This window comes from Nuphar pumila, chromosome 15 (genome assembly GCF_984573655.1).
Source record: "Nuphar pumila chromosome 15, dmNupPumi1.hap1.1, whole genome shotgun sequence".
NCBI lineage: Eukaryota > Viridiplantae > Streptophyta > Magnoliopsida > Nymphaeales > Nymphaeaceae > Nuphar > Nuphar pumila.
The window spans coordinates 46,472,254-46,544,342 of NC_143263.1; the positions used below are offsets into that span (position 1 = coordinate 46,472,254).

At 38.8% G+C, this 72,089-nt stretch overlaps 3 protein-coding genes and 1 non-coding gene across 6 annotated transcripts; 1 reads left to right on the forward strand and 3 right to left on the reverse strand.

The window, feature by feature from the left end:
• Window positions 1-1,103: 1,103 nt before the first annotated feature.
• On the reverse strand, window positions 1,104-4,498 carry LOC149815327 (G-type lectin S-receptor-like serine/threonine-protein kinase SD2-5). Of its 2 annotated transcripts, XM_089989873.1 has the most exons (2): window positions 4,215-4,498; window positions 1,104-3,696 (listed from the first exon to the last, which is right to left on the reverse strand). In XM_089989873.1, the coding sequence occupies exon 2, from the start codon at window positions 3,506-3,508 to the stop codon at window positions 1,442-1,444; it is 2,067 nt and encodes a 688-aa protein (XP_089845999.1). In that variant the 5' UTR covers window positions 3,509-3,696; window positions 4,215-4,498; the 3' UTR covers window positions 1,104-1,441. The 2 variants fall into 2 exon arrangements, with proteins under 2 accessions (XP_089845999.1, XP_089845998.1); XM_089989872.1 differs by having other exon boundaries at window positions 1,104-4,498.
• Window positions 4,499-24,640: 20,142 nt separating this feature from the next.
• Window positions 24,641-33,733, reverse strand: LOC149815328 (uncharacterized). The gene is made up of 7 exons (XM_089990526.1): window positions 33,537-33,733; window positions 32,784-32,841; window positions 31,763-31,847; window positions 31,468-31,649; window positions 27,732-27,868; window positions 26,274-26,393; window positions 24,641-24,893 (listed from the first exon to the last, which is right to left on the reverse strand). Exons 1-7 carry the CDS (start codon window positions 33,731-33,733, stop codon window positions 24,641-24,643), a joined length of 1,032 nt encoding a protein of 343 aa, XP_089846652.1.
• A 1,597-nt stretch (window positions 33,734-35,330) lies between these two features.
• LOC149815329 (putative NOT transcription complex subunit VIP2) lies at window positions 35,331-57,218 on the reverse strand. Of its 2 annotated transcripts, none has more exons than XM_089990087.1 (13): window positions 56,739-57,218; window positions 55,439-55,547; window positions 55,176-55,354; window positions 54,705-55,086; window positions 47,831-48,040; window positions 47,659-47,760; window positions 38,093-38,181; window positions 37,660-37,851; window positions 36,560-36,967; window positions 36,424-36,476; window positions 36,288-36,329; window positions 35,854-35,998; window positions 35,331-35,749 (listed from the first exon to the last, which is right to left on the reverse strand). In XM_089990087.1, the coding sequence occupies exons 1-13, from the start codon at window positions 56,757-56,759 to the stop codon at window positions 35,690-35,692; spliced, it is 1,992 nt and encodes a 663-aa protein (XP_089846213.1). In that variant the 5' UTR covers window positions 56,760-57,218; the 3' UTR covers window positions 35,331-35,689. The 2 variants fall into 2 exon arrangements, with proteins under 2 accessions (XP_089846213.1, XP_089846214.1); XM_089990088.1 differs by having other exon boundaries at window positions 35,577-35,749; window positions 36,560-36,898.
• On the forward strand, window positions 55,439-55,519 carry LOC149815330 (small nucleolar RNA snoR35). Its single transcript, XR_016428164.1, has one exon. It is a non-coding gene; the product is annotated as a small nucleolar RNA snoR35 (small nucleolar RNA).
• Window positions 57,219-72,089: the final 14,871 nt, after the last annotated feature.

Here is a 72,089-nt window from a genome sequence, read left to right on the forward strand (position 1 = left end):
TTATAGCATCATTGCAGCTTCTTTCCTTCTCTGACCATCAGAATACACCTTATTTATGGAGGGTATCTAAAGACTTGCCTGTAGTTTGGTAATTTGGTTCACAAAAATCAGTTATCCAAAAAGATAAAAAAGAAGTGGGGCAATTTTATGCTCAAATTTTCACCAATATTATGCACTATGTTGGTGCTCAAGTTTATCCTTGTTCTTATTAACCCAAGTACAGGGGTTCGTGGCCCCCATCTGAATAGTGTAGGATGAACACAAGAATATTAAGTCAAGCCGGTACATCATGCTATTTCATCAATGATTGCAAGTCTGTCGCACATAATACAAGAATTGCAATTATTTGATCCAATTGTAGAGTTGTCTGCCCCCAAAGGGGTTTGGCGTAGTGGGATGGGGCCTACACCGCTAAGCAGGCGGTCTAGACTCTAGATTCAAATCCCATGGGCATCACCCTTTGCGCAAGCCAAAGCATGGCGAATCCCTGGGGGTAAGGGGTAAGCAGACAGAGTTTTACGCTGCTAGGACAGCGACCGTAAGTACGGCAGGCAGAGCCAGCACGGCTAGGTCTCTGATCCTATGGGCAGTTTCTCCATGTAAATATCCAAAAAAAAATGTGGACTTGTCTTATTTTGTTTTTTATTTTGACTTACACCCAACATTCAGGAGAGGCATCAACCTTTTTTAGGGCCATTGGAACTGCAATTTATTTCTGAGTATCCTTAAGAAAATAAATAGTAAACAATGGGAATGTAGTCCTGCTTGTTATTCTAGTTCGACATAAAAAATAGACATGTGCTCCTAACATTGAAAATCTGCATGATTTTTTAAAATATAAATGATATTGACATGCTTGTCCTAAAAGCAGAAGAGCCACGTCTTATGATCAGAAAGTGCGATTAAAACAGAAAAGCCCCGAAGCGTAAAACTACTGATTGTTCAACACATTTGCATGTATTGAGAGAGAGAGAGAGGTGGCACCACAGTCATAAGCAGCAAGCATTCAGCATTTAATTTCAGAATATAGGATTTGGCAGAACTAGAAATCTGTTGGCTGATACATATAAATGAGATGACCAAACTAGTAGGTAAAATCATACATTACAGATACAAGTATCATTGTATTAGTTAAATCAGTTAAGGGTACCAAATACAGCAACGAATATTACCATGAAATTACTGGATTCCTATAAAATGTACCACCCCAATTCACAAAACTGAACTAAACAATCAGAAGATGCAATTTACAAGCCAAACCAAAATTTGATTCAAATGCAACTCAAATGAGAAGAAGAGTTGAACGGACAAGAACCATATCTTACATCATCAATTGTGTCACACTATATCTCCATAAATATGTGGATCTGAGTTTACTCGAACTTGATCTTTGGGAAGGAAGTTGATATTCACAGGTCACTAAGAATGGCCATTTCCGTACTCACCTTGGCCCAGATAGCCGCACAGCAGACAGGAGGGTTTCGCTGTTACAGTCTGAAGGATTGGAAGCAGACGCTTCTTCACTGACAGATTTCAGAAAATCTGAATATTGTCGGAAGCCAAATGCTGTGGTGATAGGAGGTTGCGGCACTTCAATGAGTCCTTCAAGCATTTGAACAACTTTACCCATTGAAGGTCTCAAAGACATGTCCTCCTGGATGCACCAAAGTGCAACTCTGAGTGCAGTCGACACTCTTTCGTCTTTGTCGTCATGATGCAGCTTTGCATCAAGAATATCCTTCAGTTTCCCTTCTTCCATCTTTCTAAATGCATATGATGGGAAATGGGTTTTTTCTGTGCTTTCTGCTGGTTCAAAATTTTTTCTTCCCCCAATTATTTCAAGCAAAACCATGCCAAAACTGTACACATCACTCTTTTCAGATATGGCACAGTTTGTGATCCATTCTGGCGCAAGATACCCTCTTGTACCTCTCAATGTTGTGCACACGAGACTCTGTTCCCTTGTCATTAGTTTTGCAAGGCCAAAGTCTGAGACCTTTGCAACATAATTATCATCAAGAAGGACATTCTCAGGTTTTATATCACAGTGTACAATTTTGACATTACAGTCCTCATGAAGGTAAGCCAACCCCTTTGCAGTTCCAATGGCTATGTTGTATCGTTTGTCCCAATCCAACAAGAAACTTTCTTTCCCACTGGAAAAGATCCACCTATCGAGAGATCCTTTAGCCATGAAGTCATAAGCAAGCAACCGGTGCACACCCTCGGTACAGAAACCGCGGAGCCTCACTAAGTGAACGTGATGGATACTGCCTATTGTATTCACTTCTGCTCTGAATTCTTTCTTCCCCTGACCTACTCCCTCCAATTTCTTCACAGCTATTCTGCTCCCATCAGGAAGAACGCCTTGGTAGACCGATCCAAACCCTCCTTGACCAAGCTTCACAGAGAAGTTGTTGGTAGCAGTCTGAAGCTCCCTGTAACTGTATCGAACAGGCGTTCCAGACAAGCCCTCCAAAAAATCATCGTCAGATGTATCCAGCATAGGCTCAGACAATTTTATCTTCTTGTGGTATTTAAATGCCAGATAGACCAGCACACCTATCACAGACAGTGTGACAATTGCAATTATGGAAATAATGATAAGGGTGCGCTTGCTGCTTCCTGTTCTGCTCCCAGACTTGGAGCCATTGACATCATTAATAGAAACTTTTATATATGCAGAATAAGATCTGTCATCACCTTTCAGGCTCCCCAATTGTCTGTATTGGAAACAGGAGCCAGTTTTGTTATCGAAGAAGAAAGCTACGCACGAGCAGTTGCGATAACATGAATCATGACACCCTAAAAGATTGGAACTGGATGTCGGCAAGGAAAAACGATTTGCAAAATATCCAACCCCCTCACTGCCGATACTAACAAGCTCGAATGAAACTTTTGAACTACAACTTTGGGAAATTGCAGGCTGACAGAGAGATCCAGAGTTTAGACACTTACATGTCTTTGGGGCGGTACATATGTAATATGGTTCACATGGTTGAGGTGTGTCACAATTGTTTTTTGGTATCCTTTCCTGCTGCGCTGAAGTATCAGAGTTTGAATTTTGAAGGTTGAAGAACGAAATGGATCCATCACCACTTAAAACAGCAGCCCACGTAATATTCGGAATGGAGTTGTCAGAGAAAACGAACTGCATGAGTAGATCTCCTCTCTGATTGCGTAGATTCCATGAGTTGCTAAGTAGGGTAGCAGAGTATATGCTACCGGCCTGGCCCTGCATGCTAATAGTTCGCGCCTCCTTCTGCATAGACCAATACTGCTGCGGTGGATCATAATTTACCAGAAGAATCATGTCCCCAGAAACCATTTTTAAACTGTAAATTCCGCTGGAGTAGTTTTGGCCGGTCGACGCGCTGCTGATCAATTCCATTCCATTACTAAAATTCTGACCCGACAAAAGGGTGTCTACCGGATGCTCGAAGCTCTGCCATATGGGCTGAGAATCGTTATTAATCAAGACCAAATTGCCAGAGTCCTGCAACACCATGGCCGAAACTCCTTTTCCGGATGTTCCTGTCGACCAGATGGACCTGCCGTTCAGCTCCAAGTGAACATTCCCATCTTCGCCGAAGACGACATCGTCTTTCTGTTGAACCGGCGAGTCTCTGTTGGCAATCCAGACGATTCGCGAGCTCCTAATGTGCCAGACCGAAAGAAGAAACTGCGAATCATTCCCTATACCATGAAAGCCAAAGGCAAAAGCTTGATTCCCGGATCGAAGAAACATGCCATAGTTATCAACCCAATTTATCTGAGGCCCACGAAATGGGGGCACAATCTTGCCATCCCTGACTATGCTACTATTACAGCTTCCAACTAAAAGAATCACCACCACCCAAATACTCCCCACCAAAGTCACAAAGTCCCTAACTTCCACACCCATCGTAACAAAATGAATCTCCTCACCACCAACAAAACAACAAAAATTCAACAGACTATATATATATATATATCAAAAGCCAAAATTGGAACCAACAAAACAAGAAAAAGCGTCTTCTTCCACAACCGAAGGGAAGCAAAAAGAATTCCACCCTTCTCACACAAATAACAACTACCAACCAATCATTTGATATCAATTAGCCCAACAAACAGCAGAACAGAAGGAGCAAGCGAAAGAAACATGCGCACCGATCAACCTCGCTTGACCTTTTGAACCAGTATGTAATAATAGCAAGAGCTTAACTAAAGCATACCTCAAATTTCTCTAGAAAAGGGCAGATTTAAGCTCCGAGTTTCACGAAGCTATTTCCCCTACCCACCCTGGTGCAGAAAATTCAAACAGAAGAGGATAAGCAAAAAAAAATGGAAGAGAAGGGGTGAAATTGGAGTATCTTCTGATGGTGGTGGTGGTGGTATATAACCGAATTTTCTGGTGTGGTCATGTACAAAAAGTCTAAGCAGAAACCAGCACCGCTGGAAGCAACCACCTGTCCTCCTCTAAGGATGATGATGGATAGGAAGGAATTTAAGAAGGAAGAGGATTGGGGTTGGAATCGGTTGGGATGGCATTTAAGGAGCCATCAAATTGCCGGGTGAAGCCTCGGGAACGTTCAAAACCCGTCCATCCCCGACAGAGGTTTTTTCAACTGGTTGAACGATCCCCACTCATCATGGACCCCACCATGAGAAAGTACTTCTTCCCCCTCGTCACCTCTCCCCCACTTTGTCCCACAACATCACCAGATTGGGCCGCAGACGACGATTGCAACGTCACAAAGAAACCAAACAACCGTGCTGGAATTAGTCCAAGATTTTACCACCAGAGGCCTTACAACTATCACCAAAGATTTACTATAGTGTAAGTCTCTGGTGGTATTTGGGAAATCTTCCCTAAAAAAATCAAGGATTTATTAAACTAAAAGTTCGTTCGGAAGCAGGAGAAGATATTAAAAAAAAAAGAAAATTTCAGATGAGAACTTTTTTTATTTTTTTGTTTGTGCAACATAAAAAGCCAGGTTGAAGAAATATCAAATGAGAATTCTCAGACCATAATATGTGGTTAGGATGGTAATTTGACCAAACGAAGCTGTCATCTTTCCTTCCCATGTGAAAGTATGGACGAAACGTGTAAAATAAAAGAATTTAAACGAGAATTCTCAGATCCCAAAGCAACAAGTCAGACAGCTATTCTGTGTTTATGCATTTATACACAAAGGGGGGGGTAAATGTTTGCTATAGTCGATTGTTTTTAGGATCAAGATGGTCCCATACATATTGTTTTTAGTGGGAACCGACTTTTGAATCATCTTGGCGATGAACAAAATGAACAGATGGTTCCATACATATATGATATTCCATTGATGGCACATAGAATTTTTCTGACTGAATAAAAAAAAACGTTTTTTCGTAAAAAAAAAAAAAATCATGATCCAATGTTAGCTTCTCACTAAATCGATTTTGTTGAACACATGTACGAGAGTAAATGGAGTGAGATTCCAACTAGAGCGTACCTACAATCGATTATATTAAATATAAACCGCAGATTGGGAGACAAGTAAACTGATTTTAGGGCATGAACGCAAGCGTGAATCATTGAAACCCCAACTACTTTTGCAACTGCCTTGACCTGCTTTGTTTGTCCTCATTGGAAATCTACCAAGTTTGAAGGTTCAACTGCGTTAAATCGTGAGCCCCTTTTCTCCATATCCATGTTAATGACGCTGCAATTGCTCATTAAATGCTAATGTTGGACCTCCTTTTTGGGTGGAGCACATGCATGAAGTGGATGGGTTCAGATCCGGAACAGCTAAATGCATTGGGGAGTTGGATCCGTCGAATCCATCATTCAAAAATTTGCAAAACTCCCCATCCCAAATCCAACCCATTTGCATTCATAAACTCAACTGCAATGTCAATAGAGTCTTAGGCCTTGTTTGGAAGCCAATTTTTGAAACATCATTTTGTATCTGCAAGATTCGGTAGTCATTTTATGGTAATTTAAGTTTTTTGGAACTCAATTTATGATATAAAACTTACAACTATGCTAAGTCCAAAGGAAGTCATCCATTGGTAAGATTGTCCCTGTACGGAGCAACCATCATCATCATCAGCCTTATCCCAACTACATGGCATGGCATGGACTTTACAAGTCATCTTTCATATCACTTATAGCTGCTTCATTTCAAGTCTTCTTTTTCTAATTTGTACCCCCATGTCAATCTACATATCACCTTAAACAACATTCACTTATTGTAACTACTCTTATGCTCATTCTAATATATTCATTTATAATTTTAGAGTTTTTTTGTAACTACTAACATCCACATTAACATATGCATCTCTGCAAAATGCACTCCGTCTTTTTGTCGTTTTTTAATTATCCAACATTCAACTTTATATAATAATATTGGTTTTATAGCAGTCTAGTAGAAAGACCGGTCATCAAATTAAGTGACTATGATTTTTTTTTTACTTTTTTTTTATGAATCCAACACTATCCCTGGAGTTTTAACTATGTTACCATGTCAAAAATACCTTCTACCAAACAAACATAAAAAGGATAACTTTTTCTATTTTATTAATTATTAGTAAAGGGATCAGTGCATCGAGAGTCAAATTTTTTTAACCGTTTCTACTGATAAAATAAGGATAAATTTTAAATCACAGAAAAATTAAATTAAAACATCTACCACAGTTTCTCATTTTTCAAATACATCCCCAACTTTTTTTAACTCGAGTTGAGCAAATATTTTCATGAGTTAGCTTCCAATAAACTCAAATGTCAAAATGACCAATCTACAAAAATAACTAAAGACAATTTTAGTTTTAACCTTTTAACTCATCTTGTTCTCACCTCTTTGTCCCAATCAATACTACTGTTCAATAATTATAACCTTGTCCTTTTCTGGTAAAATTTAACGCTCAATGGCAGTGAATTTGTCATGTTCAAAAGGCAGAAAAATAAATTTATACTGAGCACAATGAAAAAATCGTAGATAGGGGTACCACGGTAACTTTTATTCTACATTTAATATTGACCCAAGATCAAACCAACCGTTGTAGAGTAATGAGAATATTTACTTAAAGGGTAAATATTGGATACTAATGAAGGTAAGGAACTAATGGATAGAAATTACTTTTTTTCTTGAATTTTTATTTTATTTTTTGTAGATCAAGTGTTAAGGACGTGATCTACATGGTTTGTTTAGTAGGAAACTTGTTTTTGAATTATGTGATTATGATAAGTAATTAGGTTTTTAAAGGGGTCAAAAAATAAAAACCAATGATTTGCAACTTGGTACTCAAAATTGCATCTTTCATCGTTACCGTGAAAAGAATGAAAAATTTTCTTAAATTAAAGTAAATGTTTTTACAAATCACTGACTTGTTTAGAGGAAAACTGAAAATGAGCTGCATGGTACTCACTACCACTGATCTCCCCTTATCAATGTGCCTTCCTCCTTGGGAGGCACATCCATGATTGTGCTTTCATAGCAAATGAAATTGTTCATTTTTTTTTTATCCAAGAATGGTGGGCCAACTTTCATTCTCAAATTGGACATCTTCAAGGCCTTTGATTCAATCAGATGGGACTTCCTTGATCAATGCCTAATCGATGTGTTTCAAAACTAAATTTATTTCATGGTTGATGGAGCTTGTGACCTCAGCACAAATAAGTCTTTCTGTAAGTGGTGGATACTTTCTGCTTGGTGGAGAGTTTGGGAGGAAAGAAACAATCGTCTCTTTCGTGATAAGCAAGCTCTGCTTCAACCAGTTCATAGTGATTTATTTTTCATTCGGAAAAAAAAAATCATAGTGATTTATTTCATGTGCCCAAATTCGAATGAAATGAGGACTTAAAATGGATCGGTCTGCCGTGCCTTTGCAATTTCATCAATCTATAGTATGCTGTGCAGATCTCTCTCTTCCTTCTCATGTTCTTCTTTGTAAATTGTATATCTGTCTCGATGATTGCTCAACTCAACAGTAAATCTGTATTTTTTCTTAGTTGAAATTAATTAAATTCTATTTTATTTTCTTAAAAGAACACAGATGGTACTTACTTTTGGCACCATTCTTTTCTTTTCTTTTTGGCTGAGATCAAAGAAATATGTCAAACATGACCAATTCACTACTCAAAATATGCCAAACATGGCTTTTTTGTTGCCCAACAAATTAGATGTCTCGGTCATATAATTGTTGCCTAAAAAAAATCAGAAGCCATGTCAGTTGTTGCCTGCGCCTAAATTTTTTAGGTGACAAAGGCAAAAGTGTCAAGTAAACAGTGAATTGCCATGTTCCTTGTATTTTTTTTTTAACTTGCTGTTAGCAAATGGTAGTTCCAATAAAAATGAGGGCCACATCAAGAAAACAAATATCCAGCAACTTGCCCACAAAGTCTTTGCTTGTCTAAAAGAGTGACTTGTGAAGGTTATGAAGATGATGGGACGTCTCGAGTTTGAAATATAAGGGTTTTACTAACTGAAGGTCTGCCGATGTGCAGTCAATGATGAGAGGTTGGTTTTCTTTAGCCTTCAAAATATATATATATATATATATATATATATATATATATATATATATATATATATATATATATATATATATATATATATATATATATATATATATATATACTAAAGATGGTGGGCTTAAAATCAAAGTGAGGTTATTTCTTCTGAAACATGCAATAATCACGCTACTTTTTTGGTGCCTTTCTTGGATCAACTTACCTCAACCTTTCTTGCGCACTATTTAGATAAATTTGAGCATCTTGTGAAATGGAGAGTCAAAAGTAAATAAAAAATAAGGAAAATGATATTTGTGTATTGACATCCAAAAGGCATCAACTTATGATATTCCTAAATGACACGCTTTATATGATTAGTTATGTAGAGTAGGATTTGATTTTCAACATAAAGTAGAGTAACTTTGATTTGGTACCATCAACTGACGACCAGGGTCATTGCTAAATAAAACTAGTGGCATTCAAGGGATGCAAATTGGACCTACTTTCTTGCCAACCCAATAATTTTCTCCTATTTGGTTTAATCATTAATTAAAAGTTGATGGCACCATACTGGAGGCTTGTCTTGTTTCACACTCTAATAGGTTGGTGACCTTCCAAGCTTCAACATATTATTGTTTTTATATGATGAGGTCATTAAACTTCATCTGCAATTCTGCATGCATTTTCCACAGATAGGGCCAAAGTCCAACTAAGGATGGCAGTGGACGGCAGGAGACAAGGACTTCACCCCCGCCCCCATCTCAAAATTCTACTCTCCATCCCCGCCTCCGTTCCTACACGGGTTTGGATTTTAACCTCCATCCCCTGTGTACAGAGCCGTCTGTGTTTTATGGGGCCTGAGGCGGCGGGAAAAAATGGCCCCCCTATTAATAGTAGGAGTTCGGAGACAGCGCCTCCTATTTTTTTTTTTAAAGAATCAAAATAACAATAAAAATTTGCATTCACATTAAACAAATATAATATTCCAAATATTTATATTATATTAAATAAAAATGTATAAATTATTTATATAAACTACCTAAACAATGGGACCCTACGATTTTTTTGGGCCCAGGGTCCCTGAGGCCCAAGCCTCATTGGCCTCTTTACAGGTCCGGCTCTGCCTGTGTAAACTGGGTGAGGTAGGGCGGGGCCTCGTTTTCCTTCCGTCCATTGCCATCCCTAAAGAAGGATTGAGGGCAGGGCGGAAGAAAGCATAAGTCCATCCCTGCACGGGTTTTGATTTTAACCACCTTCCCCACCTCCATCCCCGTTTCATGTCCTGCATCCCAGGTCCAAACGGGCGAGGCGGGTTGGGTAAGTTTCTAGGCATCTGTAGATGGCCTTTCATGGTGATGGGGCATGGCTGCATGAGAATATACGCATGACAGCATCATTCCTGTTATATACCCTCAAAACTATTTGGATTTGATCCAATTCGATCCCCTCATCCCTTTTGCTTATTTAGTTGCAATATAATTCTTGCCCACGCCACCGAGGTGGTTTCTATCTCATGTGGTAAGCGGGGTCCTGTGCCAACATCGAGGTGGTATCTCATGTGGTAAGCGGGGTCCTGTGCCAAGCTGAAAGCCCAGGTTCGAATCCCTCTGCCACATGGGGTTTAAGAGATATCTGGTAGGGGTGCACCTAACCCAGCTTGTCTTTCAAAAAAAAAAATCTTGCTCACAGTCGTTGAATGGGTCTTGAAGTTGTTCTCGTATTTGTGGTATGACTGGGTTTGACCAGAAATGAGCTCTATCAATCAGCTCATTCGGACCTGAATCAAAAAGGTTCAAGAGGATGGTTTTACATGTAAAAATGGAAATGGATTGGGTTAGATTTGGAACTGAATCAAGTCCAACAAAAACAATGATCTAAATTGGAATCCAATTCCAGCAGCTATAAGTTTCGATCCTATCCAGATTTGTGTTTAGATCTTATTTGAAGATTTATATCTTTAGATAACGTATCAGCAGATTCCAGTCAGAGGCCCAATGAATCTGATCCGTTTGTACCAATACTTGAGTGAGGTCCATCATTGAAATTTGGTGTTTAAGGTTTTGGTGGAGAATGGGTTTTACGGTTTCAGATGTAAATTAGAGGAGCAATTGAGGGAGGGTAAGGTAAGTGCGTCGCCTAGGGTGTCCAACTTGGATTTGTCAACTACAATCTCGTAGAAGTTGATGATGGATAAATAGAAGGGTGGGCCAGAGGGATCTGGTGGTCCCAATTTTGCCTTCCTAGCATTTGTAAAATCCAACGGTGACTAAGGTTGGGGATTCCGGAAATCCCCTTCAAGGCCCATTAACTACAGGTTCCCAAACAGAATTAGGTTATGTTTTTTTTTTTTTTTTTTTTTGGGGGGGGGGGGGGGGGGGGGAGGGGAGGTAAAATGGAGATTTAATGAGAGTTTAATTGATACCACCTACCCTATGACTCAGGGACACGTCATTTGGTTGGTGTATCCTAAATGACATAAGCAGACATGATGGGGACATGATCTTTAATATTTTTTAATGTTTCTTAGCATTTTAATAATTTTAATGTTTCTTAGTTTTTTATTATTTTTAATGTTTCTTAGTTTTATTTCAATTAAAAATACATTTTTAATATTAAAATATGAAAAATTAAACTTTATCCTCGTGTCCAATTTTCCAAAAAAAAAAATCAAACTAAGTCGAACCGTGTTACATGTCCTCATATCTACGTAGCTTTGAAACATATCACCTCTAATCCCACTGGTATTTGGAAAACCACAATTTGGAAGAGGATGTTTTTTTTTTTCTTGGCTTCCATCACTCTTCTCATCTCCTCTCCAACAAAAAGATTTTTTGTATTTCTGCAAAAGCATCCAGTGATCCAAATCCACAAACTCCCTTTGACTTCTACCCTCTAACCTAGTGCGACAACCCAGTCCAGCCACCATTTCACACACACACACATATATATATATATATATATATATATATATATATAGAGAGAGAGAGAGAGAGAGAGAGTCATTGGTTAGTCTAGACACTCTAGGCATGAGAGAGAAACCCTGGATCTATTAGGGTCTGTTTGGAATTTCGGCGCTGGGATGGGCGTTTATGCATTCCTGAGGCAAAATCTTGGTCAAACGCCCATGGTGGTCTTGTTTGGAATCGGTGTTAGAATGGGTGTTTATGCATTTGGGATGAGAAGTGAGGCCCTTTCTCCTTTGTATTTATACTAAAGGATGGATTTGTGGTAGCTGGCAAAGCAGCTGCCAAATCCTCAAATGCATAAACTTCCCAGCTACCGATCTCAAACAGATCCTTGAAAGAATTACACGTCTTATACATAGGCTTGGACTCTAATTTCTTCTTAGCATAAAGGGGCCACGCAGCAAGCTGGAGAGTCTTGAGTCTTGACTTATTACTGTGCTCCACCACGGTTACAGAGCTAGTCTTGAACTTGCTGCAGGTTTGAGAAGTGGCATTTCACAAAGTGGCAGCTGCCAAATTCTGGATTTGACAGTTACCACCTCCTAGAAGTGGTAGTTGTCAATTTACATGCTTTTACAATGCCACTTATCATCCCAAATGCATTCACTCTCATCCCAGCTACCAGTTTCCAAACAGCCGTGGTAGTTTGACCAACGTTTTGTCAAATGCATTAACTCTTATCCCAGTTCAGGGATTCCAAACAGGCCCTAGTTGATCAAGTTTCCAAGCTTGCTCTTAAAATTGCAGAGAATAGGATTACACAAGCTGTGCGCTTTTTGTTATATATTACCCTTAAATATGGGCAAATCCAAATATTTTAAGGGTAAAGACCTGCGAGTCCAACCAGTCACTTGTATGATCCATTGAAACCTAGGACGTAATGAAGGTCAAATTTCATAATAGTAACAACCAGTGACGATTAATAAAACCTTGTTCTTAGTGGAAAAAAATTGCATTATATATCCGCAAAAAACGAATGACTCCAAATGAAATGTTTAATGGTACTAAGATACCTTTACAAGGAACGCTATGGACACACCCATGTGTTAGCGGGGTTTGATTCCGGCGCCTTGGGAACCAACCCCGCTGGCCAGACATAAAGAGAAATATGGTTATGGTGACCTGCTGGGGGTTGCCACACTGGCCACCATCAATTATAAAGCCCTACTTGTGAGTAGGGGTGGCAAAACCTGACACAGACCCACCAACCTGACCCGCCAATCCGCCTCTTAGGCGGGTTCGGGTTGGGCTTAAACTAACCCGTGTAATAAATGGGTCGACCTGCCTAACCCGTTTATTAAACGGGTCGGGTTTGTGTTAGGGGTATGCCAACCCGGCTGACCCGTTTAATAAACGGGTTAGGTGGGCGGGCCAACCCATCCGCCAACCCGTTTTCCCAACCCAACCCGTTTATTAAACGGGTTGGCGGGTCGTGTCAGGTTACCCGTTTAATAAATGGGTCGGGTTTGTGTTTGCTACAGCCGACCCGTTTAATAAATGGGTTGGGTTCGGTTGAGGTATGCTGACCAGCCAACCCGCCCGGTCGACCCACCAATCCGCCGGGTCAAACCCGACCCTATTGCCACCCCTACTTGAGGGGCTGAAAGCTTCTACAGGTTGTAGCAGTAGATTTTTTTTTGTTTTCTTTTCTTTGTTCCTAGGCATGAGCGCACTATTAAATGCAAAAACGAGCTCTCTCTGTCTCTCTTTTCATAAATGAGTATACTAATAATAAAAATGTTTATTAATCTAAGAAATTTTAATGCATAAAAAATAAATAGTTGACAGGTAATAAAAGCGTCTCATTTTTTTGCCAAAAGGAACATAGTATTGAAATCAGGTCGGGTAGACCTGACCCAACCACAACTAACCATTTGCCCTCTGGTCTCTTGGGATGTAGTTTTTCTCCCTATGATTGCAGCGGGCTTGGTATACGTTATATAGAAAAAGAAGAGCAGAAAGGACACAGGAAATAAAGTGGTTCAGTTCAATAAGAACCTACATACACGGCCCAAACAATCCTCATATACCTATTTCATTGGAAGCCAAAAACAACTTAAATACAATGCAAGATAGGCACAACCCGAAAATAGCTTAAATCTTAACGATAGATTTGCATAGCTCAGTCCTGCCAGATTTATAGATACTCATTTGATTACTTTCAGTTTTGATATTCCTGAAATCGTGGATTCGATTTTGCTTGACAGTTTCCTTATGATTATTGTTGGAATGGAGGATATGGTTGTCATTCCCAAGATGGCAAGGTTAATCGTGATCAATCTTGTTACTATCTTTAGCATAACCAATTCTTTTAGCAGTCGCCCTCAAATCGAGTTGTCTGCACAGACCGAGATTGCTTCTGAGTTGTTCAAATTGCCTTTTGCAGAGAGATTTAGTAAAGACATGCTAATTGATATTGAGATCTCATGAACTTTGTAGCTAGTTGCCCTTCAGCCACCTTTTCTCGCACATAGTGAAAATCAATTTGTATGTGCTTGGATCTGTTATGAAAAACAGGGTTGGCTGTCATATGAATCGCACTCATATTGTCACAATGAAGTATAGGAACTTTTAAAATTTAAACTCCAAGGTCTTTAAGAATAAGCTGCAACCATGTCACTTTTGCTGTTGTCGAGGCCATGGCTCGATACTCAGCCGAGGCACTTGATCGAGCCACGATCATTTGCTTTTTGGCGCTCCAAGATACAAAGTTGACCCCCAAGAATACAAAGAATCCAGATGTAGACCTTGTGGTTTGACACCCAGCCCAATCAGAATCTGAGAAGCTATATAACTCGAGAGAACTTTGAGATATTATATGTAACCCAAAATCGGTTGCTTTAACATACAGAAGGATTCTCTTAACAATTTGATAATGGCTATCAAGAGGTCCATGTATGAATTGATTGACATAGTTAACAACAAAGGATAATTATGGCTTTGTAAGTGTTAAATATTGCAAGGATTCAACAATTTTCCTGTAAAAAGTACGATCACAAAAAGAATCTCCTTGTTTAATATCCTTGTATTTCTCACTCATAGGAGTTCGACAAGGCTTGCAATCGATCATTTTTGCCTTTTCAAGAATGTTTGTAGCATATTTTGTTTGACTTAAAAGAAGTTCACTCTCCTTCCAATTGACCTCTATCCCAAAAAAATAGCTTTTAAGGTTTTTGACAGAAAATTCTTGTTAAAGACTTTTGACAAACTTTACTAAGAGGTTAGAATCACTTTCAGTCAAGACCATATCATCAACATAAATTAAGAGAACCAAAATGGCTTAGGATTCATGATATATGAACATAGAGAGATCAGCATGACTGACACGAAATCCATAATCCAAGAGAAATCAGAACCACGCCTTACTTGATAAATGGTGGGTGCAGTTGTTATCCTTGCAACATGATATTTATCTCTTTCTTGCCCAGAAATATGATCTTTTTTGTTGAGCTTTATGCAGTGGAGACCTCTGTATCCCTCTTGGCATCATGGTTCTGATTTGTGTCCAAGCTCTCTCATGATAATCCATCTATCGCGCGCTAGTTGTGCTCATAGGATGGACAATTCTCGGTTGCTTCATTTTACTTCTCATTGATCCCACTGGGCATGAGCATCCTTACTAAGACTTCTCCCACCTAAATTTTTAGCTTGCTTGTCTTAGTTGACAAACCCACTACACAGATTTCTCTCAAACGTTGGGGCGTTCAGCCTGTTGGCCGCTGCCCTATTTGGGAGCGAGAAAGATGTAGGAAAAGTGATGCAAAATGAAAAATCTGTATGGATTTTCTAACTCTTCCAAACAAGAGAGACTTTTCACTGAAACAGTTTTTCTAAAAAGTACACTTTTTGATCAAAAATATTCCTCTATTAACAAAAAATTTATTTTTACAGTTCTCACCACTCATCTCACCACCACCTACCATCTCATCATCACCACTATCATCCATCTCACCACCGCCCTCCTTCTCTCTTTAATTTTTTCACATAATTTTTTCACTTTGTTTTTCTCATACTACGTAAACAAGCTACTTTTGAAAAACTTTTCATATCAAAAAATCTCATAGGCAAAACTTTCTTTTCCTATGAGAATTTTTCTCTCTTCCAAACGTGAGTGTAGTAATGTTGAGGAAACTATGGTTCACTTTTTCTGGGACTGTAGTCACTTAAAAAATAAATTTGTTTTCTTCGTCTCGTCTGAGCCGCAGTTGGAGGTGCCAATGTTATCAGTATGCATCACAGAATTTGGATACGCTGAAGGGCCAATTTGGCTAATTTTCTATAAATATAAAAAATACCAAAAATATTTCTTAATATTATTTTTAAATTATTTTAATGGTTTTAACATGTCATGTTATGATTGACACATAATAATTGTTTAATATTTTTAGGCCAATATAGAACGATTCAGCTGAGTATTGGTATCTGTCGATATAGCTGAATCAGCAGCAGGGCCGATATCGATACTGACAGCATTGGGAGCTGCATGTTGCTTATTTCGCTTGGGATTTGATTTTTTTTTTTTTGAAAGGCAAGTTGACCCCCACCAGTTATTATTCAATTATACCAGTGGATTTTGAACTTGCAACATCCTACCACAAGGAGACGTGCACTGAGAGCTCCTACCCCCCCCGTTGGTAATTGGCCCTTTTGACGTCCCATCTTTTTGACATGAAGTTTTGTTTGGAGATGTTGACAGCCAGAAGGTTCACTTGAAAGGAGCGGAATTCACATGTTTTCAAGAATAAATCACTGTGAAAAGATCAGGTGCAATATGATTGCACAAATATTTGTACATTAAGCACCTGATCACCCTTCATCTTGGGGACAAACCCTGTTAGGTGTGGGACCTAAGTGTTGGCAATTTGTGTAAAACAAACACAGAAAGTGTACTTGTATTCGCCATCGAGCGCATGCAGGGTATTCGGTGTTCTCCTTAGCCGGTCGACGCCCACGATGAGCCCAGGCCTAAAGTCAACGGTAAGCAGGACCCTGAACCCACAGCGATGAAATTAGGCAAGACTGAGGTTGAATGGCAATGTCTCTCATTATATGTTGTCCAGCCTCCTCTTTATATAGTGGGGCAGAGAGAGGGGATACAGTGAATGTGGACATCCACATTCACGTAACCTCCTCTTTCAATGGCATTAACTGCCCACTACTCCACCATGCTTTTAATGTCATAATGTGTCACCCAATGGGTTGGACCTGATCCATATGTTCAACATCCTCCCACTTGACCCATTGATACTAAAAGTGCACTAAATCGAAGTTTATATCGTTATCTCGATTTAATTCTTCAGGTGGGTTTACATATTACCCTTTATCACAAGGATGAATCAAATGAGTCATGGAGATGAACACTTCTTTATGAAATGTCATATTCTCATGTACTACACTACAATTCACCTTCAGTGCTTAAGCATGTTTAAAATTACTTTTATGAATAGGTTGGTCTCTCACTTATTCTATTGGTCTTTTAATATTGTTATTTTGTTATTCTCTCTAACTCATATGAGAGATTTTTTATGCAAAATCAACAATATATAATGTCATAGAGAATCAAATTCATATACACAAATGTGATCACTTAATGTATTGTCATACATCAGAAGGAATCAAAAAGACACATCCTCTTTACATGTTGGGAATACAATCTCGGTGCTAACCCTTTAGTAAGGGGATCCACAGTCATTTCCTTCATCCCAATAGTATCAATATATGCCAAATGATTCTCAGTCCTTTCTTTAACAAAAAAATATTTTAACTCCATGTGTCAACACGATGTTGAGCTCTTGTTGTTATTTGAAAAGGACACAGCTACTTCATTATCACAAAAAATCTTTAGTGGTCTCTCAATAGAATCCACAATACCAAGACCTATAATAAAGTTTCTTATCTAAATGGTCTGTGACAAAGTCTCGTATAGAGCAATAAATTATGTCTTCGTGGTATGAGCGGCAATGGTAGACTGCTTTCCACTTCTCTATGAGACAACACCACCCGCTAGTAGGAAAATGTATCCAGTAGTAAATTTTTTACTGTCAATACACCCACCTAAGTCTGCATCAGAGTATCCAACGACCTCTAGGTGATCAGCTTTCTTGTAGGTCAACATATAGTCTTTTGTTTCTTGTAAATAGTGCATGACCTTCTTCGCTACCTTTCAGTGCGTAATGCCTGGATTTGACTAATATCTACCAAACATTCTCACAGCAAATGTTATATCAGGTCGAGTGCAGATCTGTGCGTACTTCAAACTTCTAACTGTTGAAACATATGAAACAACATCCATCTGATCCTTCACAATATCATCTTGAGGACAGTCCTTTAAACTCAATTTATCCCCTTTCATTATAGGTGCTGAACCAGGAGAACAATTCTCCATCCCATATCTTTTAAGAACCTTAATGATATAGGATTTCTGAGAGAGGGCAAGAACACCCTTAGTTCTGTTGCGACGGATCTCGATTACAAGGACATAAGTGGCATCACCCATGTCCTTTATATCAAAATGAGAGGAAAGAAAAACTTTTGTTTCATGTAATAGACTCAAATTATTAGTTGCAAGAAGAATATCGTCAATATATAAAACCAAAATTATGAGTTTACTCCCACTAGTCTTAATGTAAATACACTGATCAACAATGTTTTCAGTGAATCCAAAGTTCATAATTACCTTATTGAACTTCTTATACCACTGGCGGGAGGTCTGTTTAAGTTCATAAATTGACTTATTCAATTTGCAAACTAAGTTATTCGAGTCATCTATACTGAAATCAGGAGGTTGTTGCATGTATACCTCCTCATCCAGATCTTCATTCAGGAAAACAGTTTTCACATCCATCTGATGTAGCTCTAAATCAAAATGAGCTACGAGGGCCATGATTATTCTCAATGATTCCTTAGTTGAGACAGGAGAAAAAATCTCATTATAATCAATGCCCTCTATATGTGTGAAACCTTTTGCAATAAGCTTAGCCGTGTACCTCTCCACATGACCTTTAGAGTCTGTTTTGGTCTTATAAACCCATTTACAGCCAACAGGTCTAACTTCATCCGGTCGAGGTACAAGATCCCACACTTGGTTCTTTGCAATAGTGTTAAGATCTTCTTTCATGACATTAATCCAATATGTTGATCTTTCACTTTCAATGGCTTCTGCAAATATGAAGGGATCTTCATCAATGTCTATGAAATCATTTGACTCTTGTAAATATACCACATAGTCCGGATAGATAGCAGATTTCCTGATTCTGGTGAACCTTCATACAGGTGCTACAGGTGGTTCAAAATGAGCCTCTGTATCATGTTGTTGTTGTTGTATATCCTCATCAACAACTGGATCTAGTTGGGATTGTTGTTCATTGATGGGACTTTCTCTTACATTACCCGAAGGGATAATGATAGAAAAAATTGGGTCTTTATCCTTAGCAGGTGTGAAACTTGAATCCTGCATTTTCTCAAAATCAATATTTTGAGACGCATCTATCCCAACAGAACTATTTTTAAGAAATCTTGCTTTATCTGTTTCTACTATATCTGGTGTATGAGGTGGACAATAAAACCTAAAGCCTTTTAACCTTTCTGGATAACGAATGAAAAAACCACTAGTTGTCCTAGGATCAAAAGCTTTTATATGTGGATTATACAATTTTAGCTTCTGCTGGAGATCCCCATATGTGCATATATGACAAAGAAGGTTTTTTACCTATCAATAACTCGTAAGGAGTCTTTTGAACAACCTTTGTAGGAACCTTAACACATGTCATGTTATGATTGACACATAATAATTGTTTAATATTTTTAGGCCAATATAGAATGATTCAACTGAGTATTGGTATCTACCGATATAGCTGAATCAGCAGCCCAATGATTTAAGGCCGACATCAATAGTGACAGCATTGGGAGGTGTATGATGCTTATTTCGCTTGGGATTTGATTTTTTTTTTTGAAAGGCAAGTTGGGGTTAAGCAAACCCCAACCGGTTATTATTCAATCATACCAGTGGATTTTGAACTTGCAACATCCTACCATAGAGAGATGTGCACTGAGAGCTCCTACCCCCCCCCCCCCCGACGTCCCATCTTTTCGATATGAAGTTTTTTTTGGAGATTTTGTTGATAGCCAGGTGGTTCACTTGAAAGGAGCGGAATTCACATGTTTTCAAGAATCAATCATTGTGAAAAAGATCAGGTGCAATATGATTGCACAAATATTTGTGCATTAAGCACCTGATCACCCTTCATCTTGGGGATAGGGCCTGTCAGGTGTGGGACCTAAGACCTGATGGAGGGCGATGGAGTGCTTAATGCACAAAGTTGTATGCAATCATATTTCACCTGATCCAAACTTGTATTCATGCATGTCTTTTGCTAATTGATGTGTTTCACATGGGGATATTGACTAGTTAAAACCTTTGTTTCAATACCAGCCAAAAAAAAGAGTGGTCGCTCGGGGGCATCTTCTTTCGATGATGGTTCCAAACAAAGGGATTCTGGGGAGCCCAACGCCATGATGTTCCTAGGAGAGATCAAGGCTTGTCCTCATCTCCTTCTATGGCATCTGCAAAGAAGTGGCCCCACGTGATTGGAGAGGGGTCAATGGCCTATTCTAACAAGAGGGGTTCGCATGAGACTAAGGCTTTCAATGGAGGAACATGCATGTTTTTGTTTGCATCTAAATACGCTAGGGTATGGTCATGGTATGCCTAATCTCAGCTTTCCAATACAAATAAATAAATAAATAAATAAATATATTAGAATGGTAAAAGTATAGTTGCATTGGTATTGGATAGTGCCTAGGTATCACTACAAGAATGAGGCTCAAGAGCAGTGACTCTTTAACCGCGAGAAAAAAAAGTCACCTATTGATCAAACAATAACGGCAAGAGTTTTGTTTCTGCAAATTGATAGGTAATAGTGGTGACATAAATATCGAGCCATTATTACTATACTACGACCATGGATCTAGTTGTTATTTCATCAATAACAGCGAGCTAGACCAGGCCTTGAATGCCTTATCCAAAGACATATCTCGTCGTTAAAGACATATCTATAAAGGCGACATCTTGATGTTGCTATTAAAAATATGTTTATAACAGTGAGATTATCTGAACATTAAATATTATTGTTAAAATACTTTTACGGCTATATTTAATAGGCAAAAAAACTCGCTGTTATAGATCAATAACAACAAGATTTGAATCTCATCGTTAGAGGATTTTACTTTATAATGAGGAGAGTTATATCACCGTTAAAGATATTTATAATGACAAGATTCTCTACCATTAAATATTATCGTTAAAACACTTTAACGACAATATTTAACGGTCACATAATCTTGTTGTTATAGATCAATAACGATGAAATCTGGATCGCATCGTTATAGGGTTTTAGTATATAATGACGATAATTATATCATCGTTATAGAAGTGTATTTAAAGAGTTCGACAGGCCCTTTTATATTTCTAGCTCTTTCTCTCTTTGCGATATTGTTGGATCACCGCTTTTTTGTTCTCTCTCTATGATATCGAAGTACTCGGAGTCGATGGGCAACTTCACCATCCTCCTCAACCACATCGTCCTCGGTTGCAAGTTCGTCTGCCATCAACAAAGTCCCTTCTTTCTCTTTTTCCTTTCTCATCCTTTTTTTTCGCTCTAACAAAGATTTATCTAGAAATTTTTGGATTTTGCTCTCTATCAACATTTTGTGGAGCTAATTTTGAGGTTTTTTCCCTAGTTTCAATTCGGCAACCATTTCAAGATTTTCCAACTTCTTTTGGGAGCTAAAAGCATTGGTGATTTGCATTTCTTACCTAACAAAATCCAGATCTTTTGGGGTTTTTACTCTCTCTCAATGGAAGCTCATTGTTAAGATTTCTCCCTATTTTGAATTCATAAATGCCTGATGCTAGGACTCTGTGAGCGTGATTTTCTATAGTGTTAAAACAATGTTGTACAATACATTTTTTTTGTAATCCTATCTCTCTTATTGTTAAAACAATGTTTTTCTTTTTTTTTAACAAGCCAGCTCAAATTCAACTCATTTAATCCGGGCTCATTATGAGCTCAAACTCGACTTGGCTTGCCACAAGAATGCGCCGAGCTTGAAGACTTCAAGCTTTGTTGTTCGGCTCACTTACCAGCCCCCAATTTTGTGTTATTGTAGTTATGATTAGAAACTTGACCATTATTAGTAGTGGAGGAAATGATAGAGTTTGCCAACGTTTTGTTTCATTTGAATGGTGCTTAGCTTATTTTAGATTATTAAACAAACAAGTTTTTTAAAAGCTCTCATGAGATTTTCCTTGGTAAGAAAAATACCAGAATGAGGTTGTTTGGGTGGGCGTTCATGTCTATGCATTATGTGTCGTTCTTAGTTAAGAAAATTGGACTATGCTTGTTACAGCCACTTTGTTGGATTAAATGCCAAACCCACCTTAGTTTCCCACTAGTGGACATTGGTGTGGATATTTTTCTAGAAATAAAAAAGAAATGGGGGCCCCAATGCTTTAGGAAACACACAAGTATGACTATGATCGTGAAAATTAAGCATTCCTGCAGCGAATAGAAGGTGTGGTAGACATTGCAAGAGCACTTAAAATATGCATTGAAAAAACCTAAGGACGTTATCTAAACCTAATGGTTCTACTCACTCACTTTCAATCAAACATAAACCTAATTATGTTTGGTTGCATTCAAATGTGATTTTAAATCTCATGCAAATGAGAGAATAAATCTCATTTGCACAGTTAACCAAAGATTGATTTGGAATCTCATGCAAATGAGAAAATGAATTGCATTTTGCACAAATAACCAAACAATTCCAATCTAAATGTCTCAGGGAGCTGATCCCGGGACCTCCTTTTGCAAAATACTCAAAAAATGGCATTGGGCATGGAATTTTTGGCTGATCTCTGCATGGTGGTGAGCTTGGAATGAAAGGAACTGCAGGTTTTTCAAAGGAAAAAAAGCCAGTGGCATCTGCTTCATCATCTAGATTTGGCCCGCTACCGGGTCCAGTTTTACTTGTTAAAGCAGTGACTCCTGGACACAAATGATGATGGCCTAAATCTATCTGAGATGTTTTGGCATGTATGTAATATTTCTATGAAGACATTCATAGATAGTTATAGCTATATGCATATAACTGTATGGATCTCATTTTAGTGTTAGATAGTAAACTAGGTCTTTGACCGACTTAATTTGATCATCTTGCTGCATCTTGTGAACTTGTAAAATCAATTCAGAATGTAAAACTTGCCTTTTGAATGAGGTAATTACTTCTTGTTTTATTGACTTTTAAACATAAATGTGGCCCCACAATTTCTTGTTTTGTTGAACTTCTAAACAAAAATGTGGCCATCGATCAAAGATTCTCGTGTTGAACTTCTAAACATAGTGGAGTTGTCGCCTATGAATATGGATCAATCATGGATACACATTCACGATAGAAGTTTTGAACCTTATACATCTGAAATTGATCAATTCATTGAAGTGTCATGTGCTCATATTGACTTTAATGGTAGGATGTGATGCCCATGTTGGGTCTGCAAGAATAAAAAATATAAAGTTTTACCATTGATTAAATTACACTTAATTGGACGTGGTTCTTTCATGAAATATATTAAACCCCATGTAAGTGTGACCCAAACCCACGTAGATGCAGTGCATGTACATCATGATGAGAGTGAAGATACGACAAAGGTTCATGATCGAGTCAAAGAAATACTAAACGACATTATTATGAGGACAATATTGTATCCAGCTCTAGATGATGTTGGCGAACACGGTCCCCTTCAAGACTTAATGGGTGATGTCAGAGCAATCAATATACATGCTATATAAAATTAACAAAACTATATTTCATTCTCAAGTTGTTACATATTAAAATAATGAACAATCGGAGTAACAGATCGTTCGACATGCTAATTGATGTGTTGAAAAAGGCATTGCCCAATTGAAAAAAGATTGTCAAACTCTTACTAAGAAGCAAATAAATTTGTGAATCGCAGAGACTTTGATTACGTAAAGATAAATGCATGTGTGAATGCATACTTTTCTAAGAAGAGCATGAGAATGAAATGTGCACAAAGTGCAATGCTTAAAGATGAAAATCATATAAAGGCAAAAGAATGAAAGTTCCTCAAAAGGTGTTATGATATTTTTCTATAAAGCCGAGATTGAAGCACTTATTCATGACAACGAAAACAACATCAAACATAAGGTGACACAAGACCCAACGTGCAAGCGATGAGAACATGCTAATTCATCCATTAAATTCTCCAGTATAAAAAGAGCTTGACAGAAAACACATATCATTCGTGGCAGAACCTCACAATATTCATCCCGGTTATACAAGCGACGATTTCAATCCATTCAGAAATATGAGTCAGTTATAAGCATGTGGCTCATAATATTATTTATGTATAATCTCTCTCTCTTCACTCTTCTAGAGTTCCTTATTGGTTTGATAGATATAATTGGCAAATTAATAATGTAAATTTTTGTATAATTTAGGCTCTGTTTGGGAGCCGGTGTTGGAGAGGAGATGAGAGGGGTGATGGGAGTGGAGAAGAAATTGGGAGATGATGTTGGAGCTCTCAACTACATCCTTGTGAGGATATAGTTGAAAATGGCCTATCTCCACTCTCAACACCATTCTCATCTCCCAAAACGGGGTTCCCAAACACTTGTCGGGTAGATGGTATTAATTATACCCTCATTATATACCATCTCCCCTCCCATCTCTGGCACCCAAACAGAACATTAAAGTAAAACCTAAGACTGCAATACTGTTCTGATATAGACAATACACAGACAATACATAGAAGAGAATATTATGATGGTAACGATGATACCACTAAAAATGTATACAATGCATACATAGGATGTAATATGATGATCAAGAAGATGATACCACTAAAAATGTGAGATAATGTTGGAAAATACTACTGCATTGATTGTGGTGTCCTTTTTTGTAATCATTTTCATTGGTTGTAGTACATCACATATATGAAATATTATTTGCATGTGAATTTATGTATATCAGAATAAATGTCTGCATGCTTCAAGATCCAATTCCTTATTATCTATGTCACAGGGATTCGGCTAGCAGGGTGCCGCACCCGCGTCGATGCGACTAAATGCAGGTTCGGGTGCGAGTGCGGTCAACCCGACCCTAGGTGCGTTGACCGCACCCAGGGTCATTTTGCTCCATTCTTGGCAGAGGCGGGTGGCAAGTTGGGCACACCGAGGACGATGTCGACGCAGAGGTTCCCGAGCGTCGCGATGTCGACGTTCTTTGCCTCGATGTCGCTGGCTTCGTGAGCTCCCGTCGATTGCTGGCGGTCGGAATCGATCCTCTTCGGGGTGGTGGAGCCGAGATCTTTGTAGTTCCTGATCGCAGGAAGCCCATGCTTGATGCATAGGAAACCGGGGGATTTCGCGAAATCAGTCCTGAAAAACTGGGAAAACGCAAAATCGAAAGATGGGTAGAAGCGGAGATGATTGTCGACCGGAATGGGGCTCTCCGCGATCGGAAATCTTAGGGTTTGGGGATGCATAGAGAGAGAGAGAGAGAGAGGAAAATTTGCGGGAAGACGGGAGCGGATATTTCGTTCTTTATTTATTCCATTTTTATTTTTTTCAAAATAATTATCGAGTTTTTTCTAAAGTAAATTCAATAAACCCAAAACTTATCTAACATTTTCAAAAGCAGCTTAAACTTTAATTATTTGCATTTAACTATGATTGAGTAGATCGTTGATTTATCAAATAGGTGTTATGAGATCATCACCCGTTCGTTCTCTTCATCTAGGGCTGTCAATGGGTCTAGTACACAACCCATTAGGGTATATCTGACCCCCCCCCCCCCAAATAACAAATCACAGGCTCGAGTTCAGGTTCGGGTTACAAAAGTGGAATTCCAGATTCAGACCTGCATAATTTCAGTTTTTTTATTATAAATAATGCATTTTATACTTGGATCGGGTCAGGTACATGACAAAAATCATGACCCAAATCCCGCCTGCATATTACTCCCCTTAACAGCCCTAATCACCACCATTTATTGTGCAAAGGACCCAAGCTGATAGCCCACATAACGTCACTATTATCAGCAACCAGTGTTCATAAACAACCCAGCTAGGGGTGTTCAAACTCGGCTTATAACTCCAGCAATCCGATCAAGATTGAGCTCATGACAAGCATGAGTTGAATGAACCACACTCAGCTGGCTCAATTGCAAACTGCTTTTTTTTTCAAAATTGGATGCAATAGGATAACCCCCGGACCCTCTTTATATATATATATATATATATATATATATATATATATATATATATATATATATATATATATATATATATATATATATATATATATATATATATATATATATATATATATTACATTTTTGCCCCTGCCGCACCCCCACACCCGGGTTTTTTGAAAGTGTTGAATCCCCGCACCCGCACCCGCACCCATGTGACAGCTTATTATGATGATAGTGGTTTTCTTTTTCCTGTCTAACAAAGAACCTGACCCAAGTGATGGGGGTTGTGTCGGTCTTGGGCTGTCATGTAAGAAGCTCAAGGTGAATATAACTATCCCCAATCTAACCACTGCTGAAGTTCTTACAAGTGTGCAGGAGAGGATTTGAGCTCATCATGCTCCTCATTCATTGAACTAGGTCTAACCACTCTAGCCCCCTCATCATGTTCCTCATTCATTGGACCAGGTCTAACCACTTTAGCACCCTCTTGGCATTATTGAAACTGTATATGCAGCAATTAGATCTTTTTGACAACAAATGTCCTATCAAAAGGTGTGACAGACAAATATTTATGCTCAATTTCATGAAGGAGAAAATGAAGAAAAAATCTACATACCATCATGGGATTCTTCGTCATTGCCCATACCTCCACAGGAGCATCTCGAAATAAAATAAGAATGTTTCTGTGAGAGGTTTAAAATATTTCATTAAATAAGCAAGATACTGTTAACAAAGAAATGAGCTAATATTACTTGATTAACAAAATATTGATGTTCAAAATCAAAATGTCAAGAATAAATGGTTTGTACAGTCATACTTAGTGTAAGAGTACGAAAGGGTGACTCAAAGGTTTTTGAAAGGTGCAACAAAAAAGGAAGAGGAAAAATGAGGGGAAAACGTGAATAAATCATATTAAGGTTTCTTCTTTTTATTCCTCTTCTTTTCCTTATTCTTCCCTTCTCATTTTTAATTTATGTTTACCTTCTTAACTTTTACCTTCCTCTGTCTCTCATTTTATTCAGGAAAAGATAAAAAAGAAAATTTTTAAAGTGATAGTCATACAGGAAATCAGCTGGCAGATATTCTTACAAAGGCATTGTTGGGCAAGGCAATTCATGATAATCTTGTAAGCAAGTTGGGAATGATAGACATCTTTCATCCCAACTTGAGGGGGAGTGTTTACAATATAGGAATGTAGTCAAAAGTCTATTTTTGTCATGTTTCACACTTTTTATATGTTTGGCTGTCCATGTATTAAGTCTATGTATATGGGCAGCAGCTTTTCTGATGCACAGGGGTAATTTTATCTCTTTACCCACTTTTGTGTGAATAGAAAAGAGAAGGGGCAAGTCATGCCCTGAAGCTCTCCTACTTCACTCTCATATTTCTCTCTTCTCTCTTTTCCATTCTTCCTTTATCTTTCCCTCTTGGTTTCTCATCTATTTCTTTTTTATTTATATATGTTGATCATGGTGACAAATCTGCACTGCGTACATTTTTCTATTTGAATGGGGAGGAGGGAGAGGAAGAAAACTGCATGGACGAGTTTTGGCATGGAACAAGTTGGAGAGCCAAAGAGAGGTGACAAAGACAGTGGTAAAGCATGGTAGGGGTTGGGCAGGGTGGTTGTCGAAGCATGGTGGTCTAATGTTTCTCCCCATACCTCTATTCTTAAGAGGTAAGAAGCGAAAACAAGCAAAGTAAGAGGAGAAAATGAGTGGCTATCAAAGTGCTCCTAGATCCAAGCCAATTCATAAACAAAGTTATATTGTGTATCCTTAGTAAGTTTCAATATACCAAAGGAATTCTTAAGGCAAGCTTGGGGGCTATATGCTAAAAATAGACAACAAAAAAGCTTAGAATGGTTTATAATTGAGTATGGTTTGCATCTCAAACTCCAGGATTGTACAAAATCAAATATGAGACATAGGAAAATAGCAAAGAATACAAACATGGACAAGAAAAAACACTCAAATAAATTTCAAAAAGTAATATATATAGAACTTTAGCCTGAAACATACCTCCCAGAGGAAGAAGCTTTCAAAGCCCTAACAGGAGCACGTTCTGGTTTTTGTAGGACTCTAAGTGGACGATTAAGGCCACTCCTAAGACAGGAAACAACAAGGATATTGATATAGCCACCACCCTTGTCGTTAACCTGGATTAATTTAGTTACAACATAACATCAATTACCATTAACAAGTTGAATATGAATTGAAAAGAGAAAGGAATTATAATCTGGCAAAAGCATAATAGGAAAAAAAATAAAGAAATCTTGAAGGCAATCTATAACACAGAAAGGATGACTAACTGGAGCTTGAACACAGTTGTAGCTTGAAGTAATGAGATGAAAAGACCAAATAAAATTACAACAGCAAAAAGTGCTTGAAACAAGCATAACCAACAAAAGCGCTTCTAAAATCATCTGATTCACTGAGCATTTCTTCTTAGAATCAATCACCCTATCTACACAAGACAGGTGGAAAAGAATGACAAAAATCATCTTAACCAGACCCATCAATTCATTTGGTTAGATGAGGTAGCAGGTGAATGACTAACCTAAGCAAGAATTTCTTACTCACAAATGCCACATGTTTGTTGCAAGCAACAAGAGAAGTACATAGGCACTGAATAAGGTCCATGGCTACTGGACTTTTGTAAAATTACCAGTTGACCACTGATTTAAGGGTGGAATGACTTCACCAAATCGCATTGCAGGCATCATCTTAAGTAGTTCAACCATTGTAACAAGATACACAGGAAGACATCAATAATATTGCCATTCTATATGAATTTTCTAGGGAGGCTCTTATCAAGAAAACCAGAATGTGTTGTTTCTGATTCATCTGACGTTGACCCTCCAGATTACTAACTCAAACATTGCCACAAAATAATACACTGCAAATTTATTTTATCAAAAAACATAGAACCAATCTCCATTCTAGCTTTCTTTCCATACACAAAGATCAGAAGGCAACTTTGAATCTTCTTTAACATTCCTGTTTGCAAAGCATTTTTATCAACCCATAATTATGCCTCTTGATAATTTGATCTACAGAAAACCAATAAGGGAAATTTATGACAAAAAAGAAACCACTCAAATGCATGAGCATGTATTCAATATATTCATTCTCGAAATTGAATATATTTACTTCAAGGAAAGCAAGAGTAATATTGTTGCACAACAACAAGCAGTAACCAACTTTGTAATAGTAACAAGTGACCAAACCAGAATCACATGCAAGTGTTACTGTTTGGGGTAACTGAGTCTTTTTGCTTTGGAGGAAAACAAAAAGTCAAAACACAGCTTTCAAAAAGTGAATGTATACTTTACGAGCTTTGAATTTGGAAAGTGGAAGTGACCTTTTTGGCCCCAAAAGGCAACCCTATATTTTCAAAAAATGTTATTACTTTTAAAGATATTTTGATTCATTTCAATCAGTTGGATGAAGTTAATACTAATACAAGTAATGAGTTTAATGTTAAACAAACCCATATATATATATATATATATATATATATAGGGTGGAACCATGTTCGGGTTAGGGTGGGCATGTGCCCACCCTGACCCAAATTTCCCCAATGGGGGTTCAGGTCAAGGTGGGGCAGCGAGTGCCCACCCTCACCCTTAGAAAGGTCAGGTCAGTGCAGACACACTCAGACCAGACCCACGCCTCTCCCCCTCTACCCCCAAGTCCCTAACCATGACCTCTCTCTCTCTCTCTCTCTCTCTCTCTCTCTCTCTCTCTCTCTCTCTCTCTCTCTCTCTCTCTCTCTCTCTCTCTCTCTCTCTGATCTGCTATGCTCTGCTATTTTCTTTTTAATTATAATTAAGCATTATTTCATTAATAAATGTTTGATTTTGGTTATCAAACCCCTAAATCTTTGATTTTTGTTAGGATTTATATTTTTTATTTTGGTTTTTAAAATGACATAAATATTTAATCACAGATTTTTTTTATTAGCATATCTATAATGTGATGTTTGTTAGGATTTAAGGTTTTTATTTGGTTTTTTTAGAATGATGTAAATCTTTATATTTATGGTTTTAATGTGTGTGTGTGTGTGTGTTTAATTACCATTAGGTGTGAATCCATGAATATTATGTGATTTGATTTTGGTTAGAATATTAAGGGTTTTTTTAATTAATTAATCATAAATTCATAATTTATAATGTTTGTAGGGATTACGGTTTTGGTTTTGTTTTGTTTTTAATGACATAAATGTTTAGTTATGGTTTAAGGGTTTTTTTGTGATTTTTTTTCAATTATCATTAGGCATGAATATATGAATATTGTGAGATGTGATTTTGGTTAGAATATTAGTGTTTTTTATCACTTAGCATAAATATATAGTTTATGTTGTTTGCAGTAATTAGGGTTTTGGTTTTTTCTAGAATGATATAAATGTTTAGTTTATAGTTTTAGGGTTTTTGTGTTTTTTTCTAATTACCATTAGACATGAACTATGAATCCACAAATATTGTGTGATTTGATTTCAGTTAGAATATTTGGGGGTTTTTTATCAACTAGCATAAATGAATAATTTATGATGTTTGTAGAAAATAGGGTTTTGATTTGATTTTTTGAATTGTCCACAAGACTCATTGAGTCACAAGTTGACTCGGCTATGACTCAGTTGGGTCAACTTATAATTAAATTATTTGTTTGTTTAATTATGTGTACAAATGTATATATTTTGCATAATATATATATATATATATATATATGTATATACACTTATCTAATTGTATATCATATATACTTATATATGCAATTATCTAATGATAGATTCTATACACTTGGCCGAGTCACCTAAGTTGACCCAGCAAGTCAAGAATCAAGCATCAGCGAGTCAATTCTCAAGTCACTGGGTTGTTTTTAAAAGCATTGATACATACATTATGTGTGTGCGGCAATTTCATGGGTGCTGGGGTGTGAATGTGTGTGTGTGTGTGTGTGAGAGAGAGTCATCACCAAGTCGATTCTCAAGTCACTGGGTTGTTTTTAAAAACATTGATATATCCATACATACATACATACTTTGTTTTTAAAAACATTGATATGTACATACATACATTATATATATATATGTGTGTGTGTGTGTGTCAAATAGGTGTGTGCAGGTGCGACGGCAATTTCATGGGTGTAGGGGTGTCAATGTGTGTGTGTGTGTGTATGAGAGAGAGAGAGAGTGGAAAACATACATGTGTATGCATGTGTAAGTATATATGGATGTACGTGTATGCTCCACAAAATACATTTCTAATTATACGAGTATAAGCTTTTTAGGTTTTTAAGATTTTTCTAAAACTTGGACAAATTTGGACTTGCTCAAAGTTGACCATATTCATAATTAGACCAAAAAGGTCCGATGCAATCCCCAGACCTGCACCCAGCATGTTGGGTGACGCACCCACATGGTGCTTTGGGTGTGCAGAAGCATATATATATATATATATATATATGTGCTTCTGCACCTCTGTTTTGTAGTTATGACTAAAATCCGTGTCCACTGAATAAAAGACTTGCCTTGTTTTGATCAATGGTTCACAGCCCGAGTGAACAAACCAACGAATTCCATGGGCGGACCGGGGTCAAGAGCATCTTCCCTCTCCAACTAGAGTGGTTATCCCTCCCCCGACAGTGGAACCGGGTGAGGTTTTGGAGACAGGGGATCTGCTTTTTCCCAGGACTGGAGTAGAAACCAGTGAAAACAACAGAAACCAACAATATGCACTATAGTACTATAAAATACCTGTGTGTAAGAGAACGATACAAGCCTAGAATTCCCAAGCCACCTCAAGCCTTTGATAGCAGTACCATGAACAGTCAAGCTTGTCACAACTGCATTGGCAGCTACATCGACAACATCTATTGTTCCACTTTGAGTCCCCAAAGCAACCAATGGAACCCCCGCCGCAGGATTATTATCACCACCTTCATGGGAAAAAGGGAAAGGTCAAATCCAAAAGAAATAATCCATCAAAAATTCATCCAATGTTCATAAAAGCATCTTTCATATGCTTTATATGAAGCAAGGTGATAATTACGAGCTAAAGTGGCAGTTAAAGGACTGGCAGCAGCAAGGACAGTCAGTGTTGAAGATAGAAGGTGAAGTTGTCCAACTAAGCATACCTGCATATACAAGAAGACATAAACTGAGATTCTAAACGAACATGAAAATAAAACAGTATGTATTACCTTCAAGCTTCATCTACCGAAAAGAAACAGAAAACAAGATTGACAACAATAAAAAAGGAACAACAGAACTACAAATCAGAAAAGATAAGCATTAATGACAAGCTTGAGGACTAGCAAGCAAGTTAAGAAAATCCAAGATGCAGGAAAAGTGGCTGTAATCCCTGCTTTTCAGTTTACCTTTTATACCATGTTGAACTTTAATCACCATTACACTTTAACACGTTACAGTTCCAATTGTAAGCACACCCAAAATGTTGCTTTTAAGTATGAGAAAGAACAACAAAAACATGCCTATATAAATCAAGCATCGCACAAGAACAATTTTGATCATCACCATTTGGACTAGCCGCCTCTCAAATAAAGCACTTCTATTTGAAACCAATCTATACAAAGTAACACAGTTGCCATGTTATTTATATAAGAGAAAAAATGGATCTTGTAAAACCTTGAACACCAGTTCATGTTTGAAAGGAGCCAGAGTTGAGGGGGCAATATAATTGCAACTCCCTGGTTCTGACTCTTTCACATTGTCCCATGAATGTCCCAGATCAGACGAATTCACTTGCTCAGTGTTTATGGTGGAAATAATATTGTCAGTATTATCAGTAACCTTCTTCACATTTGGTGCACTTTTATTGTCATGATTGATCCCTTCAGCAGTCAGCAGCACTTCCAGATCTTCCCGTCATCAGAAATCGAGATCAAGAATGTCTCAGATGCAAGAAGTAATTTCCTATCAAGAGTTTTTACGCCGTTTTTTTCAACGTCCAATGGTGAAGTATGTAACATATCCGAGTATAATGCATCAACATTTTCAACAACAGATTCTGCGGGATAAAGTGTGACGGCAAGAACATTTGGTGAACGTACAGTAGTTCCAAGCGAGAGCATTAATTCTTCCATGAAACATATTAGGTGAACCTGCTCTCTGCAACAATAAGCCATAAGTTTCTTTTTAAGTCATGCAACAAACAATGTCATGACAAAATTTCAAGGAATTCGAGGAATATCCACAGAACTTCAAAATAGCATGGCCACAATAACTTCACCTAGCCATATTATGATTTGAAGTCACACAATTTAGTTGACAATGAGAAAATCCAGTTTACAGTAGCATTTCTCTCCCAACATTGTGCTTTTTTCTCGTCAATTTCAAATATTTGCACAAGAAATGATATCATAAGTTGTTTCATACAAGCACGTCAAGCAAAGATGATCCGAAGCTAAAGAAAAGACAAATTGCAGGCAAGACTTAGATCTAGATAACAAATAGAAAGGCCCAATAACATTCAGAAGAAAGTATATCTTATCACAACCAGTTCTCTGGGGAGGAAGTTTCCAAAATGCCGGATTTTCATTTTTTTAATCTGATTGTGTAGATGAGAGAGAAAGAGAGAGTGGTGTTGGGATAAACCACCACGTTGGTGGTGGTTACCCACGCGGATAACGCTCCCCCACGGAAGGTGTTCCTTCCGTTAAACCCGCACAGAATCAGGGGGGGAACGGTTGCACAAACCGTTCCCACTCTGTGCCTATCATGAGCGACCCCCCGATGATCGGCAAATACAGAGAAAAAATCAATTTCTTTGAAAGGGAAATACGAGAGAGGGTTTAGAGCCTTACCTCTCCATTCGGAGTATTTCTATCCGATCGCGGGAATCAGTCCTGCTCACAGACTGCATCCAGCAGCCTGCGCTTGTGGATGGCTGCAGTCCGGCTAAAGAGAAACCACTCCTTGCTTCGATCAAGCCATGGATGGTAGTGATTTCAAAACACAAAATATTATCTGTCCTCAAGATCCTCTTCAACACAACTTGCATCTTACATTGATGCTGACTGGACTGCATCTGCTGCTGATGGTAAAACGTTGCAGGTGGATGTGAAATCTTTTTGTTTTGAGATATTCAAAAGGTAGTACTTGATTTAGAATGATGATTTAAGATGGGATTTTATATACAATTTTCCCTAAAAAATGGGTTTTTGAAAAGGAAAATGACGGTAGTGCATGACAAAAATGATGTGTTTCATGAAATATCTTACAATTTTTTAAATATGCTCACTTTCCAAATTCATAAATTTCTGGTTGTAAATGGATATTTTTTTTAAGATATGCAAACTTCCTCTCAAATATTCAAATATATAATTTTTTTTCAAAATTCATGAATTTCCTCTTACCCCTTATGCAATTTTATTAAAAGAAGACACATTTTGAGAATATTCACAAACATACACACATTTTTTAAATAAATGTATCCTCCAACATTAAAAATTTATATCAAGATAGAAATCAGGCTTCACACTCCTCTATTTGTACATTTTGAAGACCTTTGAAACTCATGGTTGCAAATGTCAAGACATGTTTGACAAAAAAACTCATGCCTGGTATTTGCAAAAGTGTCACTTATGGTTAAAAAAATAGTGATGCTTCAAAAGTGTCGCTAAAAACCTTTAGTAAAAATTGACATATTTAGAAAGAAGAAAATTCTTATATTTGAAAAAAATTACATATTTTGAAAAAAATGAATATTTAAAAGGGAGTTCACATATCTAAAGAAAATTTGCTTGTGCAAAGGGTAAAAATATCTTTTTACAGCACAAAATTTTTGAATTTGAACATCAGGCGAATTTCAAAATTTATAGGGCATTTTGAAAAATGCAGCATTTTTGCGTACAGTCATTTTTCATTTTTGAAAAGGTATAAAGAGAAAAATCAAATTAGCATAAAAATTTAAAAAGAACAAAAGAAAATCAAAGAAATATTAAACTCCAGCTTGTCTCTATTTGCATAGCAATGAATTACTCACACGTTACACAACTCTCTCTCTCTCTCTCTCTGTACGCGCGCAGAAAGTGCCCTCTCAAACCTACCTGGCCATGCCGACAGCCCTGTTGTTGAATCTCAGCTTGTTCACTGAACAAACCGAGCACATTTGTGGCGGCTGACCAGCCTTATATTTTTAATGTTGAAAGATAATGTTGGTCTACTCAAAACCAACCAAGCCAAGCAAGCAACCCTTATTCAACCTCAGCTTGTTAAGCATAATGGGATATTTACAAACAAAATAAGAACTGATTTTAGGAACCCCAATGAGCTCATTACCAAGCTGAACCGAGCAGTATGGTACTGGTCTATTTACCAGCCTTAACACGAAATTGGAAGATTTACTGGACCATTCGAACCTAATGAGAGAAGCAATCCTTGTTCAACCGCAGTTTGCAAGCATGGTAGATTCTTTACATGCTAAATAAAGGAGTAACATTCATCCATCCAAATGAGTTGGGAATCATACACGCAGGTCATGTTGACCGAATCAGACCCCACAGATGGATTAAGCATAGTCCAATTTGTTACAGATCAGCCCTTGCATGTTCTTCTTACATGAAAAAAGTAAGATTTTATGAGCCACGAGAACTTCACACATTGAAAGTCGTTGATTTAAGGTTCATAAAATCATGTCTAAATGTATCTACAAGCCGATTCCCACTAACCCAAACATGTAGATCACATCTGTAAACTGAAAGGGATAAATTACAGCTGGAGGCAGGTACATCTCCTCATCAGTGTAATGGGCTGGTTAGTCAAACAGTAAAAGCCAGGCAGGGTTTTAGGCCTGTCTTGGAAGCAAAACTAGAATGGAGGACAAACATCTGAACAGAAAAGAGGAAAAGAAAAAACTGGGATTCCTTTAATCAGGGACTGCAAATACAGCGACACAATTCTTGTAGGATACCAATTGATGAGCTACAGTGCAGGTAGAATTACATAGAAACTTTGTCTAATGCTGAGGAATTGTTGGTATCTTTTCAATCATCTCATACTGTAGGATGAAATTGTCCTGCAGTGCACCATAAAGGTTTGCTGCATCAGAGAGAGAGAGAGAGCAAAAACAGCTGAATGCAAACTGCAGTCATAGACATAAATCATAGAAGACGTCCAAACCTTCCGAACAGTATCCCATGAGTTGGGATCGAAAGCAAGGTAGGTTCCTCTCTCATATGTTTGTGTCGTAACAAGAGGATCCACATCTGGGGCCTTAATGAGCCACAACCGCTGTTCTCTGTGATAAATCCACCCTAGATTTACCCTGCATGCCAAATCAATATTCTGATTAAAACAACAGCCAGAAAATACATTGTGAAATTCACCCAAGACAGGTATTACTAAAAATTTAAATTTGACTGGACATGGATCTAGAATGCAACTGAAAACAAAGAAAAGCATCCATATCCAGTTAAACCCAAAAAAAAACTTTTAAGATGGAACATAAAAATTAAAAATATTTATCTCAGAAACGATCATCATATAGCTACATGAATATGGCTATGCATAAACAATACACGTGCTTGAGAGAGAGAGAGAGAGAGAGAGCTTACAGTTCATTGGCAGCATACAACTGAGCTTCATCATTAGGCATGCTACAGTAAAAAAATAAAAACCAAATCAAGCTTTGGTCTTGCTACCACATGGCAATGAGGGCTAGAAACCCAGAAGATGAAGACAAAGAATTACCTGTAAAAAATATAGAAAAGTGTCTCTGGACGGAATCTTGAAAAGTATCCTGGCTATATTCAGCAGACATGTCAAAAACAGAAAATAAAGATGAGAAAAGATCAGCCGTTCTCCAAAACATATTGAGAATTCTTACTTGTAGTTTCAGAGCAGGATGGAGATAACACTGAGGCAGAGAGTACTCAGGATCACCCTTTGCAGGTCCATCAGACCACGGGGAAGCAAAAGTTTTATGGAGATTGTCTCTTGAGTTCAAATTCAATCCTAGTGTCGTCAGATCAATTCCCAAAGCAAGTGATGTCAGATCAGGATCACTCATCTTTATTACATTTAATAGACCAAGCAACCCAAAACGATCTGGAGCAGCTGGAATGCTATGCAATGATTTCAGGCTCTGATCCCTATATGACTGTTGCACGGGCATCACTTGTAAACGAAATTGTGATTGGTTTGGGTGGTGGTACTGCTGAAGAAGCTGCTCATAGGCGAAATTAGGAGAGTTCATAGGCCTTAATCCAAGATTAGGTACAGCACTGCTCTGAATCTAATAAAAAAAAAGTACACAGTTATCATCAGGCCAAGTATCAGAAATTCGTATGGTTTGAACCAATCACTTGTATCGTTCAAGATAATATATCACCGGGGGTTTTCTCGGAGAATTTTCAATGTGTGGTTTTTCTCGGGAAAATCTTGGAAAAATCTAGGGAGTTTTAAAATTTCAAAATATATATACAAAATAATAAGATAAAAAAATCAACAGGTTTTGTATCATTTTTCTTGCAAAACTATAAATAAATAAGTTTGAAAAGTTTTTAAAATACAAAAGAATTAAAATTTTCAAAAAACTGGGCTTAAAATATTTAAAAATAAGAAAATCTAAAATAATATCGTGATATTTCAAAAATATCATGATAGTTTGGTGATATCATCAGCTTACCTTAAATTGACAATAATATACTATATTTTCAAAATATTGGCGATATCGGTGACTATGGTTTGAAGCGCAGGCATACCTAAACTTGAAACAGATCCCATATCAGCAGTGTCATGCATGATTCATGCAACTCCACATGGCTACACCTCCAAAACATGAGCAGCTCATGGATGTAGATTGTAGACTATGTTGGATCAACAAAATCAATGCTACTAAAAATCGCTTCCCAGCCAGGAGCAGATACCCTTGGAAAATGATTTACATAAGAAAAATCATTATGTACTGAATGATAGGAAGAATACCTGAGAATGATAGGATGCAGACATGCCTCGTGAAGATGGGAATAGATCAGAACCATGCAGATGAAGAAGATCTGGAGTGTTTGTGGCTGCATAAGATGCTCCAACATTACTTACTGATGGAGAATGTTGCTGTTGCTGCTGACGATGAGTCCCATAGTTCCCTGCCAAGCTGAACCCAGAAGACCTTCCCATCTGCATTTCATATGTATGAACCAGTTAAAGTTAGCTATGTATCCAGACCCAAACAGCTTGATTCTATATTGCCAGTGATGTGATCCAAAATCCAAGTAATCCACAGCATTCCAGGTACATATTGAAAGGTCTATGAATGCATGGACCTGATTCAAGCCTGGTCTAAACTGGGCCCTTCAACAAGGCCCATGACTTGACCATTATAGAACAGAATCTGACACAAAGTAAAACCAAGACGTACAGGAAAATGCTGAGACTGCATCATTGACATGGCATTTTCGTGATGTGGCTCTTTCTGATGCAAATCCATTGCAAAATCAGCATTATTACCTGTTCCCGTTCAGCAAACAAATGCAAATATTTATTGCCGCAATAAACATAAAACAGCAGAAGCTTGCTGCAAATGGTAACAATTCCAACATACAATAAAAACTGCCTCTTTGAAACAGGATGAAAACACTTATGCCCATTTTGACCTTCTTGGTAACTAATGAAGCAACATTTTACTGTCCATAGGAAGAGAGTTAATCTCCATGCTTGGGTACAAGAACAAAACAGGAGCATCAAAAGACTCACAACAAGGAATAGTCACGTGGATGATCATGAAGTGTTTGATATGGAGACACAACCACACAACACAGCAAAAGGCACATAATTAATTAATAGTACTGTCATTTTGACAACTTCAGCCCAAAAAATACGAGAAACATGCCTAAATAACAGAAAAGACTTAGTGATTTCCAAAAATGTGTGTTTTTATACTCAGACACTCCATTAAGGATTAAGATTTTCTATGCATTATACACTTTTCAACAAGGAAATACTATAATTGTGTACTAATATGTTCTCCCTTTAAATCTTATTATAATCATAGCATAAAATTGCCTAAAAACTTACTATTACTCATGAAATAAATCCACACAATTCTTGTACAAACATCAATAAAAGTGACAAAATAGATGGAACCTCCTTTTAAAACTACAGGAGAGGGACCTCACACATTTGAGCGTACAAGATCAAAAGACAAACTCTACACTGCTAGATACCAAAGGTAAAAGGGTGTTGTACCTATGCCAACAAGGGTACTAATACTGGTACTTCATAGGTATGAGTCAAGACCAATTTCAGATCTGCTATTTGGGATAGTTTGCATTTATTTTTAAGGTGCATAAAAAGTTGCTTTTCTCCATTCTTGTATCGTGGTTGACACATACACACCTATGTCACATGGGTGTGGGTGTGGGTGTGGGTGCGGGTGCGGGTGCAGGTGCGGGTGCGACACGGGTGCGGCGCAATTTTAAAAATTTTGGACACGGGGACTCGGCTATATATATATATATATATATATATATATATATATATATATATATATATATATATATATATATATATATATATATATATATATATATATATATATATATATATATCCTGTGTGCATATATGTGGATATTGTCCTCTAAAGTTTGGCACCATCATGAGTGTTTTTATAAACTTTGCAAATTGTACTTTTGCCCTTGCAGAAAGGGGGGGCCGTAGGGGGGCAGCGCCCCCCGGAATTTTTTTTTTCTGGGGCTTATGTTTAATGCTTCGTTGCAAAAAATGTACATACTGCCAAGAAAAGGAAAAGATAGAAATGTCAAAAATTCTCAAAAAAATTGTTTGCACATAATTATGATGGTTATTTGTAGTGAACCATCCTTGACATGCATGGGCAGGGATCTCACACCCAATTTGACAGGACAAGGAATCACATAATGAAGACTTTCAATTCCAGAAATCCCACCATAACAAAATCTTAACACAAAGTCCTTAATTTAACAGAACTACTAAAAGGACCAACAGAGACTCCAGTTATTCTAGCAACATTTAATACAATATGAGAGTAGCTTAAGAAAACCCAGTTCAACCAGAATAAGCAGTGACTCAGAAGCCCCAGAAATGATTTTTTTGTTTTTTACCTTAAAATGGGCAATTTTTGGACTCGATCAACGTTGAACGAGTCCAAAAAAGGACGTACTCGGCCTCGACTCGTTGACCAAGTCCGACTCGGCGTTGACCGAGTCCGAAGCCGCACCCGTGTTGGGGCGTGTCGACTCGGGTGCGGCGCCTCCCTAGTCGAGTCTGTGTGACATAGATACACACACAAGCACACATACATACACACATTTCTCAGAACTAATGCATACATGTAATATCTTAAGTAAATAAAGAACAAAAATAAAAATAAGATAAGAACATTTACTTAAATAAAAAAATTTAATTTATAATACCCCCCTCCTAACTGCCTGAACCACTTTATAAATACCCCTAAGGGGTGAAATGAAGAGAAGAGAAGAAGACAGAGGAGGCTAGGGAGAGAAGGCATCAGAAAGGTCTCTGGAGCTTTGAGGTAGCCAAGTAAGTATTTAATTATAGTTTTGATAATTAGAATTAAAGTTGCCTTAATTTATTTTACTTAAGCAATTAGTTATGGTTTTCTATAATTCAAGTTTCCTTAAATTAGTTTTGTGATGACTTTCTATTAGGGGTGGACATCGGATAGGGCAGAGGCCACCCAATTCGAAGCCCATCAAGGTCGATAAGCCTGACCAGACTCAGGGTTGTCGAGACCACGGCACAACTCTTGTGGAGCTCGGTCTCGAGCCCGAGTTGTTTAGGCTCAGTTAACTATGGCCAACCGATAACATGTCGACAGGCTCGTCTCGATAGGTCGGGCAAGCCATGCCGGTTGAGGGTCTCAGATCGGTACCCATAGGAAAAAAGGGAAAAGTTGTGGAAAAGGAAATTGGACCCTTCTTCAACAAGCACGAGAGACTTATAAAAGACTTCAACGAGGATTTATTGACAAGGAATTCAAGGTGTCTTAATCTAGGTCACACTGACACATCATAGGAAGCCCCGTCGTACCTGTGTTGACACGGCAGGACACGGGTACTAGTACCAGACTCGGTGCAGGTACGCCCTGGGTCGAGTCCCGCACTGAGTTGGGTTGGGTCCAACCCATACCCGACACAAACCTCTTATTTTTAGGGTTTTTGGCCTTAGTCAACAAAAGGTCAAAGCAATGGGGCCATTTTGGTCCTGCCCTCACCACAATAACAACCCCTCCTGTTTGGTCGTGTTTCCCCCCGTCTCTCTCTCTCTCTCTCTCTCTCTCTCTCTCTCTCTCTCTCTCTCTCTCTCTTGTTTCCCTCTCTATTTCCCTCTTTGGTTTTCCCTCTCCTTTCTCTCTCTCAAGAAGAAGACAAAATGAGGGAGGAGAGAGAGGAGAGGGAAGAAGAAGAAGAAATGAAGGAGGACAAGAGAGAGAGAGAGGAAGAAGGACAAGAAGAAACGAAGGAGGAAGAAAGTCGTGGAGAGAGAGGGGACGAGGGGGAGGCGTACCTGGGCTTCTACTCCTTCATCTTCTTCTTTTGTCGGTGCTAGAGAGAGAGAAAGAAAAGGGGACACATACACACACACACATATATATATATATATAGTTGTGTCCCTGTACCTGCATTTTCTAAATTGTCGTGTCGTACCCACACCCGTACCCATGTGACAGGTCTTAATCTACAATTGAGTCGTTAATTTGTCAATTTTGTCTTCTAAAAAGCAGAGCATTTATTCCAAAGTTGTATTTTAACTCATTCAAGACTTTAGTAAAAGTTGAGTTATTAGATAGCATTATATGAAATGCTCTGAAATGTTCATGTTTTTTATTTTTTTCTAAAGTTTGACAAGGTTATTTGATCCATAAAGACCTAAGAACAAAAATAAACAACCTGATAACCACACCATGAGACATAGCCATAGCTTTGTTTGGGGTTGTGATATGTTAATTGTCAAGTAGTGTCAATTGTAACCTCTAGGCTCCAAATCCTCCGATTACCAATGGAAGCATAGCCAGGTTGCAACTAGCCAGCATACAATCATTATCAGTTTTTGCCCCCTTCCAAATGAAACCTCTCATCTATGTCACATAGGTGCAGGTGCGGGTGCGGGGTTGCGGCACTTTCAAAAACCTTGGGTGCGGGGGTGAGGCAGGGGCAAAAAATGTAAATATATATATATATATATATATATATAGAGAGAGAGAGAGAAGGGGGGTCCAGGGTTCCCCCCCCCCGGCGCGGGTCCCGCATCCATGATTGCTCATTAGTGATCAGAAGGTTACCAAACATATTTCTAAATGTTGGGATTTGACTACCTATCATATGGGTGCCAATGAATTCAATGATTTCATAGACTTAGCAGGACTGATAGAGATTGATTATGGGTCTTCCTGTTTTACTTGGCATAACAAGCAAGTTGGTCCCAACTATTGTGCCAGTAGGATCGATCGTTGCTTTGTTAATGACCATTGGATGTTCAGATCATCCCAACTCATCCACCTTATGACAAACCGCAATACGTAGCGTAAACAGATGAACTGACTTCAGAGGGAGGACGAATCCTATGTGGTGGGAAGAGAGTATTTTTTAAGAGGCCTTAAATTATTTCTTCAAGTTATTTGTCAGGGGCTACATCAATCGTAACCCTTTTAAAGGTTGTCCAGATCCGTGGGGTTGGAAGAGGAGGTGGTTAAGGTGGTCTTTATTCTTGATGGAGATAGCGCCCCAAGGTTAGACGGGCACCCAGATAGCTTCTTTACTTCATTCTAGTCTATTGTATCTAAATACATTTTTGAGGCGGTCAGAGATTTCTTTCTCAAAGAGAAGATCATGTCCATGATGAGTTTTGGAGCCTGATTCATAGTTTTTGCCCTTGCAGGAAGGGGGTCCGGGGGCTCCCCCGGGTGGGGGTCCAGGGGCGGCCACCCCTAGCTGGGGGTTATAGGGGGGCAGCGCCCCCCCCCCCCCCTCCCCAAAGAATTTTTTTTTAAAATTCCGCAGCCCATTTCATAGGTAAATTTAAAAAAAAAATCCAAAAAATAGACCGAAATGACCCTGGGTACGGTCAACGCACCCGATGCCACACCCGCACCCATGTCGAGTCGCATCGACGTGGGTGTGGCACCCTGCTAGCTGAATCCCTGTGACTTAGCCTCTCATGATGTTTTATAGCCTTTTTGTTGTTTTCCATGGAACTCTGAAAAAGATAGTAAGGAAGGTATGGCAACAACAGACCTAATAAGAGTAATTCTACCTGCCATAGATAAATATCTTGCCGCCCAAGACTGGATCCTGGCTGAGGACATGTCTTCCACCTTATTCCAGATATTGTCTCTATCTCTGCTCTTCGAGATGTACGTTCCAAAATAAGGTAGTGGCAGCTGCTCCTGAGCACAGCCAAAGATAAGTTTAGCTGCAGCAATGGTGGGTTGGTCTACACTGAAACATAGGAGTGCATGCTTCCCCTCACGTTCAGCCTGAACATTTTGGAAAAGATCTTCAAGATCAATGAAGTTCAGCTAAAATGAGTGATTGAAGCAGCATCAAAGAAGTAGAAAGAACCTCCTGGACCTGGTCAAGCAGCTGAGGACCAACTATGACACCCAGCTCCACAGCCTGCTTCATCAATATAGCCAGGAATCACAAGTAATGTTGAAGAGTAGCGGTGATAAGGGGCACCCATCTCTCAGGCCCCTTCTCATATCAAAGGAATTGTTGTTCCTTCCACTAATTCTTACCGACACATGCTAAAGTGATTAATTCCTTAATCCACGCAAGCCATTTCCCACCAAACCCCATATCATTGAGGCATTGAAATAAGAAACCCCACCCTAAAGAGTCAAACGCCTTAGTTAAATCAACTTCAAGCACGAAGAAAGGCAGCTTTTGTTGGTCAATCAAGTGCACTACCTCATTTGCTATCACCCTGAATTTGTGGATCTGTGGCCTTTTGAGGAAACCAAATTGAGAGGGTCATATGAGAGCATGACTACCATTTTCAGCTTCCCACCAGAATCTTTGCTATAACTTTGTAGAGACAGCCAACAATGATATTGGTTAGTATCTTGTGATATCTTCTGTCTCTCTCCCTCTGGAATCTCCAATATAACTCCAAATTACATGGGTTTTGCCTATCATCTTTCAGGAGGTTCTCATGAATGCAAAATACCCCTGCTTGAATCCTCTTCAAGGCACCCTAGTCATTTCCCTGTACGGTGACATCAAAACCTAGGTACTGGCCTGCAGCTACTCCTCTTCTCCAGCCAATGCATCAGCCTTCTAACACATCATTTTGATCCCTCTAACACAAACAAGGTCCTTCCCACTCTCTCATGGCTTTGATACCATCACAAAGAAAGCAGGAAGGGAAGAGGTCTCTATCAGGTCTCACTATTCCTTCATTAAACTCAACATAGAGAATACACTAGGAATACCCCTTTATTAGGGTTACAATAAAGCAAAACAAGAACTAAAATGTCCATCCTTATGACTTCTAGATATGTATAAAACAAACTGAGAAAAGACATAGTGTCCCTACTCATTTTTACAATATAAACATAGAACCCAATTGCTATGCAGCTAAAAGCACGCCTTGGCACTTCCTAGGCAACCTATCACACCTAGGTGAAGGGTGAGCATAGATGAGCACATGTGGAGGCAATTAACATGAAACTAATAACTTTATATAGAGATTTAAGAAATTATAAAATCATCATCAGACCTTATTTAAATATTAATATTATTGGGTTTCTAAGTGTTTGCCAGGCCTTAGGCTTCTCACAGGTAGGAGTCGGAACCGGACCAGTTTGGGCTATCATTTTAAATGCTGACCTGCCCCACCCAATTGCCCAGCCCACCCATTTAATAAATGGGTTGGGCAGTCCACATACCACAAGCAGCCCGATTGATCTTGGACCATGGTTTAGGCCCTTGGCCAGCCCAACTCTTGGAGCTTGACCAGGCCATGGGCCCACAGGTAGGCCAGTCAACCTGTCCAGAATAGGGGTCAGGTCAGGCCAGGTCAGCACATTGCCCAACCCAACAGAGGGGGCTGGCCCATAGGAACCACATGGTGCTTTTCACTGTGCAGCCACAATATGATAAGATTCAAGGACTGTGTGGGATGTTTCTGCATGTGCGGCTGCAGATTATGTTCTCCTTGACATATTTTCAGTCAAAAGCAATCCCTTGAGCACAGGCTTTTATCTCCTACACTCCATTTCTTTTTCGTCTTCATCTTGTTTTCTATTCAATCTCGTTTTTATTTTCCACTTCTCTTTCATATTGTATAATTCCCACACCATTTCCTTCTCCTTGTCTATTTCCCTTCAAACTTTTTCATAAGGTTTCCCTTATATCTTTTGCCGCAGTATCCCAAAAGAGAACTCTTTAAATCTGCTTTTTAAAGGAGGTTTATCATTAAGAAATGTCTCTATTTTTGTTTATAAAAGGCCCTAAATTCATAAACTAGTCCCCTGTGCAGAGAAAGGAAAGAAAGCAACACTAACATCTTTATTTGTTCTCCATTAACTCAATTTCAATCCTTGCTTTTAGTTGTAACTTGTAACTCTTTCCTTTCTTCTTTTCTATAAGATCAATTCCACAAACTCGTGTTTCCTGCCCCAACTAAACTGAAAAAAATCAACCAATTTCTTGACTTCAATATGAACTCCATCTTTGATACCATACCAAAATGAAGCTGAAGGGGAAAAACAAAAGCAGCACACATGCAAAAATCTTGACTTTGTTAGTCTGAAGTGTTTATCCACGTCCAAATCCTAAATTACTGCTGAATTAGACTTGTGGTTAAATGCAAAATGGTTCATGCTGATTTTGACCCATGTATTTATCAGCTGGTCCTATTCAGCAAATTTCAACATGGATCGGCCAATGTGTAGGATTAACTTGATGGAGTGCAGATGATTACTGAACAGCTGATGGGGCATAAGGATGAAATTGCATAGGACCTTCGAGGACTAGGAACATGGTATCACATCTTCATTACTATGGTTACTGGCGAAATTTTATAATTCAAAAATCACGGCCAATGATTCTTCAAGCCCCAGAATGCCAATCAAATGTGTGCCTGTTCATAGTTCATACCACTCAGACCAAAAGCAAACATTTATACCATCTCTACAGCCTTCTCTTATCTCACCATTCAAAGTTGAAGATTCATCTTTGACAGTTCCCAAGGAAAATGATACAAGATTTGGGTGTGATCACTAAACTTTTTTCCTCCTACAAGATCAAGGAAGTGACCTAATTAGAGATGGATGATGGTGTTCTATTATACATTTTCAAGTATAACAAATATCCACTTCTAGCGGACTCATCAATTTTCTCAAAATTTGTTGTGCACTTGTGCTGCTCCTGCATATGAAGCACCAGCTTAACTCCTAAATCCATTCATTTTATGATACTTCAGGCACCTCTGTTTGGTAATTGATTCCAGATTCATGTGCCAGTCAATATACCATCAGTCTATTCATATTATAACATGAAGAATATGAGTAGGTAATCCAGACCATAGTCACAGATATCGGCAATATTTTCAAAATATTGTGATATTATCACTGTAAATTCAGCTCGCAGATATCGGCGATATTTCAAAATATCGCGATATTATCACTGTAAATTCAGCAAACGATAATATTGGTAAAATATCACAATATTTTGAAAATATCACCAATTTGATAATATTGTGATATTTTCATGATATTATCATGATATTATTAATCAGTTTTACTGTTTTTATTTATTTTTACATTTTAAATATGTTTTTCTTCTTTTTTTTACATTTTTTACTTATTTATTTATTATTTATGTAATTTTTGTCTAAACATGACCTTTTCTTACTTATTTTTGTTATTTTTTATATTTTTTTAAGCCCCAAGATTTTCCCAAGATTTATCCCCAAACTTATAATATCGCAAGAAATAGCCTCGCAAAATATAGCCGATACCGATATTTGTGACTATGATCAAGACCTATAACACAGAAAGTTTTTTGTCCAGTAGACATATATGGTAAGAAGTTGTGTCTCCCTGTACCAGAGTTGTCAATCGGGGAAGCGGGAGCGAGAAGCGATTCGAGAAGCGGAAGTGGAAAGCAAGGCACTTCCAAAATTTTAGGAAGCGGGAAGTGCAGGACGACTTATAAGCAAACCAGGAATCGTCTCCGAAGTGACCTATCAAGCGAGGAAAAAGTGAGGGGGAAGCGAAAAAAGAGAAAAAAAGAAAGAAAAATAAAAATGAAAACACAAAAAAAAATGAAAAAAGGAGAAGCAAGTGGGAAACACGCTTCCCCTAAATTGGGAAATGTGTTTCCCAAATTTTTTTGGCGCTTTCCAGCACGTTTCGGAAGCGCCATGTTTTGCGCTTCCGAAATGAGCTTCGGGGAAGCACGCTTCCCCATGCCCTATGGCACTTCCTGTAACCCTGGTCTGTACAGTTAGTGCATGCATGAATGTAAGTAATTTTGCATTGAAATTATGACTACTTCATAAAGTTCAAATGTAACACTCTCTGTAATGATATTTAATACCATTCAACGATCCAGCTCCCACCTAGCTATGAAGTAATTGCCACTAGTTTGAGCAAAAGCCACACCATGACCATCTCTTTTATATATAACCGAGGGACTAAATTCTGTACTTCATTAGTTAGACTATTAAGAATAAAAAAAACAGAGTTTAATAGAATCAGAAAATGTAATTAATGAAGATCAAATTTGTATAAACCAAATAAATACTGCAAAATACTCAAAACTATTTTAGGGCAAAATAAGAAAAGAAAACCTTCATTAACTCAAGAGCAGATTATAAAAGCCAAGATGAAGAGATTAGAGAGAAACAACCAAAAGTGAAAACCAACCAAACAAAGGAGTCAAAGAGTTCGCAAAATTAATATAAGAAATAGAACGGGACCTTTAAATCCAGGCAAAGCAGGGAAGTCTTCATTTTGGATGCTAAATTCTTGGCTTGGTTGGACTATAGAACTTACACCAACACCTTGCTTTCGTAATGAACCTGCAAAGATATATCAATTAAAATGATTATGATAACAGACAAGAATTTAAAGTAGGAGCCACAATCTCACCTAATTGTCCATGAGGCCCTCCAGCTGAACTTGGACGACCAGTTAAATGTGGGAAATCATTCATGTCAAATGGAGAACCATCATTAGAATTTACATCATTAGACATTCCCAAGGAGCTCAATGGATTATTTACTGCTTGCGCTTGGTTTTGAGACAAAGGACCTCCTGGTGTCGAGTATGAGCTGCCTAACATGGAAATCATTTGTGGAGCTGTAGAAGCCAAAGAGGCACTAAATGTAAGTACATAATTACATAATTCAATCCAAATCCATCAGAATATAGAAACTTCAGCCTTCATTTGAGAGTAGTTTATCATTCCCCATTGACAATTATAATGAAAGTTGAAACACGCAACGTATGTGCACATAGATGCTTAACTTTGGTACCCTCAAGGATACCATACCGTATAGTAGTCACATTGATTTTCAATATTACCATCCAATCTTATGTGAATCTGACAGTTCATATATAATCTCCATAACCTCCTTAGTATGGACCTAGCATAGGATTAAAATGTTTTAGTGTGCATACGTCAAAAGGAATCTAAAATCAACCCACCATGCCACCAAAAGTTCTTAAAATAAAATTCATTTTACATCAAAACAATTAGAACCAAAGCATGTTTCTATCGAAACAAACCATGCAAAACACATCTAGAGGGTCTGATTAACTAAATAATACCTGCTACTGCAATTCTCCACTAGAGAGTATGGCACCCTCAACAGTAGCAAAGTCAAACTCTATTGAGTTTATATCTAGTACCACACTATCCAGTAAAATAGTTGATTTTCTAGCAATCTATTTGAGTGCTCCATAGAAACATGTTCTAGATTAGAGTTGGATATGTGATTGTGACCCTACCCAACCAGTTCTCCACTAACTTTTTTTTCAGTATTTAGAAGTTAGACAATCATTTTCATTTGTTTAATTCTTATCACTATTAATTTTGTGTTTTTATGGTTTCCTTTAATTTTAGATATTCTTATAAATTTTTTTTAAGAATAAGGGTGATATACAAGATTGCACAAACTATCGTGGTATAAAACTCATGAGTCATACTATGAAACTTTGGGAGAGGGTGATTGAGTCTAGGTTGAGGAAGGTTGTCATGATATCGGAGAATCAATTTGGTTTTATGCCTGGAAGATCAACTATGGAAGCTATACATCTTCTTAGACAACTTATTGAGAGAAATAGAGAGAGGAACAAAGATTTGCATATGGTTTTTATTGATTTAGAGAAGGCATACGATAGAGTACCTAGGGACGTTCTCTGGTGGACAATGATGAAGAAAGGTGTTTCTCTCAAGTACATTAGTATAATTAAAGATATGTATGAAGGAGTAGTAACCAATGTCCGCACTTGTAGAGGGGTGACAACCAATTTTCCTATAACGGTTGGGTTACATCAAGGATCTGCTTTAAGCCCTTTCCTATTTGCTATAGTGATGGATGAGCTTACGAGACCAATTCAAGAAAATGTGTCGTGGTGTATGTTATTTGTTGATGATATTGTTTCGATTGATGAGTCTAGAGTTGGGGTTAATGCTAAGTTAGAATTATGGAGACAGACATTGGAAGTAAGAGGTTTTAAGTTGAGTAAGAGTAAGACAGAATACATGGAATGTCGATTTAGTAAGCAACGAAGTAGTGATGGGAGTGTAGTGAAGCTTGGTGAGCAACAAATACCGGTGGATGATTGTTTCAAATATTTGGAATCTATCATTCAAAAGTATGGAGAAGTCGATGGAGATGTAAATCATAGGATAAAGGTTAGGTGGATGAAATGGAAGAGTGCAACTGGAGTGTTGTGCGATCGTAGAATGCCATTGCAGTTGAAGGAAAATTTTTATAGGACTATTAGGCCCGCTTTACTATATGGTATGGAATGTTGGGCTGTCAAGAGACATCATATTCAAAAAATGAGTGTAGCTGAGATGTGTATGCTAAGATGGATGTGTGGAAATACAATAAAAGATAAGATTTGAAACGAGGAGATACGTAAGAAGGTAGGCGTTGCACCCATTGAAAATAAGATGAGAGAGAATCGTTTACGGTGGTTTGGACATATTTGGCGAAGGCCTAATGATGCTCCTGTTAAAATGATTGAAAAATGGGAAAATATATTAGTTAAAAGCATGGTTGCCAGTTGAGGAAGCGGGAGCGGGAAGCGATACGGGAAGCGGGAGCGGGAAGCGAGGCACTTTCAAAATTTTAGGAAGCGGGGAAGCGTGGGACCACTTAGGACCGATTCGGGAAGTGTCTCGGAAGCGACCTAGGAAGCGTCTCGGAAGCGACCTAGGAAGCGTCTCGGAAGCGAGGGGAAGCGAAAAAAATAAAAATAAAAAATAAAAAATAGAAAAAAATTGAAAAAAATAGGGGAAGCGAGGGGGAAGCGTGATGGGAAACGCGCTTCCCAGGGAAGCGCGTCCCCCATTAAAGGGAAACACGTCCCCCATTAAAGGGAAGCGCGCTTCCCAAAAAAGGGGGACGCTTCCCCCCACGCTTCGGAAGCGCGACGTTTCGCGCTTCCGAAGCGCGCTTCCCCTTTTAGGTAGGCGCTTCCGGTAACCCTGGTTAAAAGAGGTCGGGGTAGGCCTAGGAAGACATGGATGGAGGTGATAGGAAAGGATATGAATGCTTTGAACCTCACCGAGGACATGGCATTGGATAGAAATGTTTGTTGTTGTTGTTATATAAAATCAATATTTTTCAAATATCCAAGGGATATTCCCTTGTAGAGAATATCCCATGTGTGATATTTGTGACATTGATACAAAGAATTTGTAGGCTACTCATCAGAATTAACCTGTCACATAGGTGCCGGTGCCGGTGCCGGTGCCGGTGCAGGTACGGGTACGGTGATAAGGCGCTTTAAAAAAACTTGGGTGTGGGGGTGCGAGAGGGTATAAATAAATAAAATCTTGGACAGACCTGGCTCTGTATACCCAGACTGATTCAAACCTGGGTTTACCTTGACCCAGGTCTGAATCCGTCTGAGTCAAAGCAAACCCAACAGACCCAGGTCCAATTCAGACCTAGGTCTGCTTTGACGCAAGACTGAGTCTGACTTGGGTCAGAATAGGTCCATGTCCAATTCAGATCTGGGTTGCTTTGACCCAAGTCTGAATCATACTTGGGTCTAAACAGATCCGACAGATCTGGGTCAGCTTTGACACAGGTCGGATTCAGACCTATGTTGAAACTGATCCGGATCTGGTCTGACCCAGGTCTGAATAATTCAGACCTGACTTTACCCAGGTCTTATCATAACACCTGGTTTGTGCCAGGTGTTATGAAAGGCATTAGAAAAAAGAAAAAACACGAGAGAGAAACAGATCTGGATCCGAATCTGACCATAACACCTGGTTTGCGCCAGGTGTTATGAAAGACTTTTGAGTCTTCGACATTAGATGAAGAGAGAGAGAGAGAGCTCCGCCGGGTACCCCGCTTCCGCTGCCTGTGAAAGAGGAGGAACAGGATCTCTCCCTCCAGCACCGACAGAAAAAGAAAAAGAAGAAGAGGAAGAGAGGAAGCCAGGTACGCATCCCCCCTCCTCCTCCTCTCTCTCTCTCCACCACTCTCTCTCTCTCTCTCTCTCTCTCTCTCTCTCTCTCTCTCTCTCTCTCTCTCGTTTCCCCCTATCCCTATTTCCATCTCTCAGGTTTTCCCTCTCGTTTTCCAAACCAGAGAAAGGGGGAAGACGGGAACCGAGGCAAGGAAATCAAGAGGGGAGAAAACAAAAGAGAGTGTGAGAGATAAGGGGGAAGACGAAACGGTGCACGTGCGAGGGCCCCTTTTGTTGAGTCCATGTGGCATAGGAATTAACCCTTGGGACATTTGTAATAACAATGTAATTCTTATGCAAATACCACAGTATACAGAAAAGTTAACAAGATTCAGTCGATTCTCCATCTATATGCAGAGATTTGTAGCCACAAAGTAACATGGGCAAACATCACAGAACATATTACATAATTTCCACATTTCTTAAAATTTTAATATCAGAGCTACTTCTTCAGAAGTATTCTCAATAATTGCTAAAGGTGCACATTCTAGCTCACAGGAGTATGATGTATCCACCAATCTCTTCCACTTTCCTAACCTAAACTTCTACTTAAAGATGCACTATTTTATAATTCCATGTAAAGTGGACTATTCAGAATCAATGTTGTCAGTATCATAGTGTATCGTATGATATGATACATATCGTATCGATGCAAGAGCGCGATGCGATACACACCCGTATCGAGATACGGGTGTGTATCATACGACACAGGGCCATATCATACAATATGACCTCTGTCGTACAATACGATACCGACCGACTTTAAAAAAGGCAAAACCGGGATTATAAGTTTTTGTGTTTTAAAGGGCTTTTGAGGGCCGAGACCCTCATTAGTATAGAACATACTCTATGTCACATGGGTGCGGGGATTCGGCACTAATAAAAAACCCGGGTGCGGGGGTGCGGCAGGGGCAAAAATGTAATATATATATATATATATATATATATATATATATATATATATATATATATATATATATATATATATATATATATATATATTTGAAGTTTTAACAGTAACACTAATAAAATAAAAAACAATTATCGTGAGTACATTTTAAAAAACAAAAATTATATATGTGCTAAAATTCATCATTATAAGAATGTATTAACCAAGCTTAATCGAGTTTCTTCATTAAGCTCTACTGGTCTGAGCCGAGTTTAATAGTTTAATCAAGCACTGCTGGATGCATATATGGTGTTAATTTTTTGCTATTGAATCAGACAAATATCAGGATTTGATGGATATCTGATTACATGTAAAAGAACCAAATAAGATACGAACACCGGTCCAAACGGTGCGAGACCCCATTTTCCCCCTGGCCAGGACATATATGCTTGGTTTTCCATCTCACTCTTTTAGTTATTCTCTCTTAGTTCTGTAACTGAGCTACTTTTGAATGGTAACCAAGCTGATCATCCCTGAAGAAAGGTTGTATAGTCCATGATCATTACATCCTGCCCCAAAATTTGGCAGCTCATTGGCTTTAGATATTTTGTATTAATTTTTGTAGTACGTAACCTCCAGCCCAGCGCATATCTCGAAGGAAATCAAAATCTGATTTAATATTTGCAGACAGGTACAATGGACTGCAATCTGTACGGGCCAACATGGGCATCATTACCCTTTTGCCTTCCTGAACCCTCTATTTTAACAAAACCATATGTGCTCCCTTCAATTTTCAGGATACAGTATGGTTGTTCTCTGAGACCATCCAGATTTTCATGAAAAGTTAAGCTCTCATCAACTATGAGAGGTGTCAGATCTTCAGTAAAAGGTGAGAATGATGAAGAAAGCCACCAGGTGTAATATCAATGCATTGCCTGATTCACTCCCCATCAAAGTTGCGGTGAGGACCAGCATCCTATCCAAGAGATGGAGGTATCTCCCGACCACAATCCCCTCTGCAGATTTTGATGAGGATCATTTCCCTTCGACCGCGAAGCCACTCAAGAGACAGAAGAAGCTCGGCGAGTCGCACTCGCCGCTAGAAGGAACCGATCTCTTCACCGTTGTCAATCGATTCTTGTTGAACCAGGCACCTTCGCAGGTTGAGCCTGCGCTTGACCCAAAGAAACGATTTGGAGAAGAGACTCCTTGGTAGTTGGCTACGGCATGTGGTTGCAGTAAAGAAAGTTGAAGAGTTGTGTCTCGAAACTCGCCATGTTGACAAACCAGTTCCTAAGTTTTCTAGCTGCCATGCTCGTTTCAGCGGGCCTCTTTTTTTTCAAGTCCAAAAGTTGGACATAAATGACCCTGGGTGCGTTGACCGCACCCAGAGTCGGGTTGACCGCACCGGGTGCCGCACCCGCATCGCGTCGCGTCGACGCGGGTGTGGCACCTGGTTGGCCGAATCCCTGTGACATAGAACATACTAGAGAGCTTCTCATGCACCCTAAGAGTCGTGAGACCGTTTTGGTGGCCAATCTTTACGCCGAAGAGAGTGATTTCGTGATTTCGTCAAGAGTGCATTTTCACCATTCAAGAAGAAGGGTCTGGATGAAGAGGACGTCCAATGGATAAACGTGGAGGGAGCTCAGGGCGTAGATGATGAAGACCCCACGCTTATTGAAGATGATTTAAATGTCGAAGGAAGAAAAGAAGAAGAAGAACAAGATGAAGATAATGATGATGATGATGGTTAATGATATACTTCTTAAAAACTTGGTTATGTACTGTAATTTGTAACTGTTAAGTATTCATAAACTGAAGTTTTTGTTTTTTGATGAATCTTGTGGCATGTTCTTAATTAAAGATATTATCATTTTGCATTGTTCTTGTGAGATTTGATGATTGTTGATGTGTTATGTAGCTCATAGAGACATAAATGTTTCACATGTGATTTTATGGTTGCATTTTGTGCATTTCATCATTGTTTTGTGTGTTGCTATTTTTTAATGATTTTTTTAGAGCTTTTACATTTTTTTAAAAATTTATGATTTTTTACGATACGTTACATATCTATTTTGGGCCTGACCGATACGGATTATGATATGATATGTACAACCTTGTTCAGAATAGTGTTAACTTGCCAAAACTAATAGTACGAAGAGAAGCATAAAATACACCCTTTTTCCTTGACTTCAGATGAGCATAATACCATTATGAAAACTTAAAACATATGGTGCTACTACAATTCAGAAACAAAGTCAACTGCATAGCACAAGAACTTGATCCTGCTCAAACATCAATTGTGATGCAACAATGTAAAATAAAATCTGCTTCTAAAATGAGGGGGGGAAATAAATAAAAGAAAAAAGATCTCAAGAGTCAAGATAGTCATTACAACAAAGATGAGAGAAAAACCTTGCTGAAGTACACCACTCATAAGTCTGCTTGCTCCTTGCACATTGAGACTACCAGCACCACTATTAGCGGTAAGATTTACACGTGATGCTAACCCAGGTATATTCAATCCACCACCCGAACTTATATTCCGAGCAATGTTATTAGCACCAACAATGTTTCCAACAGAGCTTGTAAGTCGAGGGCCATTGTTACCCAAAATAGGAGACACTCCCATTCCAGAAACAGCGCTTCGGTTGCCAAGAGAAGCAGAGGTTGGGGGTATGCTAGGAACAGGACCGCCAACTCCATTCATGCTACTGCTAAAAGCAGGATTACCCACAACATTAATACTTCCTCTATTTGTAACCCCTGAATGCCCGTGCAAGCCTCCATGAGACAGCTGCAACAGTTGAAGAAGTTATCAGATGTATTTCTAGTGACGCACGCATCCATACATGTGTATGTGTGTCTATGAAGCAAAGAAGACACCTGAGAAAGCGCAACGGGGAGATTGTTTGATGCAAATCGTCCAGCAGAAAGGCTTCCAGAAGGCTGCTGAACACCAGAAGAAGGCACACCACCCAATGCTGAGTTGCGAGAGGTGAGAGATCCAGGCATATTAGCCACATTAAAGCTCCCATGGACATTATGAAGCCCTTGTATAGCACCTGCAAACAAGGCACTTTTGTATGAATACAGTTTCATCATCAGCATAGGAGGAGTGCATTCAAGATTCCAAGCACTTTTCTCACCTGAGTGATGAAAAACAGGAGCTGATCCTGATTGCCCTGAAAAAGTTGTAAAAGACCGGCCTGTATTTGCAGAATCTGGAAGATTTGAGTTTGAACCATTTAGAGTAGACTGCAAAACAGAAGTTCAACATCAGGCATGACCCTGTGCTGCCAACATCTCCAACAACATAGAACACAAAAAATGTGACCGCTGAGAACAAAAACAGTTCATTACCCACAATAAAACAATATCGATGAACACAAAGTAAACTGAATCAAATTCCAGTAAGCATCAGTTCATATATTTAACATACAGAAACCTATTTTGGTTTAAAAGTCCAGAATTAAACGAAAAATTGAAGACATTTTTACATTTGACAATTACAAATGGGGAAAAATCAGCACCCAATGCGAAAAGCCCAAGGAATTCGTCCAGTCAGAAGGGTTTCTAGATATATTAATCATAACAAAATGGAAACTCAAACATGATCATCAGACAGAAGAAATTGAAACTGAAGTGCAATATAAATGCCAACAAAAGAAAATGAAAAAGGACTTAAAAAAATGGTCAAGAGAAAGCAAAAGTGATGATTTGACACGAGTACCACTCGATGCTGAACGAGTATGATTATAGCAAATTCGCACGGTACCACAAAAAAGGTACGAAAAAAAAGAAACGGCAATTGAAATGCTTAAGCAAACTCGAGCATCCTTGTTCAGATACGGAAAAAGTAAACTAGCAGATATCAGAAAGGGACAGGTAGTTAAGGATTCTCAAACATTTTGAGTCCTGGTCAAATACATTGTGTATAGAGTTCAGGACTGCACAGGCAGGGTGATGCATTACTCATGGGCTGCCTAAACAAAGCAAACAAACACCAGCAGCGTTTAAATGTGGGAAACTTCTGAAAGAAGCACACGTTTTATCCAGATTTTCGACGAGCGGAAGTAAAGTTTGTGTCAGTAGGTTTCCGCACCACATACTTTCTTCTACAAGGAAATCTCACGCTCCATAGATTACGATTCAAATTTCCATTATTTATACAGATGAAAGAAGATATTCGCTACTAAACCCCCAAAATAACACGAGCAAATTAGGCGAATTATCAACACACAACAGCAGGAAATCTCTTGAGAAGCATTAAAAAAACAACAACAACAACAACAACAAAGTAACTTATTCGGACTCAAGCAAAAGACAAGTTAGGGCAAAAATTACAGAAGAGATCAAACAGAAACCCTTTTCATGATTCTCGATGCGATAACAATTCCCGAACAGGAAAAATCTAAGAAATAAGAATAAAAGAAAGTTTTTTTTTACCTGAAACAAAGACGTCGCCATACTGGAGAAAAAAACAATCTATCCAACAATCCGTTTATATGTCTCTCTATTTGCGTGGAAGGAGATTTACAGAAGGCAATAAATCGACCGAAGGCGAAAAACCCTAATCTAGAACGGGCGCCGATGATCTCCAGTCCAAAAAACCTTCCCCTCTGAAATTGAAACGGCTACACCTGTGACGGGGTGAAACAGGCATCATCGACCCGCCTCTTCCTCCGGGAAGCAAGAAGGATCGATCAATCGATCGGCCGGCCCGTCTGCAAAAGCTACGTGAGGGAAGGGAGAAGGCGAACGCCCAGGAATCAGAAACCTCGCAGAAAAGGGTGACCGGCGACGACGATAGAGAGTGGATGGAGGCCAAAGAGGAAATCGGGGATGACCCAAAGCGAAGAGAGGCAGAGGGAACGTGAGAAAGTAGAAATGAACATCGGTGTGCTACTGCTATGTATAATTAGGGGGTTGGGTCGGGTCAGTGCATGCAAATATATGAGGGGAAAGCCGGAAGAGAGCGCGGCTCCTTCCATCACCGATACACTTACTACCAATGCTAATCACAAGTACTGATGGCAAAATAAGGATAAATATCGACGATATTTTTAAAATATCATATACAAAACGTAATCTTTTTAATTCATTTTTTAATGTCAATATCTCGTGATGTTTTCAAAATCTCATAATAAACAGTTATTTATTTTGACCATTATCAGAAACTAGCATATGGTCGCACTCTAGACAGGTAAATCTACGTATTATGAAAACCAATAAGATTTTCTGTGTGTATAAAAATGAGTATTCAACCAGAATAAAATAATTTATCTTAAAGACATGTATATAACAAAATATTAAATCACACTACTACCTTAAAGAGATTAACAATGCATCTTGTCAACAATTGAGATAAAGAAAAAGAAAAATAATTTTTAGAACTTTTTTTATGACAATAAGTATTTAAAAACTGCATACTGATGTTCTTGAAGTTCGCCGATCTCAAAAAAGCAAAAAAAAAACTGCATACTATCAAATACATGGACTGAGAGAGATAGGAGCTGACTAGAAGGCTTTATAGATTTTTTTTTTTTTTTTTTGAAAGGCAAGCCGGGGTTAGGCATACCCAGCCAGTTATTATTCAACGTACCACTCGGGTTTGAACCTGCAACGTTCCACCACAAGGAGACGTGAACTGGCAGCTCCTACCAACCAAGCGGAGCCCCCCGTTGGTTAAGGCTGTATAGATTTTGTTGAACTGGAGAATTGACAAAGCCAGCTCTGAAGGTATTTCTTGCCGTTTGACCAGCTGAATATCTTTACAAACCCTCTGTTTATAGACTGACCTTGTAGAAATAAGTAACTGCCTTCCATAATAGCTACTTTCTCAATTAATATGTGTATTTCATGCATGAAACGGTTCAGTTGCCAAGAAATGAGAAGGTAAGCTCTCACATTTCTAGTATAGTGATCATGTAAGCGTTTTGGGTATATGGAATCATGCCAGTTTGAAAAAAGTAACTGTTAATTTTGTTTAAAATTTACATAAGTAACAGATGACACATCTGTTTTTAAACAAGAATTGATAAATGCCCAAAGAAATTTATAATCACATTATAATAATATATGACTAAAATGTCATTGGAAAAAAATCTATAAAACACCAATTTTGTCGCCTCTACTACTACCTATGTTTCTCCTTTTATAAGATTTGGTAAATGTGGGTCTATGTCAATGAGTTAAAAAAAAGTACATTTACTAAATCATAAATAGTATCCGGGTCTATGTCAATGAGTTAAAAAAAAGTACATTTACGAAATCATAAATAGTATCTAAGTATGCAACTTTTACCATTGTTGGTTGTTCCCATTTGATTCGAAACTAACTTTTTCACTAAGCGAAAGCTTAGAAAAAAAATATCAAAACAAAAGTTTGACAAGTTTGTGGCTCAAACCTTGTCTCACAGGGATTCATGTGTGCAAACAGTGGCGAAGAAGAAGCAGTTATTGACTAAGTCTGAGATTATTGCTAACCCCAATGCTCGATTAAAAGAAGCAGAAGACGTGGCCACCTATAGTGGTAGTGGTGAGATAGAGAGATAGTGTGGATACCCTGAGGGTGAGAAGGGTAAAGAAGTTTCCTCAATAATAAAAGGATGACAAGGACAAGGTGAAAAAGATTAATGGTCTCAACTGAAGGAGAAGGAGAGTATGACCTTTTGCAGAAGTAAAAGGAGGAAGTTGAGGTAGACAGTGTGCAGGAGGATCCTTAAGAGGAGCAAGTGAGAGTTGATGTGGTGCGATCATAAAAGGATCCTCAGGAGAAGAAAGTGTAGAGAAATTTGAGAATGATTCAAGAGTTTGAGGATATAAAAAATCAATCGTTGAAGGAGCAAGTTCATACTTCGAGGAAGAGGTCGCAACGATATGTACTTTCTTCATTTGTTATCATGTGCAATATATTTGTAAGATATTTGTAATCAAATAGTTTGAATATAGACATACATTTATTAGATTGTCGTAAGTGTGTATTTGTAAAGCATGTTTGTAGGACAAGTAGTTTGATTGTTGCATTTCAATTTTTAAAATCTTATATATGTATATGTAAAACATGTTTGTAAGATAACTGTTTTGAATATTGCAATTCATTTATTATTTTATCATATAAGTGTGAACTTTTTTTATGATAACTAGTGTGAATATTGACATAGATTCATTAATTTGACACACACACACACATATATATATATATATGTGTGTGTGTGTGTGTGAGAGAGAGAGAGAGAGAGAGAGAGATGCGTTATGGTGAACCTAGGTTAAGGTTTTATAGTTTAGGTGGGCTTGGGTTTGTTTCCCCAAGTCAAAGGTCAAGATTATTAAACATATTCAGTTAAGGTTAGATACGGTTCAAAGAAAATTTAGATTGTCCTAAAATATAGCATAATAGATGCTAGAAAAATATGAAGTGGCATAAGACACATCAAGAAAGTTTGGGTTATTAGGTTGAGAGGATACGGGGTTGCTATGAGAAGTTTTGGGTCTATCCAATAATAGTTACTGACCTTGTAGAAATAAGTAACCGCCTTCCATAATAGTTACTTTCTCAATTAATATGTGTATTTCATGCATGAAATGGTTCAATTGCCAAGAAATGAGAAGGTAAGCTCTCACATTTCTAGTATAGTGATCATGTAAGCGTTTTGGCCAGTTTGAAAAAAGTAACTATTAATTTTGTTTAAAGTTTAACTAAGTAACATGACACATTTGTTTTTAAACAAGAATTGATAAATGCTCAAAGAAATTTATAATCACATTATAATAATATATGACTAAAATGTCATTGGAAAAAAATCTATAAAACACCAATTTTGTCGCCTCTACTACCTATGTTTCTCCTTTTATAAGATTTGGGAAATGTAGGTCTATGTCAATGAGTTAAAAAAATACATTACGAAATCATAAATAGTATCTAAGTATACAACTTTTACCATTGTTGTTTGTTCCGATTTGATTCGAAACTAACTTTTTTCACTAAGTGAAAGCTTAGAAAAAAATATCGAAACAAAAGTTTGACAAGTTTGTGGCTCAAATCTTGTCTCACATCAAGAAAGCATCCAAAGAAAGGGATTCATGTGTGCAAACAATGGCGAAGAAAAAACAATTATTGACTAAGTTTGAGATTGTTGCTAACCTTAATGCTCGATTAAAGGAAGCAGGATTTCCAAATGCTTTCTAAGTCCCAAAATTGATTTTTCAAGTTATAATATTCTCAATTTCAAAGTTCAAATTCAGAGAAATCAATTTTCTCAAAGTCTTTTGAATTCTTTCAAAATCGATTTTCTCAAAACATCAAGATTTCTTTAGAAATATTTTTCCAATGTAATTCACGATTTTCAAGGTGTTCTCTGGTAGATATGAAATGGAGAATAAAGAGAAAATTTTACTTCAAAAAGAAATGAGATTCAGGTTTTACCCTTAACCTGGATGGGACGGGAAATACCTCGTATGGAACGAAGCTCAGGCTTAACCCTTGACCTGATTGGGAAGAAAATGGAATACCTCATCAAAGGAGGCCCAGGTTTATACCCTTAACCTGATTGGGCACAAAATGGAATACCTCATCAAAGGAGGCTCAGGTTTATACCCTTAACCTGATTGGGTACAAAATGGAATACCTCATCAAAGGAGACTCAGGTTTATACCCTTAACCTGATTGGGTAGAAAATAGACGGGATCCTCGAAAGAAGAGACCGTGATGGAACCTTCGGATTTCCGCACAATGAATCCGATAGGGTTTTTGCAAAAGGAAGGAAATTGGGGTCCCTAAAGTTTAAAAAGGGATTTGATTTTGGGTGCCTCATTGCTAAGACTAATTAACTTTTGAAATTGCCTTTTGCTGAAATTGGTGGCTTAACCTCAAGCCGAAATTGGACTGTCTATGGTGGGACAGTGGGGACACAGGGAAGTATGCGAATCTGAGAGCCCAGGCGCTCAAATTATACCAAAGAAGGGAAGGAATCTTGAAAACTCCCGTAATCAAGTCCTAAAAAGGGATGGTGTCAGGATGCGCCAAAGATGAACCTCAAGCTCTCGCTTTATGCCAGGATAGCTAGAAAATATTGTCAAAATGTTGAAAATTGTTGTTGATTCAAAATAATTGAAAATGATGCATATTGTTTTGAAAGTATTCCCTCTTTTCTACCTGAAGTATTACCTCCGACTGGGCTTAACTCCGTAGAATCAAGATTCGAATTCAAATTGCTTGCGATTGACTTTCTTTCAAATAAGCTATCAATTTCCTTGATATGGACGGGAAAGAAAGTATTCTTGATATTGCAAGAGTTATTGGTGAAAGAATATTGATAAAAGAATTTCACAAAGTTAAAGAAGATTCTTGATAGATTCAGCAGTCTGATATCCTGGGATTCTTTTCTCATGATGATCTTTCTACACTCTTTTTGACAGAATTGGAGCTCTCTTGGATTTTTCGGGAATTACATCATCCTTCATTTTGGAGATGTCCTGACTTTTCTCTCTTTTTGGGAAGGGTACGTCACAAACTTCTTCATCTCAGAGATGTTCCGATCCTTCTTTTCTCTCAGGGATTATCTTGACGATTATTGGCTCATTGGTTGAGATTCTCTTGATGATAGCAGAAATTAAATATCTTTTAGGGTTTGTCGGTAGGCTCATCACACTCGCCTTCATCTCGACGGTGATCTAAACTTTCCCTGGAAGGATCCGTCACAAACTCCGTCATCTTGGAGATGATCCAAATCTTCTTTGGCCCCGGGGGTCGACTCGCTTAATTCGCCTTCATCTTGACGACAATTGAGAGATCCCTTTTGCAGATATTTAATTGCAGCTTAGGTGATTGAGGAGATATGAAAATTGAGTGGATTTTTCTGTATCACCCAGGATATTTCGACTGCTTTATTTTTCAAGAATGGTCTTTAAAAATGTGCCATTGACTGCGATCAATATCAATCACTCATGGCTTTGCAACAACATTGAATTCTCTTTGCTGGCCATATCGCGGATTTATTCTTCATCCTTTTGGTTGGCCAATAGAAAGATTTTGAATTTTGAATCCTTTTTCGCGAAAGCATTGCCCTTTCGGAAGTAATAGTGGAGGTATTCTGAAGTAATAATTTTGTGCAATAAAGATTTTTGAAATCAACAAATATTTAATGACAAATTGGCAAAATTTTCTTGAAATCCTTTTGTGAAAGCGAGCATTTGAAGCACAATGCAACACATCCATGACATAAATTCTCTTCTCCTTTCCCCAAAGGAGAAGATTCAGAAATTGGAATTTGGGAATTACTCCTCTCTTCCCTGAAGAGGAGGTGTTTGCAAAACGAACTTTCTAAGAGAAATTAAGCTTTCGTCAAAACTTCCTAACATTAGGCTTCTCTTATGGAAAGGGGGCCGGAATTGGTGATGTTGGTAAATTGGTCATGAAGGAACGAGTTCATCACACTCTCCCTGAAAAGAGGGTCCTTCATGATGAAATGGCCTAGTCTGAAATTATGGGGCCACAAGGAAAGCAAGTCTCCGTCGAGTCTCTCCCTATAAAAAGGGTTCCTTGTGTGAAATTGGAATTTTGTTTTGCAAACGGTTCACAAAGGCACAAGTCCCTTCAAACTCTCCCTAAAAAGGGGCTAAGTGAACGAATTGGATAGCATGCGAAAAGAGCGAGCTCCCTCGAACTCTCCCTATACAAAGGGTCTCTCACAAGATAATTTTTTTTTGGAATTGGGTATTGGGTGACCAAAAGGTCGAAATTTGGAATCTTGAATTTTGAATTTTTGAAATTAGAATTTTGATATTTGAAATTAGAAATTGGAAGTTTGGAATTTGATATTCGGAAATTGGAAATTAGAAATTGGGAATTTTGGAATTTGGAAATTGATATTTAGAAATTGGAAATTAGAAATTAGAAATTTGGAATTTTGGAATTTGAAAATTTATATTTGGAAATTGGAAATTAGAAATTTGGAATTTTGGAATTTGAAAATCGATATTTGGAAATTGGAAATTAGAAATTGGGAATTTGGAAATTGATATTTGGAAATTGGAAGTTAGAAATTGGGAATTTTGGAATTTGGAAATTGATATTTGGAAATTGGAAATTAGAAATTTGGGAATTGGATGAGTGATCAGCACGAAGACTGAACTCAAGAGGTCGACTGACATGACCATTCAATGAAACACTAACACGAGTGCTCGATTTTGAAAGGATACCGGTATGCATACCGGTTTAAAAATGTACCAGTTTGGATACTGGATTCTGGTTCAGTTCTGGTGATTGTCTTTCAATCTTGAATCGTTAGGAATTGTGATGGGATTGATAGTTGAAATCTCAATACTGACCAGATTGTTATTAATGCGATTGAATGCAAATGAATGCAAATTGATGCACATGAATGCACAAGTGCGTGAAATGAGAGATTTGTTTATCCTGCCTGCATACAGGATACTTGTAGATAAAAACAAAATTTTAAAATGCCCCAGTGTAACTGAAAAAAGAATTTTGATCATTATTGAAGAAAATTTGGAAGAATTACAAAGAATAGGAAATTGTTCAAGTATAGAATTTTTTCAAATGTCGAGCATTGATGGGATCTGGTAATTCTATTCCATCAGCATTGATGAGCCGATATGAATTGCGAGGTAGTGCCTCTTTGACAACATAAGGACCCTCCCAATTTGGCCACCATTTGCCACCCGGGCGGTGCCTGAGATAAGCTGTTGATCTGAGCACTAGATCATTGACCCGAAATTTTCTCTCAATGACAGATTTTGCATATTGTCGGGCTATCCTCTGGCGATAGGATTGAGCATGCTCTGCTGCTCTGAGCCTTCTTTCATTGAGCAAATCAAGTTGTACCAGTCGCTGTTGCTGATACTGATCAAGAGGTAATTCTAGAAGTGATGCAAATTTCAGAGCAGGTTTCTAAACATGTAGAGGTAGTACTACTTCCGTTTCGTAGACAAGTTCTGACGGGGTAGCATTCGTTGGAGTTCAAATGGTGGTTCTGTATGCCCATAATGCATCATGAATCTTTTCATGCCAGTCACGGCCCGTTTCTAAAGTTCGCTCCAGGATTCGAATCAGAATCTTGTTGGTGGCCTCTGCCTTACCATTCCCTTGAGGATAATAAGGAGCAGAAAAATGATGATGAATTTTGAACTTTGAGCAGAATGTCCTCATTCTTTCATTCTTAAAATGACTGCCATTATCCGACACAATATCATGCGGTATACCGAAACGGCAAAGGATATTCTTATGGATGAAAGAAACCACGTGTCGACCTTCTACTGTGCGTAGAGTGAATGCTTCTACCCATTTAGTAAAATATTCTGTTGCGACAAGAAAATATTTATGACCATTGGAGGCTGAAGGAGTGATGGGGCCTACAACATCGAAAGCCCACATGGAAAATGGCCATGGCGAGACGACAGATTGCAAGTATGTCACTGGCGCATGCATCTGACATTGAACGCACTTCTTTACAAAACGATAGCAATCTTGTTGCATAGTTCTCCAATAATATCCTGCTCGGATGATTTGTTTGACGAGAGTCTGATAGCCAACATGGCCACCGCAAATGCCTTCATGTGCTTCCTGCACAACTTCTTCGGCTTCTTCTTCGTCTAAACATCTGGAATACTCAGAACTGAATCCACGACGATAAAGGACGTCAGCAAGAATAAAATATCGAGCAGACATGCGTTGAATTGCTCGCTGCTCTCTCTTTGATAATTCTGGAGGAAATTCGCCAGTTTTAATGAAATTCTTGATATCATGATACCAAGGCTTCTTTTTCTGCTCAGCCTGGTTTATCTGCTCTACTGGGACGAAAGCGGGTTGATCAAGTCTGCAAATTTCAAATGAGCGACAAGATTCTCCACTCCTGAAAGAAATGATGGATCCCAGATTAGCTAAACTGTCTGCAACTTGATTGAAATCTTTCTTGATATGGAAAAGTTGGAATTCTTCGAATTTGTTGGCAAGAGCTGAGACAATCTTCTGGTAAGGAAGTAATTTCTAATCTTTCACTTGCCATTCGGCTAGGACTTGATTGACGACGAGCAAGGAGTCGCCATAAGCATGCACTCTTTTGACATTGAAGTCCCGTAGAATTTTCAGATCTTGTATCAAAGCTTCATACTCGGCCATATTGTGAGTGCATTGAAAATCCAGTTTAAGAGAAAAGGGAATCATCTCTTTCTCTGGTGTGATTAGCAGAATTCTGATTCCTATGCCTGCCATATTCTTGGAACCGTCGAAGAATAAATTCCAAATTGGGGATTGTTGAATATTGCAGATCCGCTCATCGGGGAAATCATCCTCAGCTTTAACATCCTCTGCTAGAGGAAAATCTGCTAATTGGTCTGCAATTGCTTGGCCTTTGATAGATTGCTGAGAGACATATTCCAAGTCGTATTGCATTAATAGGACTTGCCATTTGGCGATTCGTCCGCTGAGAAATGGTTGTTCAAGAACGTACTTGAGAGAATTTAATTTAGATAGAATCTTGACTTCAGACGCCAATAGATAATGTCTCAATTTCTGACACATCCATACCAGAGCTAAACACGTCTTCTCTATCTGAGAGTATTTCTTCTCGTAATCAATAAAGGTCTTGCTCACATAGTAAATGGCATGTTCTATCAAGCTGCCTTCTTTGTATTGCGCCAAGAATCTGCCGCAAGCAACTCGATTAACTGAAATGTATAGCAATAGGGGTTTCCCTAATTCTGGCGGCTTTAAAACAGAAGGATTGAGAAGATATTTCTTGATGCGTTCGAACGACTGCTGACACTCTGGTCCCCATTCAAACCTCACTCCTTTTCTGAGCAAATGATTGAAAGGCTCACATCTCATGGCCAAATTAGAAATGAATCGCCGAATTGATTGCATGCGTCCTTGAAGGCTACGCAATTCTTTGAGATTAGTCGGGGGCGGCATGCCAATGATAGCTTTGGCCTTAGCGTGATCCATTTCTATCCCCTTCTTGCTGACCAAGAAGCCTAGCAACTTGCTTGATTTGACTCCAAAGACACATTTTTGCGGATTGAGTCTTAGCTTGTAAAGAATGAGTCGCTTGAAAACTTGATTGAGAGCTTCGATGTGATCTTCCTCTTCTTTGGATTTCACCAGAATATCATTGATATATGCATCCATAGTCTTGTGCATCTGATCATGGAAAATAACAGTCATAGCGCGCTGATAAGTGGCTCCAGCATTCTTGAGCCCAAAAGGCATAACCGTGTAACAGAAAGTGCCCCATGGCGTGGTAAAGGATGTTTTGGATTGGTCACGAGCGGCCAACTTGATTTGATTATATCCGGAGTATCCGTCCATAAAGGAAAACATAGCATGCCCGACTGTGCTATCGACTAGGAGATCAATGTTTGGGAGCGGATAGTCATCCTTCAGAATGGCTTTATTGAGATCACGAAAGTCGATACAGATTCACACTTTACCATTCTTCTTAGGAACTGCTACGATATTCGCCAACCAATCCGGGTAATCAATTGCTCGAATGAATCCTGCTTTAAGCAGATCCTCAAGTCCTTCCTTGACCTGTTGCTCGATTCGAGGATCCATTTTTCTCAACTTCTGCTTGACTGGTTTCGCCTCAGGCTTCAGAATGAGGCGATGTTCCACCAATTTCGGATCTAAACCTGGCATATCCTCATAAGTCCATGCGAATACTTCTTCATGCTGCTTGAGGAAATTAGTGAGCCTTTCTTTCTCTCCTGGACTCAAACCACTGCCAATCTTGAGAATTCTAGGATCGTCTTCTGATCCGATATTGATATCCTCAGTCGGATCTTGAACTAAGGATGATGGCTCATCTTGCTTCTGAACCGATGCAAATTCTGGCAGTTCTTGAAGAGCTGAATCGAACTCTGCGGATTCTTCTGACTGCTTTGCAGTCTGACTACATTCTGTTCTTATTCTGACCTGATGAATTATTGCTGATTTCGAACAGGCTTTTGGATTAAAGACGAGCTTCTTGATAGATCGGGAAGACATTCTGAAAATTGGAGGATAAATTGATTTAAGGAAATTGCTCATCATGAAATAAATTGCTTTTATTGAAAACAATTGGAAAGATAAAAGAGCAAAATGATTTCAATTTTGTGAAGATTTAATATTGAGAAGTAAATAGACAAATGGCACCAAGATAGACAAAGGAAACTTGCAACTTTATTGAAAGATAGAATTAATCAAAATGACAATGATGAGAATGAAATGGGATATCATCCCGACAAAAGAATAGAAAAGGAAAGACAAATGAATTCTTCTAATGCGTTCCCTTAATGAAAACAGTGCCCTTCCGAGATCTTCGGCCATTAAAGCCCAATCCGGTCCTTTTAGGGCAATGCTGAGGAATCACTGGTTCAAGACGACCATCTTCATTTTTGCCTAGGCCTTGAAAAGGCTGGTAGCCGTGCTTCACTAGTAAATCAAATCCCTTTTTAGCTTTCATAAATTGGGAGAATAGAGGATGACCCTTAAGTGCGCTATAATCAATTCGTCCTCCAATCTTGAAGAACTGTGGGCCTCCCCATCGGGTCGCAGCCACTGTATGCTCGGGTTGCTCTACCGTCTGTATTATTCCTGAATCCTCTTCGAAGCTGACCTCTTCAATACCCCTAATGCTAGGGATATCAGTAGTGAAAGAGGGCCTGGGAACCATGGGCTATGCTAGCCTCTGCTCCGGATCTTCGCCTAAGACTGTCGTGATCATACCACTTTTTGACCACTTGATGCACTGATGCAGAGTAGACGATACTGCATTTGTGTTGTGGATCCATGGTCTCCCGAGAAGCAGATTATAAGTGGGCGGCACATTGACCACGTGAAAGAGAATTGAATGGACCGAGTAGTCAATGAAGATCTCCAGGAAGATTTTTCCTTTCGCTATTTGTCCATGATTGTCGAACCCATAAATGGTGATTGGATCTGGAATGTATTCTTTTTTTTTAATGCCCAAAGCTTTGGCGGTCATTTCCGAACATATATTGAGGTTGCTGCCTCCATCGATCAGCACATGAGGAACTGTCATCCCTCTGGTTCAAACCACAACATACAAGGCATTGTTGTGAAATACATGAGGTTTAGGGAGATCCTCCTCGGAGAAAGTAACTGGAGCATTAGTCATGGCCTGATTGACTATGTGGGCCATGTCTTCCGGAGTTACGCTTGGTTTCACCTTGATTTTCTGCAACAGATTATTTAATACTTGCTGATGTTTAGCGGAAGCTTGAGTTAAGTCCAAAATTGAGACATTGGATAATGCTGTAATAGGCTTTAGAGTGGATGTCCCGCTTTTCTTTAGGGTGGACTTAATGAGATGCTTAGGGAGCCATGGCATACTTCTGGCTACCTCGGGAGATACCCCAGCGGGCTTGTCAGATACTTTCATTTTGCCGAAAGCTGAAATAAGGTCCATCTTCTGGGCCTTGGACTGAGCCTGTTGCAATACCAGGACCTGATGCCGAGCTTGCATATCATTTTCAGAGCACGACCTGATATGCTCCTGTGGTTGAAACGACTGTTCGGTGATGACTACTGTAGAATGACGAGGAAATGGCTCTTTTAGAATATCTATATTTTCATCTTCCGCACCTTCTACCAGAAGATTTTTATCAATAAGGTCCTGAACAATGTTCTTCAGAATGAAGCAATTCTCAGTGTTGTGCCCCACTGTTCGATGAAATTTGCAGAATTGGTCTTTGAATTTTCCCATAGGAGCGGAAGGATCGACCAGCCTGGGCAATTTGATCATCTCCTTGGTCAACAGGTACTCGAGCACAGTCTCGAGTGATTGATCTAATGGAGTGAACTTCCTCTCATAGCTCCATCCTTCGTGCTTCACTTTCTCTCAGGGTTTTGGTCCCTGCTCTAGCTGAAGCAGCTTGCTGAATTGCGGGATCGACTTTCCTTTCTGGTCATTCTTGTTTGAACCTCCTGCCCCATAACAGAAGTCTCTATTCTGCCCCTTGCGATGATTCTGTTTATCATTTCTGGCAGAGTGGGCGAAATGAGTCTTCTTTTTTTACTCATTCTGATTGTTGTTCTTAGCAAAAGTGAATCCTTCATAAAAACCGTTTTCCATGCTTAACTCAAGCCATTCGGCCTGCTCTGTTAACTCAATAAATGATCTGGATGGCGCAGTAGAGATGAGGCCTTTTAGAGGCTGCGAGAAATATCTTAGAATCAAGGACAAAGCATGCCCTTCTGATATGGGGTCTCTCATCTTATTGCAAGCTGACCTCCAGCGGTGGATAAAATCTCGGGCCTTTTCATTTTCTCTCAGTTTCAGGCCACAGAGGTGGCTGAGGGTCGGGAGCGCCTCAGCATTGAACAGAAAGCGCTCATTGAACATATTCACCACCTTATCAAATTCTTTCAGCTCTATGGGGTTGATGTGCTCTGAGTACCATTTAGCTGTCGTTCCCTTCAGACTGCGAGGGAAGCAAAGGAAGAGTGCCTGATTGTCACGCTTGAATCGTGAACATTCAGCGAAAAACATGGCGAGGTGAGCTTTAGGGTCGCCAGAACCATCAAACTTGATAAATTTTCTGGGGAGATTATCCAGATTGTCGTCTCCATCTAAACCATCATAGAAGTCTTCGCTGGTGAAGACTTTCTTGCCCTTGTCGCGGGCCTGCAGATCTTTGACCATTCTCATCATATCTTTTAATTGTGACTGGGTAGGGTCGTCAACAGACTGATTTTTGGATTTGTAAGCCGACCCCTGGCCCTGAGTCGACCTTTTGAATTCATGTTTATTTTCACATTCCTTGTCAGCATCGTCAGCTGATTCTGACTCATCAGATACTTCCTCATGACGACTCTGCTTTTTGTTGATTTTCGCATTTCTGGCTGCATGACCCTTATCTTTCTGCTTTGTCTGAATTTGCTCAGTAATGGCTTCAGTTTGCTCTGCCAGCATCTTGCTCATCATTTTCTTGAACATGACGTACATCTGGGGATCTACGTCATCCTCAACCTGCTGTCCTTGACTACGGGGCGAGTCCATCTCTTCTTCTGAAGCTACTGAGTACGCGACGCCTTCAACTGATGTGGTTTTCTTTCCGGACCTTGTATGAACCATTGAATGTCACGACAATTCTCTGGAGACTGCTAACGCTCTCTGCAGGGCAGAATTGATGGTTAGGCTTTTGAAAGAAATTTGGTTTGGAGGAAAATATTTATTGAGAATTTTGGTAGACAATTGAAAGAGCATCCCATTACTAGGGATTGAGTCATCGCTGGGATTATGACAATTGCGTTGCTATTCTTTGCAAAATAAACAACTGGAAATATGCCTTGTTACCTAGGCGAGGTCGTCAAACCAAAGTGAAATGTAAAATAAAAGAATTTTATTGAGGGGAAAAACATGATTTTATCAATAATACACTTGACAGAGGGAAGGGGGACAGACAATTTTCCACCACTCCGGATAATCAGAGGACACTCGAGGACCAGGAAAAATAGTGAGAGTAACAAAGGAATCCCAGCCATGTCTGGCAGAATGGTATGCTCCGGACCACTGATCTGATGAGAGGTCGAATTCTGGCAGAACCCCTGATAGTGGACGAATCTCTACGCGCTTCTGCCTTTGAGAGAACTGCCTGACGCACCGCTCTGGATGATAGTATGCGCAGAAGAACGGGCGAAGTAGTCTGAACTGCTTGCCGTAAGCGTAAGTATATCTGGGAGGTGATTTCTGACGATCAAAGTAGTCCCATACGACTTCTTCCTCCTGAAGGTTGTCGATCAGGAACCGATATCGCGCAACTGGAAGAAGCTTCTCTCCATTGTATTTGAATGAACTGGCTCGGGCTAGCACATGCCGGAGGAACCACGATTGCAACGCGTAGGTGCACCCTTCGACTAGAATCGATTCTCCGAGTGCGAAACGAGTCAACCCTCGGTATAGAAAAGCGAGTGCGGCCATGGCTATTGAGAGGTGGCTGGTCTGTCGACTTCCCCATCTCCTCATAAGCTGAACTATTCTGATATCCATGTAATTTCGTCCATCGGGAAAGAAAGCTAATCCCACCGTGCACAGAACCATCGCGTGCTGAATTCTCTCTCGAGTTGTCCTGGACAACGAGCTGACTTCCACAAATGTCCCATACTGTCTGTAGATTTCGATCAGGCTCACGTATTCATTTCCATCTTCTTCGATCAGTGGCCAAGACTTGCGTTCTGTCATGCGAGCTAAAGCGTCTCGGGGATCCAGACCCTTGACATTGATAAAAAACTGTTTCTCCAATGGATCTCCAGGCTGACCGGCTGGCTCGGGCAATCCCATAATCTCTGAAAATTCATCTATCAGTACTGTCATCTCGCCCCACGGGAACCAGAAGGTAGAAGTGCTCGGATTCCACTGTTCTGCTAGTGCATGGATCAAGTTGCCGTTGACTGTCTGCTTTCCCACTGCGGACGCCAATTCTAGCCCACAATCGTCCAAGTGGTCCGGAAACATACGATAGAAGTTTTTGAGCCATGAATAATACCACCGGGGAAAGAAGGATCCGGTGCTGAGGACTCGATGTTCGGGAAGACTTTGTCGCACCTCGTAGGAGATGTGACCCTCAGGGAAGACTGAATCAAGCTGACTGGATGCCATCAGACTGGAAAACATGGAAAATTGGAATAAGACTTGGGAAAATATAGAGATTTAAAAAAAAAAATGCAGGCAGGATAAAATGAAGTAAGAAATTCGAGATCCAAAAGATAGGAAAGATGGGAAATCACCTGGAGTTTTGAGGAAAATGGAGGAATTTTATAAAAATCGTCCAAAGTTTA

What these genes read in the sequence shown, in the direction of transcription:
- LOC149815329 (XM_089990087.1), bottom strand. Translation starts at nt 56,759, where the DNA reads ATGGCGACGTCTTTGTTTCAG. An exon ending in TCCCCGTTGCGCTTTCTCAG is followed by an intron (nt 55,087 to 55,175) that starts GTGTCTTCTTTG and finishes CAACTGTTGCAG; the next exon opens with CTGTCTCATGGAGGCTTGCA. An exon ending in ATCCTGCTCTGAAACTACAA is followed by an intron (nt 36,477 to 36,559) that starts GTAAGAATTCTC and finishes TGCTGAATATAG; the next exon opens with CCAGGATACTTTTCAAGATT.
- LOC149815328 (XM_089990526.1), bottom strand. Translation starts at nt 33,733, where the DNA reads ATGCAAGTTGTGTTGAAGAGGATCTTGAGGACAGATAATATTTTGTGT. An exon ending in TTTAACTGCCACTTTAGCTC is followed by an intron (nt 31,650 to 31,762) that starts GTAATTATCACC and finishes TTTCCCATGAAG; the next exon opens with GTGGTGATAATAATCCTGCG. An exon ending in AAAGCTTCTTCCTCTGGGAG is followed by an intron (nt 26,394 to 27,731) that starts GTATGTTTCAGG and finishes AACCTCTCACAG; the next exon opens with AAACATTCTTATTTTATTTC.
- LOC149815327 (XM_089989872.1), bottom strand. Translation starts at nt 3,904, where the DNA reads ATGGGTGTGGAAGTTAGGGACTTTGTGACTTTGGTGGGGAGTATTTGG.